At 34.1% G+C, this 72,089-nt stretch overlaps 1 protein-coding gene across 1 annotated transcript; it reads left to right on the forward strand.

Moving 5' to 3' along the window:
* The first annotated feature begins 19,137 nt into the window (after positions 1-19,137).
* On the forward strand, positions 19,138-42,432 carry LOC141719864 (uncharacterized). Its single transcript, XM_074522229.1, has 4 exons — positions 19,138-19,324; positions 32,851-32,903; positions 33,263-33,925; positions 41,953-42,432. Exons 1-4 carry the CDS (start codon positions 19,138-19,140, stop codon positions 42,430-42,432), a joined length of 1,383 nt encoding a protein of 460 aa, XP_074378330.1.
* The last annotated feature ends 29,657 nt before the right edge of the window (positions 42,433-72,089 follow it).

Here is a 72,089-nt window from a genome sequence, read left to right on the forward strand (position 1 = left end):
AATAGAGATTTTAGAAAATTCTAACCCATAATCCAGTAACCGATTCTTCATCCAAAGAATCTGTGCACAACAGCTTCCTGCAACAATGTATTCTGCTTCTGCAGTTGATGTGGAAATTGACTTCTGTTTCTTGCTAAACCAAGAAACCAATCTGCCTCCAAGAAATTGGCAGCTTCCACTTGTGCTTTTCCTGTCAATTTTGCATCCTGCAAAATCTGCATCTGAGTAACCTATTAGCTTAAAATCTGATTCTCTAGGATACCACAATCTCAGATCAGCTGTACCCTTAAGGTACTTGAAAATTCTTTTCACAGCTGTTAAGTGAGATTCTCTTGGATCTACTTGAAATCTTGCACAAAGACAGGTAGCATACATGATATCAGGTCTACTTGCAGTTAGATAGAGTAATGAACCAATCATACCTCTGTAATCAGTAATATCTACTGATTTACCAGTATCCTTATCCAACTTTGTTGCAGTGGCCATAGGAGTGGATGCACTTGAACAATTTTACATTCCAAATTTCTTCAACAATTTCTGGTGTACTTAGATTGACAAATAAAAGCTCATTCTTCATTCTGCTTGACTTCAAGGCCCAGAAAATAGTTAAGTTCTCCCATCATACTCATTTGATATCTTGACTGCATCAGCTTGGCAAACTTCTTACAAAGTCTGTCATTTGTAGAACCAAAAATGATATCATCAACATATATTTGCACCAAAAGTAAGTCATTTCCATGGTTGAGGTAGAACAGTGTTTTGTCAATAGTCCCTCTGTTAAATCCACTTTCCAGAAGAAACTGAGCTAAAGTCTCATACCATGCTCTTGGAGCTTGCTTAAGGCCATAAAGTGTTTTATCAAGCATTTAGACATGATTGGGAAATTTGGGATCTACAAAGCCTGGAGTTGTTCAACATATACTTTCTCTTCCAATTCTCCATTAAGAAAAGCACTTTTCACATCCATTTGAGAGACTTTAAACTTCTTGTGAGCAGCATAAGCCAAAAATATCCTTATGGCTTCCAATCTAGCAACATGTGCAAATGTTTCATCATAATCAATTCCCTCATATTGAGAGTATCATTTTGCAACCAGCCTTGCTTTGTTCCTTGTAATTATGCCATCACTGTCAGTTTTGTTTCTGAACACCTACTTTGTACCAACAATAGACCTGTTCTTTGGTCTTGGCACTAGGGTCCAAACTTTATTTCTTTCAAATTCATTTAACTCTTCTTGCATTGCTTGCACCCAATCGGCATCTTGAAGAGCTTCTTCCACTTTCTTTGGTTCAGTCTGAGAAAGAAAAGAATGATAGAGACATTCATTTGATGTAGCTGTTCTAGTTCTGACACCTGCATCAGGATTTCCAATAATTAAGTCAGGTGTATGTGCTTTAGGCCACTTCCTTGCAGATGGAAGGTTATCTCCAGAACTGGATGCTCCCCCATGATCCATGCTATCTCCATCAACATTTTCCGATGCTCCCCCTGAAATTATGCTCTCTGAATTGGATCCTTCAGAATTTGAGTTTCCAGAAATATCAGAAGATGAGTTTCCAGAATTATCAGAACTTGGCCCATCAGAACTTGACGAATCAGAACTTGAATCGCCTGTTGTAGATTATGATGCTTCTTGAGATGTGGTTGGATCTTCAGTATGCTCCTCCTGCACAGGTGCATCTTCCTTTGGCGTAGTCACCACAGTTTCATTAACATCAGAGTTTAATCCATCAGAGTTTGCAATATCAGGATTTAGATTGTCAGGATTTACAGAAACAGAATTTAAAACTTCATTTTCGAATCTCAGCTGATCATGATCATTGAAATCTTCAAGTCCATTAATCTTCTTATCATCAAAAGAGACATTGATAGATTCCATGACAACCCTTGTTCTTAAATTGTAGACTCTGAAAGCTTTTGTGGAAAGTGGATATCCAACAAAAATTCCTTCATCAGCTTTTAGATCAAATTTGGATAGCTGTTCGGGATGAGTCTTAAGAACAAAATACTTGCATCCAAATACATGAAAATACTTCAGATTTGGCTTCTTTTTCTTCACCGTCTCATATGATGTTTCTCCATGCTTGTTGATAAGTGTTGCATTCTGAGTAAAACAAGCAGTCTGCACAGCTTCAACCCAAAAGTAGGTTGGCAACTTTGCTTCATCAAGCATAGTTTGTGCAGCTTCAATAAGAGTTCTATTCTTTCTTTCAACAACTCCATTAAGACTATGTTAACTCCAGTTGTCTTATCCTATTTAGGTTTGTCAGACGTTACTTTCTCCTTAACTTCTGATTTCTCAATATTAGACTTTGCAGTTACAAACTTAACAGGATTTACCTTTGGTTTTTGTTTAACAACTATAGGCTCAGTTTCTAAAGTTCCCTTACAGTTCTTATCATCTCCATAACCTAAGCCCTCTTTCCAGTTTTCACTACTAAGAATATCCTGAGTTGTTTTACCAGAGTTAGTCCAAGTCCTGATAATCTCTCTTTCCTTTTCTAACTCAGTTTTTAGAGATTCATTCATTTTTAGCACTTCATCCCTAACATAAAAGGCATCATCTCTATCTTTCTGAGTTTGATGGAACATGACTAACTCTTTTTCTAAATAATCATTCCTCTTTTTATAAGCAAGATTTTCAGAAATTAATCTTTCACATGTTAAAGTTTGATCTTTATAACTAATGAACATTGTCTTAAGATATCTTCTCAACTCAGTAATATCATCAGTATGAAAGGCATAAGTAGTTTGAGGTACCTTTAAGTCAGTGGTATCAGAACTACTATTAGCATTTGACATCAATGCATAGTTTTCCTCATCCTCAGAATCTGAAGCATCTGACCAGCTTTTCTTCTTTGTGACAAGAGCTTTGCCTTTGTCACTTTTCCCTTTTCTGCAATTAGGAGATATGTGGCCTTTCTCACCACAGTTGTAGTATTTAACATTTGAGTAATCTCCTCTGTCAGACTTTCCTCCTTTGCCTTCAGATTTTCTGAAACCTTTCTTATCAGAACTTGCACCTTTCCTGGAAAACTTCTTTCCTCTCCTGAATTTACTGTATGCAATCTTTGTGATTCCTTTCACCATAAGAGCACACAGCTTCATCATCTCCTCATCAGGGTCCATCTCAGGTATACTTTCAGTTTCTGAGTCATCATCACTATCAGAACTTGATGACTCGGTATCAGACTTTGTGATGAGAGCCTTTCTCTTGCCTTTCTTTGAGGCGGCAACTTTGGGACTTTCCTCCTCAGCCACAAAAGCAACTGTCCTTGACTTTCTTCCATTCCTCTTGCTTCTTTGTTCCATCTCAAGTTCATGAGTCTTGAGCATCCCATAAATTTCATCAAGAGTTGTTTCATCAAGATTATAGTTGTCTCTTATTATTGTGGCCTTCAAATCCCATCTTTCAGGAAGAGCTAACAGGAATTTAAGATTTGAATCTTCAATATCATACTCTTTGTCAACTAGTGACAAATCATTCAAGAGTTTGACAAATCTGTCATATAAATCAGTTAATGACTCATCAGGCTTTGAGTCAAAGTGCTCATACTCTTGAGTGAGTATAGTCTTCATGTACTTCTTGATTGAATCAGTTCCCTGACACCTTGTTTCCAAAGCATCCCATATCTCTTTTGCAGTCTTGCATTAAATTACCCTGTTTGACATGACATTATCAATGGCACTATGCAGCAAGTGTCTTACCTTTGCATCATTCACAATCGATGAGATATCTTCAGCAGTGTAATCACTTTTCTCCTTTGGTACAGACTTTTCTGACTGGCCTGCAACTTCCACAGAGAGTTTGGTTGGCATATGTGGTCCTTCATTAATCCTTTCGAGATATTCAGGATCTGTAGCTTGCAGAAACATAACCATCTTTACTTTCCATATGGAATACTCAGAAGGTTTCAATATGGGAACTCTTATAGTCTCATATCGACTATGGGTTATGATTTTTGGAGGTTCTTCAGTTTGGTGGGCTTGGTTGGAGTTTCTTCTTCAGACATGATTGTTTTTGGATCTTAAACTGTTTGTGTGTTAACAGATAGCTCTGATACCACTTGTTAGGTCACACACACTGTAGAAGGGGGTTGAATACAGTGTTTACTACAATCAAATCGAATATAAGAACTCAAGTAACAGAAAACAGATTTTATTCAACACAATAAACTCTGTTACAATATGGAACTGTCATCTCTCAGTGATGAACATATTATCACGAGAGCTGTTAGGATTACAAAGAATAATAACTTCAATAATGATAACACTTATAGTGTAAACCCTATGCCTGTGTTTATATACTACACAGTTATAAGATAAGTTCTAATTGATATGGAATATAATTCTGCTTCCTAAAATATATCAACTAGTTATCTTTTCTTCCAAGTAATCTATTCTTCATATAATTCTTTCTTCATGCATATTTCTTTCTGTCTTAGTCTCGATCTTCTTTCCTTTCAATCAGCCGTCTGCCTTATCTGAAAGTCATCTTAAGTTCTGATATTATCTCCTGATAAATATCTTCTGATAACTTAAGTTCTGATCACTTAAGTTCTGATCAGTTAAGTTCTGATATCTTAAGTTCTATCTTCAGTATAAGTGTTGATTTCCAGTTAAGTACTGATTTGTCCTGTTAGGTAAGATCTGAAAATTAAACACAAATCATATTACACATGACATTATTAAATATATCTAACAATAGTATGACTCAACAATTTAAAAATATGAAATATATGTATAATAAAATTTTAATAAAATTTGAATTATGTAAAATATATGTTAATTAAATTTTTAAGTTGAAATTCCTAGTTTGCCCATGTTTTATAAATAAAGTTAAATAAAAGATATGTTATTTGCATCGAGTTTTAAATAAAAGAGATGCAAACTGTAATTTATAAAAATATATATATAATATTGAATTTGGGTCAAAGTTGAGAGTTGTAAAATAATTTTTTTTAAAATTTAACTCGCAGTGAATTTAAATGGCCCACACATGATTTGGGATCGGGATATAAATAAAAATTTTGAAAAAAAAAATCTACGCTTGTGAGGTTATGAATTTCGAATTTTCGATAAAAAAACGGAGAACGAATAAGAGGATTGGAATTTATACACAGAATCTTGCTCAACTTGTTCATCATGAGTCAATCAGGGGAGATGTATAATTAAGTCTATAGTAATGAAACACACTAACATGTGTTATTGTCGGATAATTAAAGTCGATTTAACTGCGATTTTTCATCATCCCGAAAGGTAGGGATATACAGACGAATCGATCAACCGCATCCAACCACTCGATCGGTCGTAATTGACCCGTATTTTGCTGATAATCGTGAAACATGGGTTGGTTGTGAATTTAAATTTAAAAAACCGCTCATTCACGGTTTGGATGAGGTTTTAAATTCTTGAAAATCGCAACCACAACCGCAACTCGCAACATATATTTATAATAAAATATATTTCCAAAAATGTAGTTGATATTATATAAATTAATAAGTATACACATTTATTAAATAATCTTAGGTTAATGTTAAAAATTCATCCATAAGATTAACAATCATTATAAGATATATAAACAAACAAATTGAAAATATAATCGACATGTAATTTTTTTTATCATTTCCTTTTTTCTTTTCTCTCGCCTCCGTATTTTTGTATGTTTTTAACATCTTTGCTCTACACGGAGCATTAGTTTGTATTTTATTTTTGAATGTAAATTTATCACGTAACTTATATTCAAACTTTTTAATATTCCGAATTCATTTTTTGTAAATTATTAATTATTTTAAAATAAGTGGTTGAACCGCAAACCGATCCGCAATAACTGCAAATTCGCAACCGCAATTGACGCGGTTAACCGCAACCGCACATGACAATTTTCAAAAACCACTATTCACGGTTTGGTTCAATTTCTACTCCAAAATCGATTTGATTCGAACAGCGTACACCCCTCGTGAAAAGGTACAATCATTTTCCTAGATTGTGGCCTATAATTCGAGAACATGGCATCTTCTTCCACGTTAAATTCAAATGAATGATTTCTGAGGGGCACCTGGCCATGCATGCGATTTCATTTGCACATGCTTACACATGCCATATAATTCAGCACGCGGCACTTATATTTCTATGGTTGCCGATGCATCTTTAAATGGGAATTGTTTCTTCTTCTTCTTCTTTTTATTAATTTATAAAATTTAGTACGTGTTCTAACAAATTGAGTTTTTGAGAATCGAACCTAAAACAGAGATAAACCTTTAATTTGAACTATTTCATTGCATTCCGTTTAGTTAAATGGGCTATTTTTCTATACAAAATATTCTTATATCAAATATTTCTTTAACTATAATTATTAACCAACTTAATATATCACAATATTCCCTTAATGCATAATATGATAAATTGGACGCATTCTCGATTTAACTCAGAAATAAAGAAAAAGTTGTTCGCACAAAAGTTGTTCGATAAGTAAAACGTGAAAATGTAAATTTATGAATACATATTTGATAAATACATGCTTGAAAATGTATATTTATAAAATTCTCCTTTTTAGGAATTTATGATATCACTCAAATCCTTAATTTATTTGAATAGCTAATATTAAGATTTGACATGTATGGTATTAACTTATTTTTTTTAATGATAATACGGGTAGTTCCTTAATTTTCTCACTTTGTAGTCTAGTTGTGGTTTTGATTATTAAATTTAGTTATTTATTGATGTGAATTTTAATGCAGATTAAATTTTTTTTCAATTGTGCCGTTTCATTTGTTAAACTTATGGTAATGCCATTTTTTGACAAATAATGTTATGATTTGTTTTGACAAAAAGTTGATTTGTTATACCATTCTGAAGTGTAATTGGACCTGCCTTGATCCATATTCATCGTCATGGCTCATGGGGCAACACCTTTTCATGCATTAATTTGTATCGTTACAACTTACAAGTTACAACTGACTTTTTTTATTAGGTTATTGCTTATTGCAATCAATCGTGGGTGTTTTTGCTCGTAATTACTCCCTCTATTTTTCCCTATATTTCATTAAATTCAATATATTACTTTTCGGCACGTTTTTCAATATTTCTTTAAAATATAACTCCATAATATTTTTTTAAAATTTTTTCTAAATAAAAATTTTATGTTTAAACTTTTATTAAAAAAATTTAAAAAAATATTATGAAACTATACTTTATTGCCTCTGTCCCATTTAATTCTATACATTACTTTTTGGCACGCTTTTGAAGACTCCTTTAAAATATAACTCCATAATAATTTTTTTTTCTGAAAAAATATTTTATATTTAAACTTTTATTAAAAAAAATATTATGAAACTATATTTTATAGAAGACTCGAAATACGTGCAAATCGTAAACGTAGAGAATCCGGTGGAACAGAGATAGTACTAAGGGGTCGTTTGGTTCAGGCTTTGCAGATATCAGGTATGGATTTAGGTCATTCCAAACTCATACCTGATTTTTTGTTCTGAAATTCAATCCTTCAAACCCATACCTCAGACTCCTAAGATATGGGTTTTTGATACCGTAGTGAGGAGGTGGGTATGAAACATGGAATGAAAAATCAAATATATTTTTCATTTTGTATATAATTTTATGTAAATATGTAATATAAAATTAAATTAATAAATCAAAACAATATAAAATTCAAATTTTATTAAAATTTTAAATTAATAAATATTAATAAATTAATAATCTTTTAATTAAATATATTCATTCTATCACTCAACCAAACACGATATATCAAAAATAATACCTCAACCATATACCACCTTAACCCAATTTCTCATTCCAACCTCATGTCACTTCACGAATCAAACGACCCCTAATTAATATATCATGATACTTGGTAGTTGGTTAAGCCTTGAGGCATGAAATTTCAATATCTTAATTTGTACTTTATCTCTAGGACCATAATCAAAGGTATCAATTTAAGTAGGTTTAAATATCTTTATTTGGCATTGTTTGATTATTTTCAGTTACTTATCATCCTAGTCAAGCTTCAATTTTAATTACTTTCTTTAAAAAGGAAATTTAATTTTATTTTTGTATAGATATTGATTAATTATTATCTTTTCTTACTCTATCAAAATATTTGCTTTATAGTTCAGTGGTCCGGTTGCTAGAGATTTTCATGGTTACGTATTTTAGGGTGTGTTTGGTATTTTTGTACCTGACAGCAACAGCAGCTTTTCGCTGAAAATCAGTTAAAAATAGTTTGGTAAAATTTAAAATATGTTTTTCGAAAAAGTGCTTTTGATCTAAAAGTTTTTGTTATAGAAAGCAAGTTCCCCGTACTTTTTAAAAAAGCTGATTTTCAGGAGGTTGCATATGCTGATTTCACCATCAAACCTTATCAAAATTATTATTAGTTTTAATTTTTTGCATCAAAATATATATACTTATCAAAAAAAATTCCAAACAGTTATCTGATTTTTACAACATCACTTTTTTCAACAGCACTTTTTCTAACATCACATCATTTTTTAACAAAAACGGAACCTTAATAAAAAATAGTCTAGGCCGTAATTTTTGACTTGATTACTGCAAGTTTGTTTTTAAATTATTGCAACTGTGTTATAATAATATAAGATCCTGAAAAAGATCATTTTCTAACACCTTGAGATTTTAGAGTAACTAGTTCCTTGACATGGGCTGGCAGAGTACTCAGTTTCGATCTCTGCCACCCCCAATATTTCTCACAATTTACGAGGGACACGAAAGACAAATTTATGTCCCAAAGATGAGCGCCCGTGATCCACTTTTCGACCCATAAATGGGCTTTCGAGTGAGAGAGAGTGTTTGAATAATATATGATTCTGTAAAGACCATTCTCTGACAACTTGATTTTAGAGTAACTAGTTACTTAACATTATCTCTTATTACTTAGGTTTTAATGATTTTGGCTTTTTTATTTAAATATGTAGTTACAAAATTTTGACAATTATGTAATCAATCATTTGATAAATAATTTTAACGAGTGCCCATATTGAAGGCTTTTAATATATATCTTTTAAAATAATTTTAAAACATAATAATTAAATATCACTTATATCTTTAAATAAATGTTATCTTTAAGTAAAAAGTTATCTCTATACATTTTTGACATGCGTGTTTTTAAGACTTAATATATTCATTTGTTAAAATATAAAATTGCATGTTAATTTAAACATTTATGGTAACTGGTTAAATATTCTGCATTTTTGTTCTTCTGCATTGTGTAAAATAATAGTATAAAATTTTGAGTGCAACTTGTTATACTTGTCAATGTTATTAGGATTTTAGAGCAGAATTTAATTATGTTCTTGATGTTAATCCTAAAATCTAATGATTGGAAATTGTTCAATGATATTTGAACTTAAATTTTCATGTATGGTTTTAAGAATTTTCTTAATGAAATCCATATGAAATGAGAGTTGAAAGTAGCTTGGAAAAGTTTGGAAAAATTTGAGAATGTTTGTCCCACATTGAAATAAATAAAGGGGGTTGTGTGCTTTATATGGTATTACCCACATGAGTAGTATACAACTACTAAGGTGTGTGATGGTCCATTGTGTTGTTGTGTGCCTCACGCGCGCGCACACACACGCGCGCCCCGCCCCGCCACGCTACGCACCGGACCGGGTCGGGTCGAAGGGCGATTTGGGCGAATGTCTCGGCGTCTCGCGTACGCGAGGCGACCTGGGCGAGGATTTTATTTATTTGAGAATTAATTTTAATTCGAATTTATTTATCAGTGATTGGATTATTATAAATTGTTGGGCTGGGTTTGATACTGAAAGTCACTTTGTTAGTGGGCTTAGTCTAAATATCTGATCTGTAACTGATGAATAAAATCAGAACTTAAGTTCTGATATGATATCTCAGAACTTAACTTAAGTTCTGATATCAGATAAGAAATTAATTTAAGTTCTGATAATAATGTGGGCTTTAATGGGTGTTAATGTGAAAAGCTGTTACAAGTAATTTAAATTCAAAATCTGATCAGTTTTGATTTTTTATTAATGAAGCAGTTTAATTCAGACATTAAGTGTGTGGACAGTTTCATTTTTTCCTCTCCTATAAATAGAGGATAAAGTGAATGTATTATACACACTACGTTCTCTTCTCTTCTCTTCAACCTCTCTGCATTTCTCTCCCAAAAGTCCTGAAGTGCTGATATTTTCCGGTGACTGAGGTGCTGGTCGAAGTGGAGCTTTTGTTGCTGCTGTTAACATAAACTCCGAGCTGTTTTATCCTGGTGGAGATATTGTGCGCATCCCAAACGTAACAGGTAGGGGCAATATTCTCTTCAAGAGAAGTCAGGACTTCGAGCAAGGTCTGGTGACTCAGCTGTGATCATTTTTCTTGGCATTTTGTATCTGTGAACCTATATTTCAGTCATTGTTAAAAGCTATGGTTTCGGGTACATCTTTCTTTCTCTCTTCGTTATATCAGTTACTGATTTTGTTTACCTGCATGTTTTGTTTTGTTAACTGTGGTCTTGGCCTAAACTTGCTAAATTCTTTATACACTTGCTTCTATGTTGCTATATTTGTTAGTGAGATTTACAACATTCTTGAAGAGAATATTAGTTATATAGAATTTAGCATAATGGTTAACGAAAGTGAGGTTATCGTTGGTGGTAGTAGCAGTTCGGGTGCAACTGCTGGGGCCATTGATTGGACCACCTATAGTATCCCACAAGCTGTTGAACTAACCGGTTTACCGGAGAAATTCAACGGTGGCATTGGCTTTTCTCGCTGGCAGAAAAGGATGAAGTTGTGGCTGACTATAAAGGGTCTGTGGCCGGTTGTGAAATATGAGAAACCAGTAGTGGATCAAGAGAAGGCTGACACAGTTAAGGCTTTTGCGAAGTGGGCTGAGAAGGATGGAGTGGCTAGGGCGGCCATTCTGGCGGCACTAACAAACACTTTGTTTGATGTCTATTCTTCTGATGCCTACTCTGCAAAACTCTTATGGGAGAAGCTGGACCAGACACATAATACTGACTCACAAGGTCTAGAAAAGTATTCTGTGGCAAGGTTCCTCGAGTTCAAGCTGGTGGACAATAAGTCCATGACTGAGCAGGTGCATGAGTTCGAGATGATAGTGCATGCTTTGAAGGAGTCTGGAATGAATCTCCCGGAGAAGTTCAAGGTGATGAGTGTGATTGAAAAACTCCCGAAGTCTTGGGAAGAGTTCTCTCTCTCTCTGAAAAGACAGAAAGGAGAGATCACCTGGACCAACCTTATGCTGGACATCTCGGTGCAAGAACAACACAAGTCCAAACAGGGACATGTGATGCCAACTGAACACGGTACCTCAAAGGTAAACATAGCAACTGTAGGACAAAAGAGGAAGGCTTTTGCTAAGAAAGCTAATAGTAATAAACCTAAGAGTGACAAGGACAAGGCCAAGAAACCCAAGGCAAACAAACCATGCTGGTCTTGTGGGCAGGTTGGGCACTGGAGTAAGGACTGCCCTACGAAGAAAGCGAAGAAAACCGAGGTAGCGCAAACAAATGTTGTGCTTGGAACCGCAAGTGGGCCTGTAGTGAACATGGTTTTTGGTGAGGCTACGGCTTCTGAAACCGACGTTGACCGGTATGTATCCTACAACCCTGTGATATTTTCTACCTATCTGTCAAATGAATGGTTGATAGATACTGGAGCTAATGTACATATTTGTGCTGATATTAGTTTATTTGTATCTTATCAACAGAGTCATAGCCTGACTGTGAAGATGGGGAATGCTAGTGTTGCTCAAGTACATGGAGTTGGAAACGTGGATCTGAAGTTCCCTTCAGGACGTATTCTATCTCTGACGAGAGTGCATCATGTTCCCAACATGCGTAGAAATATAATAAGTGGAAGCTGTTTAGTTTCTAGTGGTTTTGAAATTTCGTTCAAGTGTAATAAAGTAGTTCTTATTCACACTGGTACATTCTTTGGCAAGGGTTACTTGTCAAATGGTTTATTTGTTATTAATACGGATCCCGTTTTGGGAAATTTGAATAATAATGTTATTCCTACTGTTAACTGTATTGAATCCTCAAATATATGGCATGCTAGACTAGGTCATTTAAACTTTGGTGCTCTTAAGAACATGATGAACTTAGAGTTGATTCCAAAATATACCATAGAAAAGAATTCTAAATGTCAAGTATGTGTGTCTGCTAAACAGATAAGGAAACCTTTTCATAACGTTGTTAGGAATTCAGACTTGTTAGATTTAGTACACACTGATATTTGTGAATTTGGTGGTGTGTTGACCAAGGACCAGTCTAGATACTTCATTACTTTTATAGATGATAGTAGTAGATATTGTTATGTTTATTTACTTAGACATAAGGATGAAGCACTTAGTAAATTCATTATATATAAAACTGAAGTAGAAAAACAAACTAGTAAGCTACTTAAAAGATTGAGATCTGATAGAGGTGGTGAGTATACGAGTAATGCTTTTAATGAATTTTGTGCAAACAATGGTATAGTTCATGAAGTTACTCCACCATACACACCAGAGTCTAATGGGGTTGCTGAGCGAAAGAACAGAACATTTAAAGATATGATTAATAGTATGCTTATTAACTCTGGGTTGCCTAAATACATGTGGCGAGAGGCTCTAAATACGGCTTGCCATATTTTGAATAGAGTCCCTCTGAAATACATGGATAAAACACCCTTGGAGTTATGGAAAAGCAGGATGACTAGTCTTAAGTATCTTCGTGTGTGGGGGTGCCTTACTAAGGTGCTTGTTCCTGAACACAAGAGAAAGAAACTAGGTCCAAAGACTGTTGACTGTATCTTTCTGGGCTATCTTGAAACCACTACAGCTATGAGATTTTTAGTGTTAAAATCTGACATAGATGGTATAGTGGCAAACACGATAGTTGAATTTCGAGATGCGACATTCTTTGAGGATGTCTACCCTATGAAGACTGGAATACCTGAAACGACTTCTGAGGAAGATCCTACTCACACATCAAGTTCTATTCCTGATCATGTGGAAAAGATGACAAATGTGGGGGCGAAACCTAGTAGTAGCTCTAGTCCTAAGGAACTAGAGGAACCAAGGAGAAGTAAGCGTGCAAAGGTAGTCAAGGATTTTGGAGGTGATTTCATCACTTACAATATCGAGGACGAACCTTTAACTTTCCGGCAAGCTATGGATTCTTCTGAGTCAAGGCACTGGAAGGGCGCTGTCAAGAGTGAAATTGACTCTATTGTTTTTAATGGAACATGGGAGTTGGTTGATCTCCCTCCTGGGTGTTCTACTATTGGGTGCAAATGGGTCTTTAAAAGGAAGTTGAACCCTGACGGCTCAATAGATAAGTACAAAGCTAGATTGGTAGCTAAGGGTTTTAAGCAAAAGGAAGGAATTGATTATTTTGATACATACTCTCCGGTTGCAAGAATGGTAACAATCCGAATGCTTATAGCATTGGCTTCAGTCCATGGTCTTATCATCCATCAGATGGATGTAAAGACAGCTTTTCTTCATGGTGAACTTGAAGTTCTGATATCAGAACTTAATTTCTTCATGGATTTGTTGCATCAAGCAATGGAAGGAAAGTATGTAAGTTGATCAAGTCCATCTATGGCTTGAAACAAGCTCCCAGAGATTGGCATAAAAAGTTTGATGAAACTATATTGCCTTTCAGTTATAAGATTAATGAAAGTGATAAGTGTGTCTACACTAAAGTTAAAGGTAATGAGTGTGTTATTTTGTGCCTATATGTGGATGACATTTTATTGTTTGGAACCAATATTGAGATTATTAACGAGACTAAAGAATTCTTGAAAAGGCATTTTGAAATGAAGGATATGGGTGAGGCAATTGTGATTCTTGGAATCAAACTGATTCAGTCCACTGAAGGAATAACCTTGACTCAATCTCATTATATAGAGAAATCTATACTTGAGAAATATGGTTATTCACAGTGTAGAATCGCTAGTACACCTTATGATTCGAAAGTTGCCCTTGTCAAGAATACTTCAGGAGTGCCTGTGTCTCAGTTAAGGTATTCTCAGATTATTGGGAGCTTGCAGTATCTTGCTAACTGCACTAGACCAGATATTTCATATTCTGTGTCTAAATTGGCTAGATATACAAGCTGTCCAAACAGAATTCATTGGGATGCTCTTGATAGAGTACTTAGATATCTAAAAGGCACAATGTACCTTAGTTTACACTACAGGAGATTTCCTGGTGTGCTTGAAGGGTACAGTGATGCAAGTTGGATAGCTAAGAAGTCTGGTTCCAATGGAGTGACTGGATACATGTTCACCTTGGCTGGTGGAGCAATATCCTGGAAGTCAAGCAGACAGACTATAGTTACTCGGTCTACTTTTGAGGCTGAGTTGTGTGCACTTGATGCCACAGGGACGGAGGCTGAATGGTTACACGGACTTATGTCTGCAATACCTGTAGTAAGCAGACCGCTTCCTGCTATTGTTATTCATTGTGATAGTCGAACAACTATCGACAAGATTAGCAGTAAAAAGCATAATGCTAAAACTAAGAGACACATCCAAGTTAGACTCAAGTCTATAAAGGGTTTAGTGACTGATAGGATCATAGCTATAGAGTTCATAGGAACTCAGAATAATATAGCTGATCCTCTTACTAAAGGACTGGAACCTGCAGTGGTCCTTAAGTCAAGGTTGGGGATGGGATTGTCAACCCATTATAATTCATCAACAGTGGGAACCCAATACACATGAGAGGAGATCCCTCGAAGTGTATTCAATGGGTAATAACAAGCTGTAAGGATGAGTTGGTAGTACCTTTGCTACATAGATGATACTATAGTATTTGAGTCTATCCCCTGTAAACCTAGAAGGTACTGACACTGCCAGAAAAAGCAAGAGTGGTAAAACTCTGAATGGGATCAAGTCATTTGACGAGATAGAGGCAGTATATCTCTGGAGATGCCCAGCTAAGCGAATGTAATTGTGTGGTCGCAATTAGAGGATAGGGTTAATCCTTAAAGCATTCGACGAACAGGATCGAGACATGACCATTAATGTCTCAAAGCCGTAGATTGGCACCATAACCTTTGACTTGTCGTCGTCTATGGAATATGGTTATACTAAACGGATTAAGATTCAAGGTGAAACATTCCATCTGAGTCCGATAGCCATTGAAGTAGAGGAATTAGGAGGGTTCAAACCCGGAAGGGTACCGACTCTGAAAAACAAGTCATGATGGGAAATTGATCGCATTTCTGTATGGATTTGTGGGGGATTGTTAGAAAATTAGGATTTTAGAGCTTAATTTAATTATGTTCTTGATGTTAATCCTAAAATCTAATGATTGGAAATTGTTCAATGATATTTGAACTTAAATTTTCATGTATGGTTTTAAGAATTTTCTTAATGAAATCCATATGAAATGAGAGTTGAAAGTAGCTTGGAAAAGCTTGGAAAAATTTGAGAATGTTTGTCCCACATTGAAATAAATAAAGGGGGTTGTGTGCTTTATATGGTATTACCCACATGAGTAGTATACAACTACTAAGGTGTGTGATGGTCCATTATGTTGTTGTGTGCCTCACACGCGCGCCCCGCCCCGCCACGCCACGCACCGGACCGGGTCGGGTCGGGTCGAAGGGCGATTTGGGCGAATGTCACGGCGTCTCGCGTACGCGAGGCGACCTGGGCGAGGATTTTATTTATTTGAGAATTAATTTTAATTCGAATTTATTTATCAGTGATTGGATTATTATAAATTGTTGGGCTGGGTTTGATACTGAAAGTCACTTTGTTAGTGGGCTTAGTCTAAATACCTTGAACCTGGACTAATATAATCTGATCTGTAACTGATGAATAAAATCAGAACTTAAGTTCTGATATGATATCTCAGAACTTAACTTAAGTTCTGATATCAGAACTTAACTTAAGTTCTGATATTAGATCAGAAATTAACTTAAGTTCTGATATCAGATCAGAAATTAACTTAAGTTCTGATATCAGATCAGAAATTAACTTAAGTTCTGATAATAATGTGGGCTTTAATGGGTGTTAATGTGAAAAGCTGTTATAAGTAATTTAAATTCAAAATCTGATCAGTTTTGATTTTTTATTAATGAAGCAGTTTAATTCAGACATTAAGTGTGTGGACAGTTTCATTTTTTCCTCTCCTATAAATAGAGGATAAAGTGAATGTATTATACACACTACATTCTCTTCTCTTCTCTTCAACCTCTCTGCATTTCTCTCCCAAAAGTCCTGAAGTGCTGATATTTTTCGGTGACTGAGGTACTGGTCGAAGTGGAGCTTTTGTTGTTGCTGTTAACATAAACTCCGAGCTGTTTTATCCTGGTGGAGATATTGTGCGCATCCCAAAGCAGCAGGTAGGGGCAATATTCTCTTCAAGAGCAGCCAGGACTTCGAGCAAGGCCTGGTGACTCAGCTGTGATCATTTTTCTTGGCATTTTGTATCTGTGAACCTTTATTTCAGTCACTGTTAAAAGCTATGGTTTCGGGTACATCTTTCTTTCTCTCTTCGTTATTTCAGTTACTGATTTTGTTTACCTGCATGTTTTATTTTATTAACTGTGGTCTTGGCCTAAACTTGCTAAATTCTTTATACACTTGCTTCTATGTTGCTATATTTGTTAGTGAGATTTACAACAGTCAACCCATTTAAATTTTTGAATGCAGCTTCTTATGCTTGTCAACCCAGATGCTAATATTTTTGATATTTTGGCAATAATTTTGAACTTGGATTTTAAATGGTCTCCAACCTTTAGTTAATCATAAAATGTATAAGTTAACAAATTAACTTTCAAATAAAAGTTCACCTCTTTTTGAAATAATTTATTTTATTTAAATAATATTTTTTAAAAAATAATATAATTATTCAAATGAATAAATTAATGAATTAATTTTAATTAACACATTTCAGGAACTCATAGGTTACATATAATATAATATTATCTAAAAAGGCATTTACTTAAAAAAATACTTTTGCGGGCTTTTTGAATTGTCCAATTTTTGTGATGGAGCGCATATATTTTTATATAGGTTTCATTCTATTTTTTTTGGCAGGTTTCATTCTACTTTTCAATTGTACATTTCTATCCACCTAAATCTTCTTATTAGTCCAAATTAGGGGTGTACGCGGTTCAGATCGGATCGGTTCGTTCTGGGATAAAAGTTGAACCAAACCGCGAAGAGCGGTTTTTGAAAATTGTCATCACTTATTTTAAAATAATTAATTGCGGTTGCGAATTTGCGGTTATTGCGGATCGGTTTGCGATCCAACCACTTATTTTAAAATAATTAATACTCACTCTATCCTGTTGAATTCTCTACATCACTTTTTAACACGCTTTTCAATACTCGTTTAAAATATAACTCCATTATATTTTTTTAAATTTTTTTCTGTATAAAAGTTTTATGTTTAAACTTTTATTCAAAAAAATAAATTAGAAAAAAATATTACGAAACTATATTTTATAAAATTCTCGAAATGCGTGCAAATAGTAAACTTAGACAAGTCAATGGGACGGAGGCAGTAATTTGCAAAAAAATAAATTCGGAATATTAATAAATTCAAGTTTAAGTTACATGATAAATTTTCATTCAAAAATAAAATACAAACTAATGCTCCGTGTGGAGCAAGTATATTAAAAATATACAAAAATATGGAGACGAGAAAAAAGAAAAAAGAAAAGGAAAAGGAAAAAAATATACATGTCGATTACACTTTCCATTTATTTGCTTATATATCTTATAATGATTGTGAATTTTATGAACAAAATCTTAACATTAACCTAAGATTAGTTAATAAATATGTATACTTATTAATTTATATGATATCAACTACATTTTGGGAAATATATTTTATTATAAATATATGTTGCGAGTTGCGGTTGCGATTTTCAAGAATTTAAAATTGCATCCAAACCGCGAATGAGCGATTTTTAAAATTTATATCCACAATCAACCCGCGTTTCGCGATTATCCGCAAAATGCAGTTCGGTTGCGAGCGGTTGAGCGGTTTATCTATACGCCCCTCACTCCAAATATGTTTACTAATTTCGAAACAAGTATAGCTATTGTCTATTTCTATATAAAAGAGTTGAATAAACAAAAATAAAAGCTAATGGCCCATTTTTTTATTATAAAAATTACATTTTTTTTAATTCAATCAATAGACATGTTTTTTTTACAATGATTCATTTTTGTGTAATTTTAGTTATTTTTTTGTATCTAATATATTTATGATCTGAAATATTTAATTATTATGTTTCAAAATTAGAAAAGAGTTGAAAATTTAGGGGGTGGGGGGTTTCGTGGGTTTAATTGTTAGTCCATCATCATATTTACACCTAAAGTATTATTAGATATCCTAATTTCTAATTTTTAGATAAGCACGATTTTATCACTTATACTTGTCATATTTTTATAAATTCTAAAGTTTTTAAGTAAGTTCACAAATTTCATCCAAAAATCATTTTCATATTTCATTTCCACAACTTTCAAAATTTTATATTATCCTATCTTTCTTGTATGGTGTTATCCAAATTATAATTGTTAAACTTTAGCTTGAACATAAGCTTTTTGCCCGAGAATGGTTGCATCTCAGCTGCAACATAAATATCTCCTTGATTTGTTAATCAGCCTTTTTGCCGAGATATCCAACAAGCGTTCCAACTTCCATGACAGCCAGGGGAGGAACTGGGGGGACCGAAGGGAGCCCCGGTCCCCGCCAACTGCGGAATAACCCCAAAATTTTAATATAAAATTTTAAAATTTCCTATCAAATTTTTTTTTGGTCCCCCTAGATTTAAAAAAAAAATTGAAATTGAGAATTGATTATACAAAATTTTATTGATTTTGTTAATTATTTCATTCAAAATAATATTGATTAGATGGAAATCATGGAATTTGTTCATTAATCTTAATAATTAATAAATAAACATATAAGATAAAGATAGTACAATTTGAAAAAAAAAAGATGTAAAAAAGATGTTTAAAACTAAAGTCTAAAAACAGAACATACTTGTTCAGTTGTTCTGCTCCGGTCCCAAAACCCCCAATACACACTATAGATACAAGTTACAAAATTACAATCCCTAATATCATCTCTCTTTATCTACTCTAACTTTGCATCTAATCCGTAAATATGAGTAAGAGAAAAGAGATTACATCATATTTTCAACCCAAGAAGAATCAAACAACTACTTGTGAAGATGAAGAACCTTCTGCCGCCTCAATTGAAGTCACTGGAGGTGGAGTTGAGCATCTGATTTTTGGTGGGATAAACAGAAACTCCGAGCAAAATCCTCAAAATCCAGAGATTGTTAATGAAGGTATTGATTCTGAGAACATTGATGAAATTATTGATTTCAATTCGTTAATACGTGTGTTAGGTCACACTTTCACTGTAGAGGGGGTGAATACAGTGTTTATTACAATCAAATCAAACTTCAAGAACTTATGTAACAGAAAACAAACTTTATTTAATCAATAAACTCTGTTACAATCTGGAACTGTTATCTCTCAGTGATGAACAAAATATCACGAGAGCTGCTAGGGTTATAGTAAATAATATTCTCGATAATGATAACACTTATAGTGTAAACCCTATGTTTGTGTTTATATACTACACAGTTACAAGATAATCGCTAATTGATATGGAATATAATTCTGCTTCCTAAAATATATCAATCAGATATCTTCTATTCCAAGTATTCCATTCTTCACGGAATTCCTTCTTCATGCATATCTCTTCTTATGTTTATCTTGATCTTCTTAACTTTAATCAGCTACTGTCCTTATCTGATCGTCCTTCAGCACTTAAGTTCTGATATCTATCTCCTGATAACATAAGTACTGATATCCCTTAAGTTCTGACTTCCAGTATAAGTACTGATCAGTTAAGTACTGATTTGTTCTGTTCAAATAAGATCTGAAATCTAAACATAAAATATATTAGCCATGGCATTATCAAATATATCTAACAATCTCCCCCAACTTGTAAATTAGCAAAATATACAAGTTTAACAGATATTTGATGATGTCAAAAACATTAAGTACAAATGCATGAGAAATAGACAAGATAACTACAACTTACAGTCCTTAAAGTTTTTACCAATTCAACTTCTGATAACAACTTCAATCTGTATAAATATCAGAATTTAAGCAGTTGTAGATCTTTGACTTGGCTTCATCATTTTCTGATCTCTCTGATGTCAGGAGTTGTTCTGAGATAATTCTTCAACAAACATTTCTCAGCATATCTGAGTTCATCAATCATTCTCCGTTTGACATCTTTAAGCTCTACAGTATCTTCACCAGTTTGAAATATTGCAGCTCTGAGATCATTAATCTTTGCTTTTCTCAACTCCCGATCTAGTCTTATGACATAAGCTTTGTTAGACTCTAGATTGAATTCAAGCCCCTTAATACCAAGATATGTTCTGATCTGTGCAGTATTAGGCTTCATATCAACAATATCACCATTGTGATCTCTGTACTTTGGAACATATCTGCTGTCAGACTTAACAGAATAAAGTCTTTTCTGTCTCTGAATCTGTTCTTTTAAGTAGTTTGCAGCAGTCTCTGTTATTCTGTTATCCACTTGAAGTAAGAAAAGTACATGCTCCAATTCTTCAAAATACTTCAAAGGAATAGCATTTTGTCTTATATGATAAACCCTACCATCTGTCATGAAATACAACATAATGTATTCTTTCAAGTAGGTATGGTAAACCATCTGTACAGATTCTAGTTGATTCAATCTCTCAGGAGTTGCTCCAATACCTGGTTCACTCAAGGAAGTTGGATCATCGGTAGTGTTGTGTACTCTTCTTTCATCAGCACTTCCCAATCCAGTTTTATCTCTAGCTTCCTTTCCAGTAACTACTCTTGCTTCAAAACCACTTGAAGTAGTCTTCAAAGATTGAGTCTGTTTTGCTTTAGTGAATCCTGGTAGGAGTGTTTTAGATTTATTTTCTGATATCAAGTTAACTTGAGCACTGTCAGAGGTTACTTGCTTCTTTTGAATATCAGAACTTACAATTTCTTGACTCTGAACAACTTGAGCCATGTCAGAGGTTGTTTTAAGAACTTTTCTTGAAGTCAGAGCAAGATTATCTTTTCCATCAGTAATTTCTTCTTCCTCAGGAGGTACATAAGGCTTGATAGGTTCACCAACCTTTTCTTTACCCTTGGATCTTGGATCTATCTGTGGTTGTGATCTAGCCAAAGTTTCTTCAGTATGTATCCTTTCTTTGATCACAATGCCTTTAGATTTTGGAAGTAACTTTTTACCAGAAGCTTCAGATTTATATGTGACTTTCTCTGATTTAAGTCTGGCTTCTTCTTCCTTTAAACTTTCCAAGTCCATCCCTGGATTTTCTTGAAGAAATAACTGTCTTGACATTTCCTCATCAAGATCTAGAAGTTCATCAGAACTTATCCTTTTACCAGCAGCAGAACTTATTCTTTTCCCAGTATCAGAACTTGTTCTGTGACTAGCTTGTCTTGATGTAAACCTTCTACCTTGACTATGACCACCACCCATTCCAGAGTTTCCTTGGTCATCTTTTCCATCATCCTTTCCTTGCAGTGACTTGTTGGTTTTGCATTTGGACTTAATTACCTTCTCCCCCTTTTTGGCATCAGCAGGTAATAAAAGAGAGATAAGTAGTTCCACTGAGGTCTGGATTTCAGTAAGTTGCGATTGCTGAGAAGCTTGATTTGTCAGAATTTGATCAATCTGAGCTTGTTGCTTCTCTTGAGTTTTCTCAATATAAGCAACCCTGTCAATGGTAGGTTGGAAGAACTTTTTCTTATCAAGTTTCCAAACTTGTTCCTGTTTAATAAAGTTCTCCTGAATCTTGTGTAGCTCTGCATGAGTGTTGGAATGAAGACCTTGTAGATGTTTAGTACTCAATGCAGTGACTCTAAGCTGGATTTTAAAATCATCAGAATGTAACATTTCATCAGCTTTAGTCAAGTGCTCAGCAAGATGTAAAGCATTTGGAACACATGAAACTGAGTTCCATTCCTTAGTCCACTCCTGACCTGCAGGAGTTTCACTCCAAGGTACTGGTGCATCCCTGATAACAAACTCCTTTAGCAGTTCAGACTTAGGAAGAGTCAGTGGAGGAGTATGTCCTGAAGGACCTGCTTCATCAGCATCTACAGTTGTAGCAGCTTCACCAGTATCTCCAACATTTGCAGCATCAGAACTTAAAGAATCAGTATCTTCTGATAAGACAACTGTGTGAGTAGCAATGGAGGCTTCAACATCCTCTAATTGCTGATCTGATACTAAGTTCTGATCAACAGCCATATCCTGATGCTCACCTAAAATCTGATCATCAGCATCTTGATGCAGAGAAGGTGTTAGTGATAACTCAGGAGTTTGAACAGCATCAGTAACAGGTGTTGTGGAAGGATTATTTGCTGTTGGAGCTTCTAAGAAAAGTATTTCAGGCACAACCAAGTTCTGAATATCAATTTCAGCATTTGTGCCTGGATCAACAAGAGACCTAGAAGGTGAATTAGCCTTGTCAGATACAGGTTCCTGAGATGGAGTTGATGGAGAAGAAGTGACTGGAGCAAATTCCTTGTCTTGTGAGATCAGAGATTCCTGATCCCCTTCCTTAGCTGCTTCCTCCTCATCATCTGAAACTGGCCTCTGTGCCCTCTGTTTCTTGTACTTCCTTGTTGATTTGGATTCCTTGGGAGTTTCAGGAACCGTCATACGTCTAAGCCTCTTGAGAAGCCTAGAACCCCCAATTGCAGAATCCTTCTGAGAAGTTGCCTTCTCAGCTTCATCTACCACAGGTTCTGAAGAGGGAATCTGATCCTCAGAATCTGATTCATTTCTCAAAGTAATCCTCCTCTTCTTCTGAGATGTTTGAGGAACAGTCTTTGTTCTCTTTGGCTTAGAGGATGTAGGCTTCACAGTAGGTGCTGAAGAAGAAGGTTGAGCAGTCTGTGAAGTGGAGAGATAGGATTTGAGATAAGTTCTGAGGGTAGGTTGAGTAGAATGAGAGGTAGGGACTGAGGTTGATGGATTTTGGTTATGGTGAGTTGGTTGAACATTTGAGTAAACAGATTTGTAAGTAGCAGGATCAACATTTACCAGAATCTGTTTCACAGACTGAGGAATCTGTAATTGTCTCACCATTGATTTCTTTGTGTCAGCATTTATCAGGTCGTTAAAGTACCTTTTTGCAACCTTAAAAGGTGGGGTTTGAGTGCTGACTAACTGGGGTTCAGCAGTACAATACGTATAAATAAGTTGACAGAATCTAGCAAAATAAACAACATCTCGATCCTCTGTCATCCTATCTCCAATAAAACCAATTATTCCAGTTGCAAAATCAAAATGAGTTTGATGGATAATAGCATACCCGATGTGCTGACTCAGAATTGGGATGGCATCAAAATTTGAACACTTGTTGCCAAAAGCCTTGGTGATGCAATCGAAGAAGAAACTCCATTCTCTTCTGATATTAGCCCGTTTCAACTGTCCAAGTTTCGTCAGACTCTTTTCATATCCCAAATCAGTCATTAACCCTCGAAGTTCTGATTCCTCTGGTATAGAGAAGGTACAATCTTCTGGAAGATGTAATGCTCTTCGTACTGTACCAGGAGTGACTACATAGGAAGAATCACCCACTTGGAAGATAATACTGGGAGTTCCTCGTTTACCACCATCATCATAAACTCCAGTCCTCCAGAACCGCAGAACTTGTTGACTTGAAAATAATTCAGGCTGAGTTAAGGCGTACCCAACCTCACTATGTGCAAGAAGATCTTGCACAAAATGCAATTCAGATGGAGCTTCAGCATGATCAAGAATTGCAGCATAGTTGTTTGGAACAAACTTTGCTCCATCAATGATTAAATCCTTTGGTGCCATGTGAAAAAATATTGAAATTCAAGTATGCCTGTTAGGTGTTTGAGATAATATCTGTATGAAAAACCAACGTGAGAAAGAATGAGAAAGAGAGTAAAAGTAAGAAGAGAGATAAAGTATAAAGAAAGTAAAAGATTAAAGAAATCTTCTCTCTGTTGTTCTTATACTCTAAAAAAAATGTTACCGTTGGACACCTGTCAGACATGCAGTAATAACGGATAGTTACTGGGCTCGAGAAAACAGGAATGATTACTTACCCAGTTGCCTTGTTTCAAGGAAAAACCATTTCAGTTATCAAGAGACACAGGTTTAATTCAAAATTGAAACCGTTAGCACTGATTGAATTGTTTTTCACTGCAACATTAATATTCTGAAAATGAATCATGTTAAAAATGACCGAGATAATTTCGATGAATAAGTGCTGATAAAGAATCAGAACTTAAAAAAAAAACAAAATTTAAAAGGTCATCAGAATATCAAGCAGGATTTAACAACACAAGATAAAATAACTCAGAGACAAAATCTTGAAGTAAAAACAGTTTTCATTAATATATCAAGTCAATACATATATGAAATAGAGATTACATCAATACAAGATTTGCCCTAAGCTTCTAATCCTAACGTCAACAGCTTTAGTCCTAGCTAAGAAGCCTGACAAAGCTGAGGATGAAGAAGAACAGGAAGAAGACGAGATTAAGTCATCTTCCTCTTCCTATCTTCGACAAACAAGATGGCGAGTCGTATGATTCGCTCTTGCTGACAGATAGCTTCTCGCCTTTCCTCCTCTAGGCGCTCCAGATGGTGATGGTAATCCATCTCGAAGAATAGAAGGTGAGCCAGCACCTCCTGTGGGACAGAGTCCCAGATCTCCTCAGGAATGGCTGTTATATGCCACTCCTGCTGCCACTCGGCACAACTGAGCTCCATTGTGAAGGTTTGTGTGTTCAAAAACATGTTGTATCGAACCATTGTGTTTTTGACAGAAGAAGGAGGATAAGTGTGTGTGATGGAAAGACTAATGTGAAGTGGCTGTGTATATAGGCAAGAGAATGCCAAGAGACGCAAAGATATTTAATGCTGACAGGTAGAATTAATTCTACCTCGTCTCCCTAGACTTTGAAAAAGAATAACAGTCATTGGAAAAGGAATGTGCACATGTAACAAGAGTGAACTGTTCAAGGACGAGTGCCATTATGTTTTAACCATAGACTATTAATCTTCCACTTCAACATTTCGAAATTGATCTGAGACTGTTACCAAATTTTACTCACAGATAAGTCAAGTAAAGGGTTAGACTGAAAAGTCAGAACTTAGACCTATACCAGAACTTAACAGTCATCAGAACATAATGTCTTAACTCGAACAAGGAATATCTATCTTAGTAAATACTCATACAAGTTCTTAGTTATGAATGCCAGAACTTAATCATCAGAACGTGTAACTAGAACTTGTCCTCAGAATTTGTGCAAAAGTGACACAATGACTGTTTATCTAAAATAACATAGACCACCACAGAAATTTCATCATTCATATGGAGTGATGTGTGTGTGCATTAAGCTAAATAACAGACAAAGAGTAAAGTCTGATCTACTTCAGTACATCTTAGAAATAAGTCAAAATTAAAATTTTGCTAAATAGCTGTCATTATCCTGAAACCTACTGATAAATGAGTTCATGCATGAGTCCACCTCAACTGTTTTTGTGCTAATTTTATGCATCTTTTGAAATTCTATTTTACAGAGGCTTCTCAGTGTAAGTGAGTCACGACTGCTTATCAGAATTTATGCTATTATCAGAGTATTTCTCCAGTAATCATAGAGTGTGAAAAGTCACCAAGAAAAAATATTTTGCTTTTCTAATGAATATTTACTTAATACCAGCAATGCACTTGGGTCGTCCCATTCACATTTTTACTCTAGATCTCAAAGGAGTACCTGATATTATTCTTTGATTCTTTTTCTTTTTCTTTTGATAAGTGAGGTTTATCAGCACTTAGTACATTCAGCAGTTTTACTAGAATCAGAACTTAAACAGATGAGTAGCATTATTCTAATTTGGGACTTAGTAGTAAGATGAATAAAGTAAACTAAACTAAGCTCAAGTATCAGAATTTGCTTGTGTCATAAGATTTCCACAGAAATAATTACTTCTTTCATGGGATCATTTGTTTATTGAAGACTAGTAGGTCAGTATCTTGCACAATTATCCTCATAGGGTAGAATAGTTACTGAAACAGACATATCACTTATCAGAGTTTAGAAATATGTATCAGACAACAATCAGTACTTAAAAACATTTATCAATTAATGCACAGAATATACAAAGAGATTAATTCTGTAAATACTGATCATAAAGTCTGATAACAAGTTTAAGCAGATTTAGAGAAAGAACCTGAAATCATTCCAAGTTCATTTACCAATTTTGTAAAGGTAGCTTCACACAGTGGTTTTGTGAAGATATCTGCTACTTGTTGATCTGTGGGAACAAAATGCAATTCCACTGTACCTTCATCCACATGTTCCCTGATGAAATGGTACCTGATGCTGATGTGCTTTGTCATAGAGTGTTGAACTGGATTACCTGTCATAGCAATAGCACTTTGATTATCACAATAAATAGGGATTTTGAAATACGTTAACCCATAATCCAGTAACTGATTCTTCATCCAGAGAATCTGTGCACAGTAGCTTCCTGCAGCAATATACTCTGCTTCTACAGTTGATGTGGAAATTGACTTTTGTTTCTTGCTATACCAAGAAACCAACCTGCCTCCAAGAAATTGGCAGCTACCACTGGTGTTTTTCCTGTCAATTTTGCAACCTGCAAAATCTGCATCTGAGTAACCTATTAATTTAAAATCTGATTCTCTAGGATACCATAATCCTAGATCAGCTGTTCCTTTAAGATACTTAAAGATTCTTTTTACAGCTGTTAAGTGAGGTTCTCTTGGATCTGCTTGAAATCTTGCACAAAGACAGGTAGCAAACATGATATCTGGTCTACTAGCAGTTAGATAGAGAAGTGAGCCAATCATACCTCTGTAATCAGTAATATCTACTGAATTACCAGTATCCTTATCCAGTTTTGTTGCAGTGGCCATGGGAGTGGATGCACTTGAACAGTCTTGCATTCCAAATTTTTTTAGCAAGTTTCTGGTGTACTTAGATTGACAAATAAAAGTTCCTTCTTCACTCTGCTTGACTTGAAGGCCCAGAAAATAACTAAGTTCTCCCATCATACTCATCTGATATTTTGACTGCATTAGGTTGGCAAACTTTTTGCAAAGTTTGTCATTTGGAGACCCAAAAATAATATCATCAACATAAATCTGGATCAAAAGTAAGTCCTTGCCATGGTTGAGATAGAACAGTGTTTTGTCAATAGTTCCTCTGTTGAATCCACTTTCCAGAAGAAACTGAGCTAAAGTCTCATACCATGCTCTAGGAGCTTGCTTAAGTCCATAAAGTGCTTTATCAAGCCTGTAGACATAATCTGGATGTTTGGAATCTACAAAGCCTGGAGGTTGTTCAACATATACTTCCTCTTCCAATTCTCCATTGAGAAAAGCACTTTTCACATCCATTTGAAAGACAGTAAACTTTTTGTGAGCAGCATAAACCATGAATATCCTTATGGCTTCTAACCTAGCAACTGGAGCAAATGTTTCATCATAGTCAATTCCCTCCTGTTGAGAATATCTTTTTGCAACCAGCCTTGCTTTGTTCCTTACAATTATGCCATCACTGTCAGTTTTGTTTCTGAATACCCACTTTGTACCAACAACCGATCTATTCTTGGGTCTTGGCACTAAGGTCCAGACTTTGTTTCTTTCAAATTCATTCAACTCTTCCTGCATTGCTTGCACCCAATCAGCATCTTGAAGAGCTTCTTCCACTTTTTTTGGCTCAGACTGAGAGAGAAAAGAATTGTAAAGACATTCATTCGAAGTACCTGTTCTAGTTCTGACACCTGCCTCAGGATTTCCAATTATTAAATCAGGTGTATGTGATTTTGTCCACTTCCTTGCAGATGGAAGATTTTCTCTAGAACTGGATGCTCCCCCATGATTCATGCTGTCTTCGGTTTCATTTTCTGATGCTCCCCCTGAAACTATGCTCTCTGAGTTGGATCCTTCAGTATTTAGATTTTCAGTACTTGGCTTATCAGAACTTGACGAATCTGAATTTGAAGAGCCAGATGTATGTTCTGATGCTTCTTGAGATGTGATAATATCTTGAGTATGCTCCCCCTGCATTGGTGCATCTTTCTTTGACGTAGTCACCACAGTTTCAATAACATCAGAGTTTAATCCATCAGAATTTACAGTATCAGGACTTAGACTGTCAGGACTTGAGGTATCAGAATATGAATCTTCATTTTCAAAACTCAGCTGATTATGATCAATGCAATCTTCAAGTCCAGTGATCTTCTTGTCATCAAAAGAGACATTGATAGATTCCATGACCACTTTTGTTCTCAAATTATAGACTCTGAAGGCTTTTGTAGAAAGTGGATATCCCACAAAGATTCCCTCATCAGCTTTTAGATCAAACTTGGATAGCTGTTCAGGATGAGTCTTGAGAACAAAACACTTACATCCAAATACATGAAAGTATTTGAGATTTGGCTTCTTGTTCTTCACCATCTCATATGGTTTTTTTCCATGCTTGTTAATGAGTGTTGCATTTTGAGTAAAACAAGCAGTCTGCACAGCTTCAGCCCAGAAATAGGTTGGAAGCTTTGCTTCTTCAAGCATTGTTCGTGCAGCTTCAATTAGAGTTCTATTCTTCCTTTCAACAACTCCATTTTGCTGTGGAGTTCCAGGAGCAGAAAATTCCTGCTTTATTCCATGATTTTTGCAGAACTCTTCCATTATCAAATTCTTGAATTCAATGCCATTATCACTCCTCAAAATTTTCACAGAATCTTTGATCAATTTATCCAGATGTTTGACATGATCAATCAGGATAGATGCAGTTTCACTTTTTGTGTGCAAGAAATACACCCATGTGTATCTGGTGAACTCATCTACTATGACCAACGCATATTTCTTCTTTACAATAGACATGACATTCACTGGACCAAATAGATCAACATGAAGCAGATAATAAGGCTCAAGAATTGATGATTCAGTCTTGCTCTTGAACGAAGATTTTCTTTGTTTAGCCTTCTGACATGAGTCACAAAGACCATCAGGAACAAACACTGATTTTGGCAGTCCTCTCACAAGATCTTTCTTGATCAGTTCATTTATCTTGTTGAAGTTTAAATGAGAGAGTTTCTTGTGCCAATTCCAGCTTTCTTCAGTTGAGGCTCTACTTACTAAACAGATTGCAGAACCATCAGAACTTGTTGAAAGCTTAGCTTCATAAATGTTACCACGCCTGAATCCCTTCAGAACAATTTTTCCTTTAGATTTACTAACTATTTCACAATGTTCTGCAAAGAAATCAACATGATAACCTCTGTCACAGATTTGACTTATACTCAGTAAGTTGTGTTTAAGTCCTGAGACCAGAGCTACATCTTTAATAATGATATTCCCAAGATTGATATTGCCATATCCCAAAGTTTTTCCAATGTTGCCATCTCCATAAGAAACACTTGGGCCAGCTTTCTCCACAAAGTCTGATAGCAGGGCCTTATTTCCAGTCATATGTCCTGAACATCCACTGTCTAGAACTAAAATATTTTTCCTGTTGCCCTGCAATCAAAAAGACCACTAATTATTAGTTTTAAGGACCCAGACTTGCTTGGATCCTTTGGCCTTTTTAGGTTTGTTAACATTTGCAGCGGATTTAGCATCAAATTTTATGTTAACAGTTTTCTTATCAGAACTTATACTACCAGACTTTGAATCAGAACTTACACTAGAAGGAACAACAGAAACTTTCTTTAAAGAAGGTTTTATTTGATAATAATCATAGTACAAACTATGATATTCCTTACAAGTATAAATGGAATGCCATAAACTACCACAATGAAAACAAGGATTTTGTGGTTTGTATCTAACAGACTGACTCTTAACTCCTGAATTTGTAGATAAGGAGTTAATATTCTTATTCTTCCTGCAAAAAGAAGCCAGATGGTTAGAACTTCCACAGTTATGACATGCTTTCCTAGGAGCATCAGGAACAGATTTATAGTTATTGCTTTTATTCACACCTTCCTTTCCATTCCTGTTTTTCCTAGGTGATTTTACCTTGTTTGCATTCTTAACATCTTTCAGCTTATGCTTAAGTTGCTTCTTTGTCATTAAGCCTATGTTAACTTCAGCTGTCTTTTCCTGTTTTAGTTTGTCAGAAGCTAATTCCTTTTTAACTTCTGATTTTTCATTTTCAGATTTTTCAGTTACAAACTTAACAGGTTTTAACTTCGGCTTTTGCTTATCAACAGGCTTAATTTCTACAGTTCCTTTTTCATTTTTATTTTCTCCATAGCCTAAGCCCTCTTTCCAGTTTCCACTGCTTAGCAAATTTTGAGTTGTTTTTCCAGAGTTAGTCCAAGTTCTTATAATCTCTCTCTCCTTTTCTAACTCAGTTTTTAGAGATTCATTCATTTTTAGCACTTCATCCCTAACATAAAAAGCATCATCTCTATCCTGCTGAGTTTGATGGAACATGACTAACTCTTTTTCTAAGAAATCATTTCTTTTCCTAAAAGCAAGATTTTCAGAAGTTAATCTTTCACATGTTAAAGTTTGATCTCTATAACTAACAAACATGGTTTTAAGATATCTTCTCAACTCATTAATATCATCAGTATGAAAAGCATAAGTAGTCTGAGGTACCTTTGTTTCAGCAGCTTCAGAACTGCTCTCAGAACTTGATTTATCAGCATTTGCCATCAATGCATAGTTCTCCTCACTTTCAGAGTCTGAGGTGTCTGTCCAGCTTTTCTGCTTTGTGACAAGAGCTTTGCCTTTGTCACTCTTGGTCTTCTTGCAATCAGGAGATATGTGGCCTTTCTCACCACAATTATAACATTTAACATTAGCGTAATCTCCTATGTCAGACTTTCCTACTCTTCCTTCAGATCTTCTGAAATTCTTCTTATCAGAACTTATGCCTTTTCTGGAAAACTTCTTTCCCTTCCTGAACTTCCTGTATGCAATCTTTGTGATTCCTTTCACCATAAGAGCACACAGCTTCATCATCTCCTCATCAGCATTAGTTTCAGGCAAGCTTTCAGAATCTGAGTCATCATCACTCTCAGAACTTGATGACTCAGTATCAGACTTTATGATAAGAGCTTTACCCTTGTCTTTCTTCGAGGAAGGTGGTTTGGGGGATTCCTCTTCAGCCTTGAGAGCAACTGTCCTTGACTTTCCTCATTTCCTCTTGCTTCTTTGTTCCATCTCAAGTTCATGAGTCTTGAGCATTCCATAGATTTCATCAAGAGTTGTTTCATCAAGATTGTAGTTGTCTCTTATTGTTGTTACCTTCAAATCCCAACATTCAGGAAGAGCTAACAGGAATTTAAGGTTTGTATCTTCAAGATCATACTCCTTATTTACTAATGACAAGTCATTCAAGAGTTTGACAAATCTATCATATACATCAGTCAATGACTCATTAGTCCTAGAGTCAGAGTGTTCATACTCTTGAGTGAGTATTGTCTTCCTGTTCTTCTTAACTGTTTCAGTTCCTTGACACCTTGTCTCCAGTGCATCCCATATCTCCTTAGCAGTCTTGCAGTTGATTACCCTGTTTGACATTACATTATCAATGGCACTATGCAATAAGTGTCGTACCTTGGCATCCTTAGCAATAGATGCTATATCTTCAGCAGTGTAATCACTCTTTTCCTTTGGTACGGTCATTGCTGCTTCACCTGCAACTACAACAGCGAGCTTGGTAGGTTTGTGAGGCCCTTCCTTGATTCTATCAAGGTATTCTGGATCTGTTGCTTCCAGAAACATGGTCATCCTTACCTTCCATATGGGATATTCAGATGGTCTCAATATGGGAACTCTGATAGTCTCATATCGACTCTGAGTTGATGTCTTTGATGATTCCTCAGTTTTGGTAGGCTTAGTTGGAGTTTCTGTGTCAGACATGATTATTTTTGGATCTTTAACTGTATGTGTGTTAACAGAAGGCTCTGATACCACTTGTTAGGTCACACTTTCACTGTAGAGGGGGTGAATACAGTGTTTATTACAATCAAATCAAACTTCAAGAACTTATGTAACAGAAAACAAACTTTATTTAATCAATAAACTCTGTTACAATCTGGAACTGTTATCTCTCAGTGATGAACAAAATATCACGAGAGCTGCTAGGGTTATAGTAAATAATATTCTCGATAATGATAACACTTATAGTGTAAACCCTATGTCTGTATTTATATACTACACAGTTACAAGATAATCGCTAATTGATATGGAATATAATTCTGCTTCCTAAAATATATCAATCAGATATCTTCTATTCCAAGTATTCCATTCTTCACGGAATTCCTTCTTCATGCATATCTCTTCTTATGTTTATCTTGATCTTCTTAACTTTAATCAGCTACTGTCCTTATCTGATCGTCCTTCAGCACTTAAGTTCTGATATCTATCTCCTGATAACATAAGTACTGATATCCCTTAAGTTCTGACTTCCAGTATAAGTACTGATCAGTTAAGTACTGATTTGTTCAGTTCAAATAAGATCTGAAATCTAAACATAAAACATATTAGCCATGACATTATCAAATATATCTAACAACGTGATCCTAGTTTGCGGAAACAAATTGAGACTTATCATCCAAATAAAAAAGATTTAATTAGGAGAGCATACATTGATCTTGGCCCATATCAACCTGTGCAAGTTTATCCCTTCTCTGGTCCAGAAAATCATCCCCGTCGATTTTAAAAGAGTTGGTTTGATAAATTTTCTTGGTTAGAGTACTCCCCAGAAAAAGATGCAGCATATTGTTTTTATTGTTTTCTTTTTGCTAAAAATCCATTAGGAAGGTGTGGCTCGAATACTTTTACTGTCAAGGGGTTTAACAGTTGGAGGAAAGTAAATAATGGAAAAGATTGTGCTTTTAGATGTCATGTTGGGAAATGAGATGGTTCTAATTCAGCTCATAATTTTGCGGCTAAATGTTATTATAATCTTAAAAATCAGCATTGTCACTTGGAGAAGATAGTGGAGAAACAAAATGCAGAAGAGATCAAACGAAATCGAATGCGTCTTAAAACATCGATAGATGCAATCAAATGGTTGACATAATCTTAATGGACTAATAACATGGACTAATAACATGGACCCAATATGCAAACGAGATCAAGTGATTAGTCCATGTTAAAGATACAACTTCTTTAACTTTAAAGACTGAAATATGTGCTATTTTGTCTCATCATAATCTTAATGTCCAGAACATAAGAGGTCAAGGATATGATGGTGTCAGTAATATGCGTGGTGAGTGGAATGGGCTGCAAGTCTTGTTTCTTAAATATTGTCCTTATGCATATTACATTCATTGTCTAGCACATCAATTACAATTAGCACTTGTGGCTGCAACAAGAGAAGTACCTCAAATTCACACTTTCTTTCAAAATATGATCTTTATAATCAATGCGGTTACTAGTTCTTCTAAGCGGCATGATGAGTTGCAAGCTAATCAAATTGCTGAAATTGAACATTTAAAGGAAATAGAAGAGATTCAAACAGGTAAAGGTCTCAATCAAATTGGAACATTACAACATCCCGGAGATACTAGATGGAGTTCACATTTCACTGTTATATGTAGTTTTATAAGAATGTATGGTGCTACTCGCTCGGTTTTAATTGACGTTGTTGCTCAAGGGACAACTTTTTCTCAACGAGGTGATGCTTTAAGTGCTATTAAAATGTTAATGTCTTATGAATTTGTATTTATTTTACATGTGGTTAAGGAGATAATGGTTATTACTGATCTACTTTGTCGAGCATTACAACAAAAGTCTCAAGATATTTTAAATGCCATGCATCTGGTTTCTACTACAAAGATGTTGATTCAAAAATTGAGAAGTGATGGTTGGGAGAGTCTCTTAGAAAATGTGAGATCATTTTGTGAACGACATACTATCTTGATTCTGTTGGATTTTAATCACAGCGGAGACATGGCAAAATACTTTTACACATATAAAATCCAAATAAAAGCATACAAATCATGAATAAAAATTCGAGGGATCGAATCTAACCTTTAAAATAATTCGGAGACAACGATCAGAGATCCTTAGCAGTTACTCCTCAAGTGTGAAGCACTCCACCGGTATCCACCAAGAAAACGATGTTAAGGAGGAGGAAGGAGATGGAGAGAATTGGGTTTTCTAAACTTTTTGGGTTTTTGGGGTTCTTATGTTCGAATAAAAATAGGGTCTATAATAGTGTATTTATAGGCAAAATTTTTAGCTGAAATTTTCCCATAAATATTATTATTATTATCCCATTTATTATTCTCATTAATAATTAAAACACCTTTTAATTATTAATCCTTTTTCTAAACACTTTAGAAATAATTCTCTCTCTTGATTTAATTTCCAAAAATTAAATCCTTAATTAATAATATTAAGAACTTTTCTTAATTAATTTATAATCAATTAAATCTCATTTAATCAATTATTAAATTTACCAATTAATTATTTATTTCACAAATAAATAATTATTAGCCATTATTAATTAATTCCTCCACCATAAAATCATTCTCTTTTTATGGTGTGACCCTGTAGGTTCAATATTAAGCCGGTAGTAGAAATAAATAATAATAAAACTATTTTATCATTATTTATATAAATTCTCTAATTTATTAAATATGATTAATTAATTAATCACATTTATTCTACATCGTGAGGGATACTTCTCAGCATATCGCGACTATCCGGATAATATGAATTCACTGTTTAGAATACCAAGAACATATTCAGTGAATAGTTACCGTACAATAAACTCCTTCTACCCTACAATGTCCCGATTAAATACAAGGCATGGATCTCGTGTCAAGCCTATCTAATTCAATCACTTGTTTACCATTTACTATGCGTAGTTCTATGCAAATTAGAAACTCCTTTCTAATTTCATTTACTCTGGCCAGAGATTCCTGAACTAGCATAAGTGGATCAGCCTTGAACATTCGCTTCCTTCACTGGAAGGGGTAGATCCTTTATTGATCATACACTATCTTCGTGTACAAATTCCTATACCCAGTAGAGCCCTAATAATTGTCCCTGGAGACTAAGAACTAAACCAAAGCATAGTTCAGTGTACACAAGATGACTATGATGACCTCGAGTCTAAGGATACTTGTACAACTATCACTATGTGAAGAACTGCTGACACGTGAGTGAACTCCATCAGTTGTTCAGCTGTGCGAGTCATGTTCAGTGAACTTATTCCATAATAAGCACCTACATACTAGCTATAGTGTCACCACACAAATGTCTATGAGAACAGACATCCTTCATAATGAAGCAAGCATAGTATGTACCGATCTCCGCGGATTATTAATTACCAGTTAGTAATCCTACAACCAGGAACTATTTAAGTTTAGAGTTGTCATCTTTTAGGTCTCACTATTATGATCTCATCATAATCCATAGAAAGCTTTACTCTAAACTATGGTATATCTTATTTAAACACTTAAATAGATAGAGCCCGTAATAAAAATAAAACAAGTCTTTTATTAATATCAATGAAATCAAAACAGATTACACAGGAAGTTATTCCTAAATCCTAATACATGATTGGACTTAGGACATATTCCTTTCAATCTCCCACTTGTACTAAAGCCAATCACTCTGGTATCTAATACCCATCTTGTCTATATGACGATCAAAGTGACTTTCATAAAGTAGCTTTGTGAGTGGGTCTGCTATGTTGTTATGTGTGTCAACTCTAATTCAATACAATATAAGAAATATTACCGCGCTCCCACTAACCCTTTTGTAGACGCATGGTTCATCTTCATTTTTGATAAAATCAAACTCTTTGATTATCTCATCAAAATGAATGTTCCATCTTTCGAGAAGCTTGCTTTAAACCACATATGGTTTGCAGCAGCTTACACACTAGGTTTTCATTTCTCTTGGAAAGAAAACCATGTGGCTATTTGCCAGATCTCATAGTCGTAGTAAGCAGCAATCGCAAGCAAAATCCGAACTGATTATAACAGGGCTACAGGTAAAAGGTTTCATCAAAGTCAATCCATTGCCTTTGTTTGAATCCTTTTGCCACAAGCCTGGCCTTATAGGTCTCCACCTGGCCATCTGCTATAATCTATCTTTTGTATACCGTATACATAGATTCCATTCTGGATTTCATGGCACTTTGCCATTTCTCTGAGTCAACACTACTCATAGCCTCATTATAGGTCACAGGGTCGTCATCATCAATGATCGACAACTCATTGTCATTCTCAATGACAAGGCCATATTACCTCTCAGGTTGGCGAGACACTCTCCCTGACTTACGAATGGGCTGTTCCACAAAAGGTTGTTTAGTCAGAACAGGTGTTTCCACTTGATCCGTAGTAGTTTGTGCTTCTTGAACTTCATCAAGTTCAATTTTGCTCCCACTGTTTCCTTTAAGGATAAACTCCTTTTCCAAGAAGGTAGCATGTCTGGAGACAAACACCCGATGATCGGTGTAAAAGTAATACCCTAAAGTCTCTTTAGGATATCCCACAAAACTACATTTTACGGATCGATATTCCAGCTTATCTGGGTCAACTTTCTTGACATAAGCTGGACATCCCCAAATCTTAACGTGTTTAAGACTCGGTTTCCTTTCTTTCCATATCTCATACAGAGTTTGAGGAACAGATTTGGAAAGCACCTTATTCAGAAAATATGCCGAGGTTTCCAATGCATAACCCCATAGGAATACTAGAAGATTTGCATAGCTCATCATGGACCGAACTATGTCTAACAAAGTTCGATTTCTCCTTTCAGATACCAATCTGGAGGTGTCCACTGGGAGACTATACCATTTACTTTGAGATAATCTAGAAACACTCCATTAAAGTATTCACCACCTCGATCTAATCGAAGAATTATAATACTCTGTTTGGTTTGTTTCTCCACTTCATACTTATACTCTTTGAACTTTTCAAACGCTTCAGACTTGTGTTTCATCAAACACATATCCGAATCTAGATCTATCATCTATGAAAGTAATGAAGTTTGAAAATCCACCCATGGCTTGCTTAGACATTGGTCCACATACATCTGTGTGTACCATTCCTAGCAAATTTGCAGTCCTCTCTTTATGTCTACTAAATGGAGACTGCAGTGCCACTATGAAGTGAGATTTTCATCATCCCTTTTCTTTTATTAGTTTGTTCAATCTGAAGTAAATTATGTCACATTTATGCAAACCATTATTTAAAGTACCACGTCCATAAAGAATATTATCTCTAAGAATAGAACATTCATTATTCTCAATAATAAATGAAAATCCAGCCAAGTCTAACATGGGAATAATATTCCTCACAATCGAGGGAACAAAATAACAATTATTTAAAACAATAGTCTTGCCCGTAGGCATATGTAAATGAAATGATTATACATCTTCAGTAGCAACTCTTGCTCCATTTCCCATCAGTAGAATCACCTCTTCTTCCTCAAGAGTCCTACTTCTCCTTGGTCCCTGCAATAAATTGCAGATTTGAGAACCATAGGCGGTATCTAATACCCAAGTAGAAATTTGATTTAATGACATATTCACTTCTATCATGAACATACCTGAATTAGAAGCGGTAGTCTCACTACCCTTCTTCTTCTTCAATTCTGCAAGGTAAACCTTGCAGTTCCTCTTCCAGTGCCCCACCTTGTTACAGTGAAAGCAAACAACTTTGCTCTTGGGGTCTTCAGCTTTTGGTGGAACCGGCTTTTCTTCACCTACTTTCTTCTTCTTGGAAGAATTCCTCTTCCTTTTCTTAGGATTGGAACCTTCAACAATTAGAAGAACAGAACTCTTCTTAGGGGGAAAATTCGATTCCGCAGTCTTCAACATGTTGTGGAGTTCAGGCAGGCTGACATCCAACTTATTCATGTGAAAGTTCACAACAAACTGCGAGAACGAACTCGGAAGTGATTGCAAGACCAAGTCTTGGCTCAGCTCCCCATCCATGGCAAAACCAAGTTGTCCAAGACGTTCAATCAAATTGATCATCTTAAGTACATGGTCATTCACAGATGATCCCTCAGACATCCTACAACCGAACAACTCCTTCGATATCTCATATCGAGCTGTCCTCCCTGCCACATCATACAACTCTTGTAGATGCATGAGGATAGTGTGAGCATCCATATGCTCATGTTGCTTCTGTAGCTCAATGTTCATGGAAGCTAGCATGATGCATTGAGCAATATTTGCATCATCTATCCACTTACGATACATATAATGTTCATCATTATGTGCATCACTAGCAGGTTCAGTAGGCTTAGGTGAGTCAATCACGTATTCCAGCTTCTCAATCCTGAGAACAATTCTCAAGTTTCGAAGCCAGTCAGCATAATTAGGACCAGTCAATTTGTGAGCATCCAGTATGCTCCTGAGTGATAGTGCAGAAGACATAACGTACAAAGTAAATCTGTAAATGATAAACACATAACAACACTTAGCAAATATTCGATTTCATTTTAAAAACACTATATGAATCGGGTCTTTATTCATAAGTGGCTCCCACTAGTTTATCTAATTTATTCAACCCCCTACGTGAAAAATTAAGCATTCATAATGCTAGTGGGAATAGGGATCCTATATTCCATTACACAACCCCGGCTGTAGCACGAACCGCCATGTAATGTTCAATAGGTAGACAACTCTTGTCAATTACATCTTATGTTATTCCCTAATCAAACTTTAGCCTCTTGAATAATTTAGTCTCGGCTGTAGCACGACAAACTCAATATTCTAAGTCAAGTCTAACCTAACATTCCGTACAGTTGAATCAGTCCCCAAAGGCCCACGGCTGTAGCACGTACCGACCTTTAGATTCTTATTCAATGTACACATCTCTATGTAATAGACAAGTATTTCTTATTTCAAAATCAAAGCCCTCGGCTGTAGCACGAACCGACAATGATTCAAAAATAAGAACTACTTTCTATCATGTTGGAAGGCTATGACCGACACAAGCCCGTTGTATCATTGGCCAATTACTACTTGATATTATTTAATTTTAGAGGGATTATATTACGTTACAATCATAATCATATTATAAAGAAATTCTTCCTTTTAAATTAAATATTTCAAATCAATAATCAGATGATTCCCAGATCGGGTGGAGCATTGTCAAGAGGCGTCACTTAATAACCCTTTCTTACAGATAGAAATCTGTTGTTGACAGAATCATCCTTTCTCTCATATCGAAAATTCATATTCAATTACGTGTTTCATAAACACAAGAATCTCATGATTGTATTCATAATATTATTCTTAAGGTTATGAAACAATTTCACTATACTAGGTTGTCTAACAAACGCCTTATGTTCATTTAAGTTCACCTAAATCTATCATCGCATGATAAACTAAGCATATATCACATATATCAACATGAATAAACATCAAGGTAGGCATGTTATATCATCTAGCACATTAGTCTAAGCATTATACATCTCTATGTATCACATGAAGCATTTAAAAGCAATTAAAAACAGTTAAAAACAGCTTTAAAACACTTTCGGAATTATAAAAAGTTCAAAACTTTTATATAAACTAAAATTGATCACTCCATTAGATCCGTCTCGGAAAAACGAATCCAATGGTATATTGCACGCCCAAAACGGAGTTACAAAACTCCCAGAAAATCAATTTTAATATGGACAGTCGGGTTGTAACGCATTACAGGAACGCGTTACAAGGCCTGTAACGCATTCCGGTGATGCGTTACAATCCTTTTAACCAATTAAAAGGTGTAACGCATTCCGTGAATGCGCCACAGGTGTGTAACGCATTCCCGGAATGCGCGACACCCCTTTTTTTTTCTTGCAGCAGCCGCCTTTTGCTTTCCTCGAAAAATGAGCCGCCTGACACCACTGTTCCTTTGTCTGCCTTCTTTTCTTTCCGTGCAACAGCAACAACATATGCAGATGTATAGATATATATATACATACTAACAATTTATATATATATATATATGATTATTTAATTATGAATTTAATTACAAGAACTTCAAAAATTCATAATAAAAAATCTATACATCATAAAATTATGAAAAAAATACCCAGACGATCTACAACACTTGTAGAACCCAGATCAACATTCAAAATAATTCTGAGAAACGATTTCTCATCAGACAAAATTAATCCATGATATAACTTGTAAAAATCATAATTAATTCATACAAGCACATAAAATTCTGAAATTTTTACCACAGATCTATATGCATACAACCTATGCTCTGATACCATTGTTGGATTTTAATCGCAGCGGAGGCATGGAAAAACACTTTTACACATATAAAATCCAAATAAAAGCATACAGATCATGAATAAAAATTCGAGGGATCGAATCTAACTTTTAAAATAATTCGGAGACAACGATCAGAGATCCTTAGCAGTTGCTCCTCAAGTGTGAAGCACTCCACCGGTATCCACCAAGAAAACGATGTTAAGGAGGAGGAAGGAGGTGGAGAGAATTGGGTTTTCCAAACTTTTTGGGTTTTTGGGGTTCTTATGTTCGAATAAAAATAGGGTCTATAATAGTGTATTTATAGGCAAAATTTTCAGCTGAAATTTTTCCATAAATATTATTATTATTATCCCATTTATTATTCTTATTAATAATTAAAATACCTTTTAATTATTAATCTTTTTTCTAAACACTTTAGAAATAATTCTCTCTCTTGATTTAATTTCCAAAAATTAAATCCTTAATTAATAATATTAAGAACTTTTCTTAATTAATTTATAATCAATTAAATCTCATTTAATCAATTATTAAATTTACCAATTAATTATTTATTTCATAAATAAATAATTATTAGCCATTATTAATTAATTCCTCCACCATAAAATCATTCTCTTTTTATGGTGTGACCCTGTATGTTTAATATTAAACCGGTAGTAGAAATAAATAATAATAAAACTATTTTATCATTATTTATATAAATTCTCTAATTTATTAAATATGATTAATTAATTAATCACATTTATTCTACATCGTGAAGGATATTTCTCAGCATATCGCGACTATCCGGATAATATGAATTCACTGCTTAGAATAACCAAGAACCTATTCAGTGAATAGTTACCGTACAATAAACTCCTTCTACCATACAATGTCCCGATTAAATACAAGGCATGGATCTCGTGTCAAGCCTATCTAATTCAATCACTTGCTTACCATTTACTATGCGTAGTTCTATGCAAGTTAGAAACTCCTTTCTAATTTTATTTACTCTGGCCAGAGATTCCTGAACTAGCATAAGTGGATCAGCCTTGAACATTCGCTTCCTTCACTGGAAGGGGTAGATCCTTTATTGATCATACACTATCTTCGTGTATAAATTCCTATACCCAGTAGAGCCCTAATAATTGTCCCTGGAGACTAAGAACTAAACCAAAGCATAGTTCAGTGTACACAAGATGACTATGATGACCTCAAGTCTAAGGATACTTGTACAACTATCACTATGTGAACAACTGCTGACACGTGAGTGAACTCCATCAGTTGTTCAGCTGTGCGAGTCATGTTCAGTGAACTTATTCCATAATAAGCACCTACATACTAGCTATAGTGTCACCACACAAATGTCTATGAGAACAGACATCCTTCATAATAAAGCAAGCATAGTATGTACCGATCTCTGTGGATTATTAATTATCAGTTAGTAATCCTACGACCAGGAACTATTTAAGTTTAGAGTTGTCATCTTTTAGGTCTCACTATTATGATCTCATCATAATCCATAGAAAGCTTTACTCTAAGCTATGGTATATCTTATTTAAACACTTAAATAGATAGAGCTCGTAATAAAAACAAAACAAGTCTTTTATTAATATCAATGAAATCAAAACAGATTACACAGGAAGTTATTCCTAAATCCTTATACATGATTGGACTTAGGACATATTCCTTTCAGATTCTAGATATGAATGCTCCCTACTTTGATGTGCTTAAATCTCTTCGTCGACAAGGAAAACAAAAGCAAATGGTGACAGTGGAACATCATTACCGAGTAGAAATCTTTACAGCTGCCATAGATCAACAATTACAGGAGCTAAATAATAGATTCAGTGAACAAATGATGGAGCTTCTCATTTTAAGTGCATCACTAAATCCTAGGGATGGTTACAGGTCTTTCAACATAAAGAAAATTTGCAACTTAGCTGAAAAGTTTTATATAGAAGATTTTTTGGGAGATGAAAAAATCCATCTACAGTGTGAACTACAACATTATGGGTTAGATGTTCCGGTTCATCCAGATTTGAAGAATCCGTCTACTCTTGGTGATTTATGTCATGGATTGGTAACCACAGAGAAAACTGACATGTATCCATTAGTTGATAGACTATTAAGGCTTGTCTTTACTCTTCCAGCATCTACTGCAACATCTAAATGAGCTTTTTCTGCTATGAAAATTGTGAAAACAAGTCTTCGCAATCGAATGGAAGATGAATTTCTTAGGGATTATTTGATAGTGTATATTGAAAAGGAGATTGCGGAGACCATTGCTGTCGAGGAGATCATTGATTCTTTTTATTTGATCAAAGAAAGGCGTGCACATCTCAAATAAATCGGTATATTTTCTACTTTTATTTATTTTGGTGCCCCCATGTTAGATTCCTGGTTCCGCCCCTGATGACAGCATTGAACAAAACCACGGTTGTAGCTCGTGTTCCATCCCCCTCTCAAATCTTCTTCCTTTTGAACAACATGTGGATGCCTCCTCACAGTCTTCCTTAACACCATGTGGCAACTAATTACCCAGACTTCCGAATTGGCGTGTGTTTCCAGAAGGTCAGGTTTCACTTCGTCTAGGGCCTCTCGGCTCTCACAACATTACATTTCTTAGTATACAATGCACCGAAAGGTTAGGAGAATTGAAACTACAGTATATCAAAGAAACAAATAATGTCTTAGCACAATATTAAGTTCAGATGTTACTACTACATACTACATATACATGTGGTAGGACAAAAGTACAGCCTTCCAGAGTCTGAGATAAGAACATTGCAAAATATATTACAGTTCTGAAGACAGATGCAAGCATATGACACTGCAGTGGCCAGATCCTCCAGTGCATAGAGCCAAAAACAAGACCCTTGACAGGATAAATCGAGTAGATTTTAGTTTGCATCAAGCCTCGTTAGGAAGCCCGTGATTTTTAAAAATGAAAGTAAAGCATAATGTTGCTTTCACTGCAATCATTATATGAAGCTTTAAATTTGATAAATCAGAATAACTTCATCCCATTTAAATTCAATAACAGAGTAAGTATAAAGCATAGTAATAAATACTTTCAAACAAAAATCAAAGTACATTGTATAAGATCGTCTTAATAAGAAACCATATAAACTTGTAATTAGTCGTCTCTCAATTCAATAACAGTGGAGAAAGTATAAATTGCAATAGGTACTTCCAAACACAAACCAAAATACATTGCATATGATCATCTTAATAAGAAAGCACGTAAGCTTGCAATTAGATGTCTCTCACTTGATAAAATCGGTAAAAATGTTTATAAGCAATTCCACCAGGCTACCACTTACAGTTCTGATAAACACTAATAGTAGAACCATTTCTTGTTGATAAATCTTGTGATTCTTTAACATAGATGCATGCATTAGCAGATAAAAGGAACCTCCCGCCATAAACTCGGTGAAAGTGATATTAATATCAATCAAAATTCCCAAAATTTTCATGGCAGTGAATACTCTGTCCCCTTCGCCATGACCAATAAACAATAACTAAAGAGTTTTAATCTACAAAGCATCAGAATAATTAAATTTCAAAAATTATATTTGCAGATCTACATATAAAAAAACTTTAGATTTTTATACATGTACCAAAGGCCGATTAAAATTTCAAATCAACATAATTTATATCAAGACGAGAACTTTAAACTCAGTTTCTCAATAAAACAGAGAATCAAATAGATGGCCAATTGCATAATCTATATAATCAAAGCATGATGGGTACACGATAACAACAAATAAAATTATTCATTGTCAAGTAAAATCATAAAGAAAATGTATGTGCTTTCTTTAAAAAAGGATGCAACAAAGCAAATACATGAAAGAGTTAATGAGAATCATATATATTATTACATATTTTTCGTGGATTCCGAATATACTAAATCATAAATTTACCATTTCGAGTAAAAGGGACAGGACCTTTGAGATTCACCCCTTGTCCTTTTATTATCCAACTTGGCTTGCTTGTTGCTATCCCGTGCCAGTCCAAGATGAATGTGAGGAAAATGCGCCCACTGCAATTCTTATTCAAAAATCACATGCATTAAATAATTAGCAAAACTATTTAAGTTAAGACCAAACCCAGTCAATATAGGAATTGTACATGCATATAAACCTGCAATTTGCTTTTGCCGATACCTGAACTTTATCGTATATGTATGCAATTTGTTTTTATTTCCACATGCACTTTGTCGATCAGGATACCAATAAAAATTAACTAAAGGTTATTTCATGCGCTAAAATAATAAAATACTAATACGAGAAAATGATAGCAGACAACGCAATCATGAATATGATGCAGTTTGTGTTAGGGGGAACACACACAAGTATAGAACCAAACAAACAATGCAAAACACACACTCAATATATGAAGCGGAAAAACCCACGTCCCAACTTGTATTATTAATCAAAACAATTATCAATAATACAATCAATCTCACCAAACGGTATTCACTCAAGCGATACTTAAGTCAAACAATACTCAAGCATACATCAAAACAATAACATGACTATGTATATATAGCCATCACAAACTTAGCCAACAAGACATACCTAATCTGATTACAATAATAATTGTCTACCCATACAATTATTACCCATTCTCATTATAATAATAATTGTCAACACATACAATTATTACCCAACTCAATTATGATAATAATTGTCTACCCATACAATTATTACCCAATTCAATTATGTTTTCTATCACCAAGATCATACTACCTATTGAGTTTAACCCCAACAATCCTCCCCTTCAACCCAATATGATTTCATGCACAACTGAATTAACGGTCACCATCAAGCCATCAACGTCGATCGCCCAATACCTCCCCTCGAACAATAACCCCTCCTTTTAGTACAAAAAGATTTCTCTTATCTTTTCGACCTTTGAGTATCTCTAAATCTCCTTTAGTGACTTTCAACATACTGTTCTTCATCATAACAGTATATCCCAAATCAACTAATTTACCCAACGAAATTAGATTTCGATTTAACTCCGGTATGTATCTTACTTGAGTTAACTTCTGAACACGACCGTTGTGACATTTCATTGTTACCTCACCAATGCCAGCAACCTTTACCGTTTTACCGTTCGGTAAAGTTACAATCTTTCCCTCACACTTTTTATAGGACGAGAATCACTCCCTCCTACCACATATGTGATAAGAACATCCCGAGTCAAGCACCCATTCTTCTTTTGATCCCTTCTCTTCTTGAACCAAAAGAACATCTTCATCGGCTTCTACAAGCGAAACACTACCCCCGCGATTTTTCTTCAACTCTCTCAAGTCTTCTCTTGCCTTTGGACACATAAATTGTATATGACCCAATTCCTCACAATAAAAATACCTGATATTAGGGTTATGTTTCTTAGCATACTTCTTTTCCGTGTCACGCGAATGTACCACAAATGCACTTCCATCAGATTTGTCACTCGATTCTTGTTTCATCAATCTTTCGGCCTCCAGAAGAACAACAATAGTCTCATCCAAATCTAACTTTATTTTCCCAACCAATAAAGAAGTCATCACAGTATTATACTTCTTCGGTAGAGACACTAGTAGTAGAACAGCTTTGTCCTCATCCTTTAATTTTTCATTCAAATTATTTAGCTGGTTGATTAAGCCATTAAAACGATTCAGATGATCTCTTAAATCTTCGTCTTCTTCCATCTTGAGCCCAAACAAATCTTTCTTGAGAAACAGCTTGTTGGCCAAAGACTTTGAGTGATAAGTCTTCGTTAACTTCTCCCATAAATTTTTGGGATTGTCCTCTTCAAGAACATCATACTTGATTTCCGGTGCAAGGACCAACCGGATCGTTGATGCCGCACGTAACTTCATGTCTCCCCACTTTGTATCATCAACTTCAGTAGGCTTCTTCCCTCCGAGAGTCGCATATAACCCTCGTTGAATTAACAGATCTTTTACCGTACTTTGCCACAAGATAAAATTGTTTCTTCCATTAAACAATTCAATTTCAAATCCCCCAACCTTCTCCATCATGAACCTTGGCTCTGATACCAATTGTTAGGGGGAACACACACAAGTATAGAATCAAACAAACAATGCAAAACACACACTCAATATATGACGCGGAAAAACCCACGTCCCAACTTGTATTATTAATCAAAACAATTATCAATAATACAATCAATCTCACCAAACGGTATTCACTCAAGCGATACTTAAGTCAAACAATACTCAAGCATACATCAAAATAATAACATGACTATATATATAGCCATCACAAACTTAGCCAACAAGACATAGCTAATCTGATTACAATAATAATTGTCTACCTATACAATTATTACCCATTCCCATTATAATAATAATTGTCAACACATACACTTATTACCCAACTCAATTATGATAATAATTTTCTACTCATACAATTATTAACCAATTCAATTATGTTTTCTATCACCAAGACCATACTACCTATTGGGTTTAACCCCAACAGTTTGATCTAAACTTTAAAGTTATTTAAGACCCTTCACTTAAAAAAATGCACACCGAAGATGCTACAAATTTTGAGAAGTTCCCGTTGCTTCATTTTCTACATATCTTGTGCTTTTTCCGCCCAAGCCCAATGTGATAATGTTTCTCTCTTGTAGAGTGATTGGAATTATTGTACACGCGGTGCTGTAAACTTTGGGCCTTTGGAGTGGAACAAGATAGACCCAAAATTGTTATATACAGGCCCAGGTCCATTACTTCTTTATATTCCGAGTGAAGCCACTTTCCTTCAATTTTCTGCGATGCGCCACTATGCGAGCACAAGAATGGAGGTTAATTATCAAGTTAACTATTATATAATTAACAAAATTCTAAATTTATCATCGATAAATTTGAGTTCTCATACTGGTCACATTTAAGTAGGCGGATCTCCAATTGATAATTTTAGGTCGGTTATAAACCAATAACCTTTCAAATTTATCATTGAAAATTAACAATTTTGTGTTGAAAATGACAAATTTCAAACTCAGAATTTGACGGTGATAAATGTGATATTTTTGTAGTTATATAGTGCTAAAATTTGATATTTAGAGTATCTCCCACAGTGTAAAGATCTTAAGTAAAATATCATGTTATAAATAATATGTAAAATTTATAGCACTCTAATGCACAATTTTCCTCAATAAAAAAAAATAGATAATATATATCATTGGTTATATTTGTTAAATCAAGTTTCCTGTTATGTATAATTTTACCTAATTAATATTATACATAGAAACATTGGAACGTTTGTCATTAAACTTGACTAAAATTATTCTAATCAATCGATTTAGCTAACTAGAGAATCTCCAATAATATTAATTAAAATATATTAATAGAAAATATGACATATTATTACATGTCTCTAGTTATTCAATATATAGTCAACAATACATACTTAAATATTATTAATTGGAAATGTTTTAATAAAATTAACACCATTAAAAATGTTCGGAATATAAAAGTTGAAAAGGTATTTTTATGAAACCTTACATTGGGTTGGCACGTCAGTAACAAAACATAAATAGCAAACGGCAAAATGAAGGGATTAAAAGGGAGGAGATCTATAATGAAACACTCTATAGTCGGTAATAGACTAGAATAATCGTAATAATTAATAAAATTATTGTTGAACAACTATGTTGTTATAAAAACAAAGGTATATATTACTCATACAAATAAAATGCAGGCATACATGATACATGTTGAATGAAAAACCAAGTTTGTTGAAGCATGATTCATGAAAGGTAGTGAAGTGAAGTGAGGTACCAATCTTTATATGCATGGGCTCCTAACTTCCTCGTATCAAAATAGAACTTGCTATCATATACCAGGAATATGCTCCTTGTCTTTTTTTCCCACGAGTACAAGGTTTTTACTGTGATTTTATTATGACACTTGAACGAATCAACGCCCTGCTTTCCTTTCTGCACCGCTAGCGAGTTAGGGGTGCGAGGAAAATCGCCTTACTTTCTTGAAACACAAGCCAAGTTTTTATAAATACAGTTGGAGATGATGGGCGCGTATATGACCTTATGTACAGAGAAGTCAAGCGAATTATTATATATATACAACTAAATCTATTCTTCCTTATTCATATGGCCCCATCACCCCCATTAATAAATAAAATGAAATATGTGAAAGGTCCAATTAAAATGCTATGACGATTTGTTAGCAGCCTTGGGTCACCTTTTTCTGGTATTTATTCTACAAAAGTACTAAGCTGGTCATTTATATTAAAGTTGATCCTAGATATATACTGAAGGGGCGGGGTGTTTTTTGATATAATATTCGTAACTTTTTATTTTTTTAATGTTTCAAAGTTTAAATATTTGTCCAACAAAGATTATTGCTTTAATTGAACTCCCATCTTTTACGTTGGTTAACATTTTGATTCATGATGGACGTGGGCTTATGTATTTAATTAAAAAATAAAAAATTAAATATTATAAATAACATAATATATTTTGTAACCTCTATCTTTTGAAAAAAGAAACGCATAAATACGCATACTTGAAATTAGCAGGCTACTTCAAGTGTGTCTCATCGGGAAAAAGTGACATTTGGAAGTGTTCCTGAAATCTTAAATATGATTTTTAGTATACGGAATTTTTTTTAAATGCGTAATATAATTTTTAATTTTTATTAATAAAATAGTATATGGTAATTTGATTTAATTACCTAAAATTATTTTTTACTCAAATATTAATATTTTCACCAAACTCCACTTAAATAAGAGTTTTAATCTGATAAACTTCATCTAAAATAATATATTTTTGATTAATAATGTTTTCAACTTTAAAATATAAATATAATCAAATTAATTTTTATACTAATCGAAATTATTCAAGAATATATTTTTATTCAAGGATTAAATAACGGGTGATTTAACTCACGTTCAATAATTTGATTGATTAAATATGGGTGATTTTTCAACTTTATTTCTTATTTTAATTATAATTAAATAATCTAACGTAAATAAATATATTTTTATATTTAATTATTTTAATTAAATAATCTAACGTAAATAAATATATTTTTATATTTAATTATTTTTATATTTTAATTATTTTTATTTCTTATTTTAATTATTTTAATTATTTTAATGGACACTAACCGACGGATAGTAGCAAAATAAATATATTTTTATATTTAGGGAGGAGACTGCGATGACTTAAAATATGAATATTTAAGCATATATATTCCCAAAAATAGCAGTTACAAAGTACAATATACTTGATTAAAAAATATACTTTATTAAAATTGATAACTCATATAATCCTGTTGTCAACCCTAGGTTTCAAAAAATTTCAGGGGGCTAATCCTTTATTTTTTATTATTTTTTTCTTAATTAAGTTTTCATTTTTCTTAATAAATTCTCAATTTATTTGAAATTTGTTTGATCTCTTTTTAATTGTGAGAATTTGATTTTTATTTTAATTTATCTTATTGTTTATCATGTCCGGGATTTCACATCTGCGAAATTTTAAAATATTAATTTAGTAAATATGTTTATGGAGTGCAAGTAATTCAATTACGGATAATTAGGATCCAGCCTCTTTTTCTTCACCAACTCTCAGGGTAACATGGAACTCACATGCCTTTCTCATACATATAATGAACTAGAATACAAGATTTAACAATTCTATACTTTATCCTGTACACAACATTTTAAAAACCGTTCACACTGTTCTCCTATTAGGCAATAAAAATTAATAATATATTACACGTGCATTTAAAAACAATTTATTTTTTGTGATGTCAAAAATTTATCACGGTCATGCAGGAAGAAAAGTGGCCGGAACCTGGAGGGAAGTTGAGGTGATAATCGGGATTCGGGTACACACGATGACACATGGATTAAAATGGGTGAAACGAACTAAATCACTCTTAAAATGTATTAATAGAATTACCGTTAAAATTGTTTTGTTGTTAGAAAAAGTACTTTGAAAAAGTGATCTTGTAAAAATTTCAGATGACTGTTTGGTAATTCTTTTATAAGATTTGATGGTGAAATCCGTATTTGTTTCCCGCAAAAGCTTAGGCCAAAAACACTTTTTCGAAAAACGGTTTTTAAATTTTACCAAACAGTTTTTTAATTGGTTTTGAGGAAAAGTTTTGACGGTCACCAACAATAATACCAAATACACCCCTTAGCTAAATTTTTAGCTAAAACACAATTATTCAAAAAAAAATTAAAGATGTTAAAACTTAGGCTCCACTGACATTAATTATAATCATTAGCTATGATAACTTTATATCCATGCAATACAAAAGATATTTTAAAAATATTTTTTATGAGTTTATTTATATTTTAATAATATTTTATTTTAATTTAAGAAAAATTACAAAAATATTTGCAAATCATGGAATACTTTATATATAATTTTTATGAGAATTTTTTATATTTAATTAAATTATGATATTATACATTTTGTTTAAAAAATAATTTGTGCAAAACCTCCATTAAACTGATTATATCTATTTTATTAAAATTAATTTGTCACTGTATTTTTTTCTGGATCAAGTTGTTTTTTAAGCTTTAAAATCGTTAGATTTTTACTTTTATCATGAAAAAATCACTTTTTTTATCCATGTGTGTGTTTGATTGTTGCTCATTTGTCGTCTTTTTTGAAATTACAATATTAGCCCTGATGATCAACCACGTTGACTTCTTTACACCAATAATATATAAAATATTATATAAAATATTATTTAATTATTAATTTAAAATATACAATATAAACAAATTTTGTTAATATTATTCAATATAAGTGAAATAAAAAAAATATTCAATATATAAAAAGATATTTAATAATAATATTTTTATTTTTTATATTTATGTAAATATTTTAAACTAATTATTATAAATGAAAATAATATTATAGAAAAAATAGAATCAACAAACATTACTTAAATTTATTACAGAACATAAAACCAAAACAAATGTTACTATATTAGCATTTTAAAATTTTAAATTTAGGTTAAGATTAAATAATATAATAAAATTGATTTAAGCTAGTATGTTATATGTAAAAGGTCTTGGGAGAAGACTTTAATTGATTTAGATGATGGTTTGAAAAACAACAAATATAATTACGCGAAATCTAACATTATACCTTATAGGACGTTTGAATGATGAATCTTTTAGATATGTGGTATAATAGACTACCAGTAAATTTAAAACCAAAGAGAGTGTACCATTAAAAATGCTCTTACGAGATATATTGATGAACATTAGAGGGTTGCATCTTTGAATATTTTTAATAGTAATTTTCCTAAGATACATTTTTATGTATTCTCTTAGTTAATACTATGCTAATTATAAAATCAAGTGATATATTTATAGTGTGTTAGCTAAATTCATTGTTTGTATTAATTAGTTATAATAATTGTTTAAACTATAGACGACGAAAAATGTACATAAATTTAGCCTTCATTAACATATAGTTTAATTTTATTTTATATGTTACTGTTGAAGTATATTTATTGCTAAAAATTATACTAAATATGATATTATTGTATAAGCACTCCTTTATTAAAGACACTTCAATTGTAGTTATCGCCAAATATGGATGCGAAAGGTGGGAGGCGATTAAATAATAAAAATATCGATAATAAACATAATTTTGTATTTGAAATTAATTGGCCTACATCATTATAAACCAACTTTTTTAACAATGAAAAATACAAATGTGTTTTAGACGCAAATAAATTATTAAGCTTGCACGAAAAATGAGTTATACAATCGTTGATCTTGACATGAGCCATGAGATTAAAAATATCATAATTCATTTGATTGTGATACTGGTGTATATTTTCTTGACTTTGAGTTTATTTATACTATAAATTTAAAAATTATTTAAGTTTATTTTTATTATGCATTTAGTAAATAAATATGAAATATGATAGACAAATAAGATATTTATATTATTTATAAATATTATATTTATATGTTATATAACCTAATAATCTGTATACATAAAATGATAATCACACTATAAGTTACTTATATTTTTACATGTATGCAATTTATAAAAGGTATTCTAATTAGTTGACAATCTAATTTATCTTATAATTATTAACTAATAAAATCCTAATTAACTACATACACGTAGACACATAGATATATATCATAGGTGTATTCTAAAATTCAAACCTGATATTCGTTCGTTGAATTACAAAATCTACTCCAAAATTAATATTTATTTTATAATTTCGTTATTGTAACCGGTAGGTCAGGTTTAGACATTTTTATAACCTCCCTATTCAAATTAGTATGAAATTTTTTAACCTGAACCGTAAATATTAATTTAATAAAGGAACCATATTGTCATAAATCGGTTTTGATCGAGTTGTATTGTTTTGAATGGGTGAGATTATACAAAAACCTTCGATAATATAAATTATCGCTAATTTTAAAAATTCAAAAAAAAGGAAAATTCATATAACTTATGACCGATATTTTAATTCAATTTACATTTGAATTTAGTAATGTATATGATATTATAATGGGCTTAAAAACCCTTGTTAGCTATTGAGTACAACACGGGGGTTGAATGTGTTTTATGAATTTTTAGCCTTTTTAAGGTTTGGATATTGTGTGAATAAAGCAGTTTACAATTTGTAAAGATATTGTATTCAACATAAATAAAATCACAAGCACAATATTTCAAAACTCACTTAATTTGTATTAATTAAGTTTGTCTTGCTACAAATTCCGTATTCTTAAAAATACAAGAACTCGGCTTCTTTCTTAAGAGAATACAGGAAAATGTGAATATGTTTGTTATTTCTAAACTAAGAACCAGTGCATGTTTTATACACTAGCGTGCATGTTTTATACACTAGCAACATGGGTTTACAAAACTTGCACTAAAATGTACTAAACTCTTTTCTAAATCAACCGTTTTCTATTTTCATTTCTAGCTTAGCAAATCTGTGTGGAATCTTGCAGGTCCGTGAGCATCCTTTGTCTAGTTAATCTTGGTCTTTGATCTTGTACTCTCTCCATCTACTTTGTAGACTTTTCAATCTAGTTGATAGATCGTTTGTTGACTGACAATCTTGAATCTTGAATTTGTTTGCAGTCTGTATTTGAGAGACATATCGAGATCTCCTGTTTGTTCTGTAAAGAAATGACATCTCGATAAGTATAATGACTTATCGAGATATATGAGTTCTCTATAGGTATATTTGACTTGTCGAGGTCTATTGATCTTTGCATGTTAAATGACTTGTCGATATGTCTGAGATCTCTACATGTAGAATTGACTAGTCGATATCTCAGAGATCTCTATATACATTTTGACTTGTCGATATCTCTAAGATCTCTAATGAGAAATTGACTTGTCGATATCTCCAATCTTCACAATTTCATTGTGACTTGTCGACATCTCTGAGTTCTCTACATGCAGAAATGACTTGTCGATATCTCCAATCTTCACATCTTCTTTTGACTTGTCGATATCTCTGAGACTTCTCTATAAGCCATTTTGGACTTCTTGATAAGTCATTATGGAGTTCTCAAATGACATCCATATTGCTTGATCTGTGACTTTCTGTGACTTGTCGATAACTTGACTTAAAATATTTTTCATAAAACAGTTTATTCAACTCCAAACTTCTTCACTTTTCTTTGAGGCATGATCATCGCTTGATATTCTCCCAGAGTTTATTCCCTAGGTTGAATTTGTTTACAGAAAAATACTCCAGTTTAATCTTCTAACCATTTTATAGACTCAAGTAATACAATACAAAACACAAAGTTGATTATCAAACAACTAATCTTAGGGTTGTCAATGTGACTTAGTCTTGTTATTATACAAACATATCTTGCACAACAACCCTAAAGTTAACTTTAGATAATTATTTAAAGTTAAGTGAGTTTTTAATACAAAGTCAAAATTATTTTTGTAATACAAGGGGTTTAATTATATTATTACAAAAATGACATTCAACTTTTATATGCGAAATCCTATTAACTTTAGATAATTTTCCTAAAGTTAACTTTACATTTTTTTCTCATATATTATACATATAAACATATATTTACGAACCAAAGTACGTTAGTATGTATAATTTTGGATAACTGTGATATATATATATATGTATGTATGTATATAAATTCTATTGAGAACAGAACTTGTAAGTTAAATCAGGTTGAGTTAAGTTGACTGAAAAAAATTATAAACTCCATATCTAACCCAATTAATTATGTTTTATTAGTATTTTTTAATCTCAAAAGTATGAATTTTTTAATCATTTTAAACAATAAAAAAGTGGGTTAGGTTGAATCTATTTAGGCCATGTTTGTCTACATTATTTATAAGAAATAAGTAACTTATTACTTTTGAAAAACAAATCATATTTACATATTTTATTTTAAATATAAAAAATTAAGACATATATTTAACATTTGTCGAACGAGCTTAATAAGGTTTATTGGCCATTTCTTTAAATTTTTTTAGAATTTTTAGAATTTTTTTTTGTTTTGTATTTTTGTATTTTTTTAATTTCTTTTAAATTTCGTTAAATAATTAAACGGTGCTAACGCATAGTGACATGTTTTTGAAAGTTTATAATTAGTTAGTTGTTATGCATGACATGACTTTACATAACAAAACTAAGTCAAATTGACAATCTTAAGATTTAATTGACTTGTAATCTTATGTATCTGTAATAGTGTTTCTTGAGTGTGTAAAAATGTTTGTATAGGCTAGACTGAAGTATTTTTCAGTAAACAACCAACAAGTTAGGAATAAATCTCTGAAGATCAAGCCTGAACATGCCTTAAAATGAAGATAAATTATTTGGTGAAGAATACATGTAGAGAAGTGGAGATATCGACAAGTCAAAATATATATAGGAAAGCGGAGATATCGACAAGTCAAAATACATGTAGAGAAGTGGAGATATCGACAAGTCAAAACATATGTAGAGAAGTGAAGATATCGACAAGTCAGAATACATGTAGAGAAGTGGAGATATCGACAAGCCATTTACACATGTAGAGAAGTGGAGATATCGACAAGCCTTTATACATATCGATATGGACATCTCTATACAGTATGAAGATCTCGATTACAGCTTCAAGAATTACAGAAAGTATCGACCCTAAAGATTCAAGATTATCTATCAACAAACTATTTTATCATCAAAATGGAAAGTCTATAATTGCAGCTTGAGAAGTGCAAGATCAAGGATTAAGATGAACTGGACAAAGGAGGGTCACATACCTAGAAGATTGTATGTAGATTTGTTGCACTTAAAATATAAATAAATACAAGGACTTTAGAAAATGTGTTAGTATATTTTAGTGTAATCTCTGTAAACTAAAACATGTCACAGGTCCTCAGTTCAGACATAACAAACAGATCTAAGATTTCTTGTATTCTCTCAAGAAGTAGCTGAGTTCTAAACATTCAAGAACACAGAATTGTAGCACAACGTATTTGATTATTTAATAAAAAGATCAAGTAAGTTTTGATAGTTTTTTCATGTTCATTTTATAGTTAACTAATTATCACTGCAAATATTACATAGTTTGTTGAGTTTCATAGCCTATACAACTAAGCTTGATTTTCTTGAAAGTAACTTATAAAGCTTTGAAAGAAAAATCAAGAAACACATATTCACCCCCCTGTGTGCATTTCATACCTAACAAGTGGTATCAGAGCAAAATATGAAAGTAAACATATTAGATCTTGGAAGTATGGTTGCACAAAATGTTAGCAGTATCAAGATCCCTGTCTCTGACAAAGGAAGCCACACTATGTGGAAAAGAAGATGATGTTGTTCATGATAATGGCTCATCCTCCGTATCTTGAAATTCTCAAGTATGGACCCTTCATTCCTATGGTAAGGGTACCTGAAGCAACTGAAAGTGATGTAGTCATTCCTGGTCACTATGCTCCTAAAGATCCATCTACATACACTGAGCCAAAGAAAGAGAAAGTTTCACTTGACAGTGACTTGCAACTCATTCGAATTGAGTCCATTGATAATGTCATGTACAAAAATATTATCACATGTGAATCAACCAAAAAATCTGGGAGAAGATACAGATCTTGTGTGAAGGTACCGAGGAAGTGAGGTCAAACCAGAGAAGAATTATGATCTCACAAAATGAGGGTTTTATGGCTAAACCTAAAGAAGGCATTACCGAGGTTTTGAAAGGTTCAACAAACTGATAAATGACTTGCAGCTGCATGACAAGTTCTATGAGACTGAGGAGTTCAACCTGAAATCCTTACTCACTCTTTCTGACCATTTGGAACAAAAGATCTCTGCAATATGATAAGGAAGAGATCTAGGCATAATAAATTTGGAGGGTTTATATGGTATTCTTAAAATCTATGAACTGGAGATGATGCAGAGAAAATCATTAAATAAATTCTTGGTAAGTTCTTGAAAATCAACTTATGTTCAAATATCCGGTGCCGGTGTAAAAACTAGAAGTGCCACTACAAATGAATGTCTACATGCCTGCTTTTTATCTGAAATTGAGCCTAATAAAACTAAAGAACCAATTGGATAACTGTTATGCAAGAAGAGCTAAATTAATTTGAAAGAAATAAAGTTTGGGAGTTGGTTCCTGCACCAAGAAATAGAAGCATCATTGGAACAAAGTGGGTGTACATGAATAAAATGGACGAAAATGGTGTTGTTACAAGAAAAAAAACTAGACTTGTTGTTAAAGGCTACTCACGAGAAGAATGAATTGAATATGATGAAACATTTGCTCCAGTTGTAAGACTTGAAGCAATAAGAATATTCCTTGCATTTTTTGCACACTCAAAGTTCAAAATGTATCAAATGGATGTGAAAAATGCATTCCTCAATGATAAATTGGAAGAAGAAGTCTATGTGCAACAACCTTCTGGCTTTGAAGATCCAAGATTTCCATATTTTGTTTACAGACTACTAAAGGCTCTCCGTGGTTTAAAAAAGCACCAAGAGCATGGTATGACACCTTGTCATTATTCTTGATCAAGAATGGATTCACTAGCGTCACAATTGATAAAACTCCCTTTTACAAGCAATATGGTGATGACATTATCCTAGTTCAAATATATATGGATGATATCATATTTGGCTCTACTAATGAAATTTTTTGTCAAAGATTCTCAAAACTCATGCAAAGTGAATATGAGATGCGCATGATGGGAAAATTAAGTTACTTCCTTGGCCTTCAAGTTAGTCAAAGAAGTGATGAAATTTTCATCAGTAAAATTAAGTATGTCAATGATCTTCTGAAGAAATTTGGAATGGTCGATTTTCACCCGCATCTACTCCTATATTTACAACTATCAAATTGGATAAAGATAAGAAAGGAAAGAGCTTCGACATTTTAAGTTATAAGGGAATGATTGGATCTTTACTTTACTTAACTGCAAGTATACTAGACATCATATTTGCTACATATTTGTGTGCAAGATTTCAAGAAAACCCTAAAGAATCACACCTAATGGTTTTCAAGATGATTTTCATATATTTGAAGGGTACTTCTAACTTAGGATTATAATATCCTAAGGGAACTGGTTTTGAAGTTGTTGGATACACATATGCAGATTTTGCTGGATGCAGGATTGAAAGAAAGAGTATTAGTGGAAACTGTCAATTTCTTGGTCAAATAATTGTATCTTGGTATAGTAAGAAACAACATTTTGTGTCAACTTCTACAGCTGAAGCTGAATAAATAACTGCTGGAAGTTGTTGTGCTCAAATTCTTTGGATTAGAAACCAACTAATGAATTATGGACTAGTATTAAAGAAGATACCTATCATGTGTGACTATACTAGTGCAATATCCATTGTTGTTAATCCTATTAATCATTCTAGAATAAAGCACATTGATGTAAGGTACCATTTCATTAGAGAACATGCCACTAATGGAACCATTGAGCTCATTTATGTTCTGTAATAGCTCGTACTTCCGGAATATTAATTCTAAATCGAAAGTAGTACAAAATTCAATTATTAATACAAGGGTTCTATTACAAATGTGACAATTACAAATGCGCAGCTAACAGAAGTCCAAAATCAATTTACTCCTAAAACTAATGTCCTCAAATTCAAATGTTATCCAACTTGAATCTTAGATGAAACCTGAAATATTAAAAGAATGAGTGAAGAAGCCCAGCAAGAAACTACCGTCCAATGACTCAAAATAATATTTTTAAGTTTTCGAAAACCCAATTTGGACACATAACACGTAATATCTATCATATAGGATTACACAAATATTCGATAACAAAGATCACATAATATATTTTCTGTAACAAGGATCAAAATGAATCACACAACATATTCTATAATCCACATCATTAAAATTCTTAATCAGTCAATAAATCTTAATAGAAAATTCTTATCTTTAGTCCCACAGTCCTAAATTACACTTTATGCCACACTTTGCCAGTGACCGTCATCTTATACTCTATGCCACACTTCCCAAGTGACCGAGTTCTAATTCTTATTTGATGAGGGGCTAGTTTACGTCCATCGTCAAGTGATACCGAAGGTTGACAAGGTATCGATGTGTTCAGGAACGTGCGCAAACTAGTTCTAAGTTCTATGTATCACACTACCCAGTGATCGGGTTCTTATTCTTATATATAAATAAGACTGGGGATTTCCGAAAATTTATTATCTTATCAATTACATATCAATATCATACTTATAATAACTAAAAAAATATCGGAGAATATCTAATCCTGTATAATAAGATACTTACACGATATATACAAAACAATAAACTCCACTGATGTAATCAAACAGATAATTTATATTTCAAAATAAACAGAAGAACGAATAGTCACTTACAAAACATGTAAGCAAACAAATAATACAGAGCAACGGAAAGTTACTTACCTCAATCACGAAAATAGATAATCAATGTTAGAACACACAGTTAATCCTTAGTAACCCATCAAACATGAAACATCTAAAATCTCGAACTTCTACACAATTCTACTTCTGATCAGATACTTATTTAGGCTCTTTGACCCTCTAAACGACGTTTTCTTGAAAAATACGAAATATACTTATCGATATAGAGTTCTCTACAAATCTAGACTTCTGGATAATTCAGACTTGAATGATTTAATTCAATAAATTATTTCAATAAAATATTTTTGATATAAAATATATTCTAATCTTTTATTATATTTATAAATTAGAATAAATTAGTCCTATTTGGGCAAACTGAGTATTTGAACAACATATCGATATGTCACTATTTAATTTTCTATAAGAGTCAAGAAAATGACATCTCGATATGAATTCTCTACACGATCCATGTGATTTTTCGATATAATTTTTTACCATTTCTAATTCTTTTGTTGTGAAATCACATCTTTACACTATAAATTCTCAGACATCTCGACAAAATCCCATTTACGCTTTCGAGATCTTAATTGACCTAATTACAACAATTTTTCACCATTTCACATCTTTTCAAGCTTTCTTTTTCTCAAAAATACTTACCCACTCATTTTTCTCAAGCTTACTAATGGCATCCAACAGAAACAACCAAAGAACATTAATCCCCAAAGAGGGAATCGACTATTTGGCTTTTGTTGACCCAACACAGGCACCTGATAAATTTAAGTATTTTGTGAAGTTTGTGTCTCTTATCTTGCAAGAGCTCTTACTACAAATCCGACCATGTATTTGGATGTACTGAACGAGTTCTAGATTAGTGTTTTTCTACACACCAATATATATGGCAACCAAGCAGTGTCCATGAAGGTGACTTGCACAATTAAAGGTGTAGCTGTGGAGTTTAATGTCAATGACATAAACAAAGCACGAGACATCTCCATAGAGAACATGGTTGAAGCTCCTAGCTCTCAGGAACTGAAAAAATTCATGGATTTCATCAATTACAGTGAAAAGATTGATTTAGCCAGGATGAACATGAAGAATCTGAGAAGGGAGTGGTCCTTTGTGTTCGACACAATAATAAAGGCCTTCACATGCGGGAAGACATGATATGACAACATTTCAAGTGTAGTCCAGAAACCGGTGTACTCAAGGACTTATCACAAGCACATTGTTGTTGGAATTCTCATTCTTGGATAGCCAAGCACCATGCTCGCATTGCCTTTGGTAAGTAGGGGTAAGGAAATTTTCTTTTCTAGATTTATCATGTATGTTTTAAACTATAAGGTGAATGACATTCACTAAACATCAGATATTGATGCAAATCAAATAGGCATTTATAAGTCAGTGTCCAAATTCTATTTGGAGAACCGAATACAAAGAATCAGGTCAAGGTGAGCTTAAATATCACTAACTTTATGTTGGAGAGATTTATTAGATAATGAATCATATACAGAGGGGGGTGAATGTGTTTTATGTTTTTCTGCTTTTCTTGAAGTGTTTATGGTGATGAACAAAGTAAATTAAAATCTTGTAGTTAAATGTGTTAGTACTGAATTTAGACAGATAAAACAGTGAACACAAATCTTTCAAAACTCACTTAATTTTATGTTAAAATTAAGAATATTTTGCTACAAAATTTCTAGGCTCTTTGTTGCTAAAGAGCTTAGCTTCTTCCTTGAGAGAATACAAGATTTTTCTTATCTTGATTGTTACACCTAACAAAGCATCCAGTGTTTACTTTATAGAACAGTAAACACTGGTTTTTACACAGCATACAAAGGCATGTACTGAGCCCTATTTTTGGATAATCAAATCTTTCTATTTTTGGCTTAGTGTATCTTTGCTAATCTTGCACGCCTGTGACTTTACTTTGCCAGTTAATATTGGCCTTTGATCTTGTACTCTTCAAGCTGCTTTTGTAGACTTGTCAATCCAACTGATTAGATTGTTTGTTGATTGATAATCTTGGATATTGAACTGGTCTGCACTTTGTACTTTGAGTTTTACCTCGAGATCTCCAGTTTGGTATGTAGAGAACTTGACATCTCGATAAGTATATTGGCTTATCGAGATCTCTCATCACTCCATAGTTGTTTTGACTTATCGAAGTCTCTGAGTTCTCCATAAGAGAATTTGGCTTGTCGAGATCTCTCTCTTCGTGTCTTCACTTTGGCTTATCGATAAATCTGAGTTCTTTAGTGATAAATAGACTTATCGATATCTCAGAGATATCTAGTGATAAATAGACTTATCGATATTTCAGAGATCTCTAGTGATATTTTGACTTATCGATATCTCTAGAGTTCTCTAGTGAAGAAATGACTTGTCGATATCTCCATTCTTCATATCTTCAAATTGACTTGTCGATATCTCTGAGTTCTCTAGTAGCTTTCCTGACTTCTCGATAAGTCATTCTGGAGTTCTCGAATGACTTCTCTATAACACTTAATCTGTGACTTGTAGAGATCTTGATTTAGAATATTTTTCCCAAAACAGATTTATTCAACTCCAAGCTTCTTCATAATTCTTCCGAGACATGATCTTCTTGATCTTCTTCCAGATAGAATTCTTAGGCTTGATACTGTTTACAGAAAAAGACTCCAGTCTGCCCTTGAACATTTTTACAGACTTAAAAGGTACAATACATAATGCAAACTTAGATTACAATACCACTTACTTATGGTTGTCAATTTGACTTAGTCTTGTTATTATACAGGCATGTCTTGCACAACAAGATTTACGACTTACCTTACCTTATGCCTGATATAAGAAGTACTGCCATTGCTAGTGCAGTTATGGCTCCCGGTCCTGTAGCAGTACAAACACAGGAACACCCACAGAAGCATACAACGGATGAACCCATTTCTTCTAAACCCTTAGATGTTAGCAAACTAAATGCTTCATCCTCTCAAAAGGGTGGAGCTAGTAAAAAGAAGAGAAAGTAAGTTAACCTAGCTGTAATTAATGAGAGTGAAGAGACACAAAGTGAGGATGTGAGTCACCTTGTCAAGAAACCAAAGAGAAAGAAAATAGAGCTGACCACTCAAATGACCACCTCTGCATCTTCTAAAAAAGATACAGTTGTAAACAAGGGTTTAAAACAGACTCTAGTGGCATTTTTTCAAGAAGATGTCACTATTGAATAAAACACTATCCCAACTACATCTTGTAAAGAGTCTGCACCCTTCTTGAGCACACTTAAGAAGGTGAAAAAAGTAATGAGGTTGGCACACACCATGGGAGCACATCTATTGAAACTCTCTCTTCTACATAGGGTGAGTTGCCAACACTCAATACTGAACTCACTAATCTCATCTCCCAAATTTCTTCTTTATTCAATGAAGGACTTGAATTCACTTCTCAAGTCCTGCTAAAATCAAGTGACACAGTTCTTGAAACTGTGCTCACGACTCAGGAACCACAGTTAGATGTTGAAGGATCAAATACTGAGTTGGACCTTGATGACATCATCACAAACATAAGGATTTCATCAGTTTTCAATGAAGACCCCGTGTCAATATATGCACCTTCATGTGCACAACAACCTTCATAGACTTTAAGATTTGAGAGAATTACTCTTGAGGGGGAGCTACTCAAATCCTTTTCAATTCAATTGGAGGTTCCTCTAGCAAGAACAACTCTCCTCAAAACCCTAGCATTGCTTTGACAATTGAAGCTAGGAGTCTAATTGCCAATAATCTATCAAATGAGAAGGCAAGTACTCAAGCACATTCAAGTGCCAGTTATTTGTAAGAAGAACAAGGGTTTGAGGCCATGGTACATGACAGTAACCTGGTCAACTCCCCTCCAGTTCAAATGGAGGATCACTCACAAGGTGATCAACACACTGTCACAACCACAGTTCACACTGTGAGTCCAACTATGACTTTTATCACAGGTGTTCCATCCACCTCAACTATCACACCACCAAACCCTGACCTACCCTCCACATCTAATTAACCATCCTTACACCATCTTTCAAATTGGCTTAAAGATGCCCAAGCTCAGCCCACATCTGTATATAACATGCTTGTGGACCAAATTAAAGGATTTGCCAATATAGCAAAAAGTTGCTCACATGAGACATGTCTAATCAAGACTATCAAGCCATTATGTTATCTTACAGAAAGAAGTTGAGGACCAACAAGCAAATATAGTCGATGAAGCTAAGGAAGATGGAAATGTTGATAAAACCTTCAATATTGACATGTAGAAGGCATTGTCCAGATCTAGGGAGGGGTATATCACCATCTTAGGTAGCAATGCCAAGGTGCTTACTCCTCAAGAGGTATATGATGCTATAACAGAGGTCTACAAAGCATAGCTCAAGGCTTTTAACTTCATTGGCAAAGCTCTAGAAAATACTCTGGATAGTCGTCAAACTGAGATCAAAAAGATGGCGAGTGACAATATTGTAGAGCTCTTACATACTCACACTAAGATAAAAAACAAAATCATTAAATTCACTGATAACTGGCCACCCTAAATATCTCCAACTGTAGAAGCAAATATCAAGCAACTAAGGAAGTCATTTATAGCTCTTTACACAGTCCAGAGTCAAATCTCTCAAAACAATGATATAAATGTCAAACTGGATCAACTTCACAAGGCTAGATATGAGCCTTCTGCTTTGATGATTGAAGAAATTAGGAGAGTGGTACATGACACATTTGGTACTGGGAGCTGTACAACTTCAACTTCTACTTCTTTAAGTCAACAAATCTACTCTCTTCAAAACCAAGTGGCTGAGCTTCAAGCTTCTAACCCAGCACTGGTTTCTCAAGTTGATCAGTTAACAACTCAAGTACAAAGCCAGCCATATGACATCAAGTCATTGATAGACTCCCAAAACTATTTTCAAATACAGACAAGTGTGTCATTAGGAGCTTTCATGGGTGCACTAAAAGTCCATCTACAAGAAAATCTAAAGACTGTCAGACAACAAATCTAGCGGAACCCTAGTCAGCATGCTAGCAAGACTAAGGGGAGATGGAGATAGAGGCCAAGTTAAAAACTCTAAATCAAGCAGATGTTGGTATATATGAGAGACACAAGAGGACAGTTGAAGGTCCTTGTTTAGACAAGGAATTTGGTGACTTTCTAAAAGGCCTGAGAATCTCTGTGAATCAAAACCATCATACTTATAAAAAAGGTTACCGACATAAATCTAAATTTCTTAAGGGTGCTTCTAGTCTCCAAAGGCATGCTAAGGAAGAAGAGAGTTGTTATCAACATGGAAGATGTTAGAGTTGATAGGTGCATGCGGGTTTTTCTTTCATTTTTAAAATCAAGGAGAGCCTCAGAACTGGATATCTTCATCAATAAAGTCAAGGTAGTGATTCAAGAAGATACTTTTTTGCTAAAGGAACTTCAATCAGGCCAATAATGAATTTTCCCTGAAGCCTACCTAAAACCTAGTAAGGGAGTGACCTACATATGCCCTAACACCAAAAAATACAAACACTTTCAACTCCCTAAGCATTGTGTCATGGAAAATAAAAGGTTAATGATGATAATTGAGACTGAGTTGAAGACAAATAAGATCAAAACTGCTGAAGACCTTGAAATGATCTATATCTTGGGAAGATATCTGAGAAATGCTGAAAGCACGCTGCCAAAGACTGAAATCAATGATATGGATGATGATGAGTAAAATAAAGATGAACACAAATCTTTTTGCTCATATCCAAGTCAATCTAGCAAAAATAGTGGGAGTCATAAGGATGCAAATGGTAGCAAGGATGAGAAGAAATGAAGGTATAATGATGGAGACAAAAAGAAGAGGAACCAAGATGGGAGAGACACAACGAAAACCCCAGTAAGATAAAAGTATCAACACTGAAGATTCAAGATTATCTGTCTGTTGGGTTCCGAAGGCATAAAACGCAGCGGATAAACGTAAATAAAACAAAAATTTTGAAACCCAAAAACAGGATCCATGTATAATTATGGGCAGATTATGGAGATAACGAATCATACCTTTCAAGAGATGAACTTTCACGAACTCAACGGAGATCCTAGCTATCACGCTTTGTGTCTACCTCTCGGAGAAACACCTCTATGGTATCCACACGAGCACCTTCAAGAACGTCTCATGAACTTGACTACGGAATGGATGTACTAGCCTCCTTCTTGACGATCTGAATTGCCTCTGCCTCTCTTTGCTGCTAGGGTTTTCTTAAAAAACGTACAAGCCTCTTTAACCTCTCATTATCTATTTATAATGACTGATTAAAAAGGCCCATAATAGCAAAGCCCAACCCTAGTAGGTATTGGATTAAATAATAAAAACGAATTTCTATTATTTAATTAATAACTAAGTCATACTTAATTATTATGGGCAAAAACATTCCTTTTAATTCGAATTTATATTATCTCAATTAAGTCTTACTTAATTATAATAAAATTCAAATAATCATCAATTAATTTAAATCCATAATTTAAATTAACTATTCCATTAAGTGCTCTATTTGTGCGACCCTATAGGCTATTATTTAATTAGCAATAATTTTATTCTCTAATAAAATTATAAACAATGAGCGGTATCTAGTAATACATCATTGTTACCCAATTAAACAATAATTAAATCGTGATTAGATAAAATCTTTCGTGATTAATGTTTTTCGTGTAATATAATCCCTTTAACCATACATATTATAGATTAAACTCGAGGCATGTATTTAGTCATCCTCTTCAACATTTAATCCGGGTTTACTTGATCCATGAGTAGATTATCGAGACAAATCATTATTTGAGCATGGCCATGCTTTTATAATCTCACTCAATCAAGAGGCCAATAATATCTCTCCTAATTATAGGAGGGTTAAATCCTTTATCTATCATTCATATTTCTCATACGACTCATGATATACCCGATGTCCACTTTTATCATCACCCGATCAAAAGTAACTTTTAATGTAGTCAAAATATATTAATCCTCGTATAGAAATATAATGATTTCAAGTCAAAGGATCGTTACACCATTATCACTGTGAGTCTTTCTTATGACTTTATTAAACATGAAGAATCTCACTGTGGGTCTGTCCAGTACCATGTACCTATGTATTGACTTTAGTATCCCCATACTTATAACCAATGAGATGTGGTTATCTTGTCAAACAACATACTAGTCTATCTATGTATTATTATTGTCCTATATAATAATACTCGACTAGGGACCTTTAAGAATATGATATATTATATAATCTCAAGTTCAAGTCATGTACTTAAACTATACAATTTGTATCATGATTCTAAGGACATTTATTATGCTAACAAAATATCGTAGTAATTAAGGTCATAATAAATATATTTATTGAATGATCAACTGACATAAAGATAAAAGAATAATGTATTGCCTCTAGGGCACCTACACTAACAATCTCCCACTTGCACTAGAGCCAATCACCCATATATCTAATACCCATGGAACTAGTGTGACCATCGTGATTCTGCTGCGACAAGCCTTTGGTCAGTGGGTCTGCAATGTTATCATTTGTGTGCACTTTACATATGTGTATATCACCCCTTTCATTAATCTCTCGAATAAGGTGAAATCTCCTGAATATATGTTTAGCCCGGGAGTGTGATCTAGGTTCTTTAGCCTGTGCAATGGCTCCATTATTATCGCAGTATAGATCAATGGGATCTGCGATCGATGGAACCACTCCCAAATCAGAAATGAACTTTCGAATCCAAACGGCCTCCTTAGCTGCTTCACAATCTGCAATGTACTCAGCCTCCATTGTAGAATTAGCTACTGTTTCTTGCTTTGAACTCTTCCAGCTTACAGCACCTCTATTTAGACAAAACACAAAACCAGACTGTGATACAGTATCATCTCTGTCTGTTTGGAAACTTGCATCGGTGTAACCTTTTACAACGAGTTTCTCTTCTCCTCCATACACCAAGAATGAGTCTTTAGTTCTTTTCAGGTACTTAAGAATATTCTTAACTGCCGTCCAGTGACCTTCACCCGGATTAGACTGGTATCTGCTCGTCATGCTCAAAGCATACGAGACATCTGAGCGAGTACATACCATTGCATACATGATAGATCCAATTGCTGAAGCATATGGAACTTTATTCATGTGGTCCTTCTTATCCAATGATTTCGGACACTGGTCCTTAGAGATCGTTATCCCTTGAGACACGGGGACATATCCCCTTTTTGCATTTTGCATTCCAAAACGATGCAAAACCTTATCAATGTATGTGCTCTGACTTAGACCGATCATCCTTCTAGATCTTTCTCTATAGATCCTCATTCCTAGAATGTAGGATGCCTCTCCTAAGTCTTTAATGGAGAAATTGCTCCCTAACCAAGTCTTAACAGCCTTTAGAGAAGGTATGTCATTCCCCATTAGTAGTATATCATCAACATATAGTACTATGAATGCCACATAGCTCCCACTAACCTTCTTGTAAACACACGGTTCATCTTCGTTTTAAACAAAGCCATACTCTGTGACTATTTCATCAAAACGGATATTCCATCTCCTAGAGGACTGCTTCAATCCATAAATGGATCGACGCAATTTACATACCTTGCCAGCATTCCTTGGATCGACAAAACCCTCAGGTTGTGTCATGTACACATCCTCTTCAAGGCTTCCATTAAGGAAGGCTGTTTTGACATCCATTTGCCAGATTTCATAATCATGGAATGCTGCAATGGCAAGTAAAATCCTTATAGACTTGACCATAGCCACTGGTGAGAAAGTTTCATCATAGTCAATACCATGAATTTGTTTGAAACCTTTTGCAACCAACCTAGCTTTATAGGTCTGAACATTTCCATCCATGCCCTTTTTCTTCTTAAAAACCCATTTGCACCCTATGGGTTTTACCCCTTCAGGTGGATCAACCAAAGTCCATACTTGGTTTTCGTACATGGAATCTATCTCGGATTTCATGGCTTCAAGCCATCTCTTAGAGTCTGGACAGCTCATAGCATCTTGGTATGTGAAAGGCTCATCTTCATCTATGAGCATCAAATCACCACACTGAGTCATGAGAAATCCATATCTCTCTGGCTCATGGCGAAATCTACCAGATCTACGAACAACCTGTGTTTGTTGAGCATTATCATTATTCTGCTCTTGTTCCACTTCAGGTTCAATGCTATTTTGCGGTTCTCGATCTTCATCGAGATCTATAGTTCTCCCACTGTTTCTTTTGGAAACAAAATCTCTTTCCATGAAGACAGCATCTCGAGCAATAAACACTTTCTGCTCAGAAGGACTATAAAAATAATACGCCTTTGTTTCATTAGGGTATCCTACAAAAATGCACTCTTCGGATTTAGGTCCAAGCTTGTCAGATTCTTGACATTTCACAAACGCCTTACATCCCCAAACTTTCATAAATTTCATGCCTGGCCGTTTCTCTTTCCATATCTCATATGGAGTCTTTTGAACCTTCTTAGTAGGAACACCGTTAAGTGTGAAAGCCGATGTTTCTAGAGCGTAACCCCGGAAACTAATTGGAAGATCTGCATGACTCATCATCGATCGCACCATGTCCAACAAGGTGCGATTTCTCCTCTCTGAAACTCCATTCCATTGAGGTGTTCCTGGCGGAGTGAGTTGTGATACAATACCACACTCTTTCAAATACTCTCTAAATTCGGTGCTTAAGTATTCACCCCCACGATCGGATCGTAAGATCTTAATACTTGCATCTCCGCCAATTTGCTTCTCTACTTCAACCTTGTATTCTTTAAATTTTTCAAAAGAATCGGATTTGTTCTTCATAAGATATACATATCCATATCTACTGAAATCATCAGTAAATGTTATGAAGTAGTAGTAGCCTCCTCTAGCCATTACACGCATTGGGCCACATACATCACTATGTATTAGCTCCAGACGTTTAGTGGCCCTTTGACCCTTACCGGTGAAAGGGGCTTTAGTTATCTTACCAAGCAAACAAGATTCGCATTCTTGGTATGATTCAAAATCAAACTTATCCAAATATCCATCCTTATGTAATTTGGATATGCATTTCTCATTTATGTGGCCTAGACGACAATGTCAGAGGTATGTTTGATTTGAGTCATTCATTTTAAGTCATTTGTTTTCTATATTACAGACAGGGTTATCTAAATCAAGAACATATAAACTATTAAATAAACGCGCAACACCATAGGTTAAATCATTCAAAGCAAAAGAGCAACTGTTGTTCTTTCTTGTAAACGAAAAACCTTTCTTGTCCAAACAAGAAACATAAATAATGTTTCTGCGAATCGCAGGCACGTAAAAACAGTCTTCTAGTTCTAAAACAAGCCCAGAGGGCATAGATAAATAATAAGTCCCTACAGCTAAAGCAGCAACTTTTGCTCCATTGCCTACTCTTAGGTCCACTTCTCCCTTAGCCAAAGTTCTACTTCTCTGCAGGCCCTGCACATTTATACAAATGTGAGAAGCACATCCAGTATCAAATACCCAAGATGTAGAAATAGACAAATTGACTTCTATAACATAAATACCTGATCCAGAAATCTGAACTGCTTTCTTTTTCTTCGAATCCTCCAAGTAAATTGGACAGTTCTCTTCCAGTGACCATCTTTCTTACAGTAGTGACATTCACCCTTGGCCACACCACCTTTAGGCTTTAAAGCCTGTTTGGGACCTGACTTTGGCTTGGGTGTAGAATCAGATCCAATCTTCTTCTTACCCTTCCATTTGCCCTTCCCTTTGGCCTTACCTTTATTTCCCCCATCAGTATGGGAGCAGGTTCAGCTGTCTTCATGTTGGTCTCATATGTTCTCAACATATACAACAATTCAGTAGGTGTTTTGTCAAATTCATTCATATTGTAGTTCACAACAAACTGAGTGAATTTGTTGTTCAAAGAATTCATGATTAGGTCAATACCAGTTTCCGGACCAATCGGGAAACCCAAAGTTTCAAGGTACTCAATGTAACCAATCATCTTCAGAACATGTGGGCCAACTGGTTCACTCGCCCCTTGTTTGCAATTAAAAAGTGACTTACTCGTGTTGAACCTTTCTTGACGAGTTTGGCTTGCAAACATGCTTTGCAAGTGCTCATTGATAGTATATGCATCCATATGCACATGCTGTCTTTGAAGCTCAGCACTCATAGTTGCCAACATAAGACATGCAACATCATTTGCATCATTCTCATCCCTTGTGCGTGCTGCTCGTTCATCAGCAGTAGCACCCTCAGGAAGGAGGCCTGGAGGAGGAATATCAATGACATGAAGCTTGCGCTCCTGCCTGAGGACAATCCTCAAATTCCTCTGCCAGTCTAGGAAGTTGTTTCCTCCTGTCAGCTTGTCCTTCTCAAGGACTGAACGTACGGATAGTGTGTTTGTGTTGTTTGCCATTACTCAGTATCTACAATAATAAAAGCGCAAATTAAACATTAGATTGTCTGAGTTAAAATTTTATGTTCATATGATTATGATATATTCATAATATATCTCCCACTATTTTTTTTATCAAATTAATAGCCCTAACTATTAATTCGGAAAGTATATCCCATAAATCTTTCTAGTGAGCCAAGATCCATATTTCGTCATGTTCTAAGTCAACCACTGGTATCCTTAAAACATGATTATTTAGGTAGACAACAGTTGTCAATTATATCATATATAATTCTTGGATAATTTGGTGAACAACAATTGATCTTATCTATCTAATAGATTTTTAACCAAACTCTATGCTTCTAAGTTCATAATAGTTGAATATAACCGTTTTTATTCACCTTATTATGATGACTCAGTTAAGTTAGACCCAATGATACAACGTCCGAATATAACCGTTTATATTCGTCGCATTTCACCATGATAGATAGGAGTCCCCTGCCACTGACAGCCCTTCCCCTTATCGATCTAGGATTTAATGAGTGTTCATTCATTGGAAAGCATTTGATTAAAACTTAATATTTTTACTTAGGGATTTTTAATTTAGAACGATCATGATCCCATCATAAAGAGATTCCCAATTTTTCCTTGAATAAAATACTTCAAATCAATACTCGTCAATGGTTTGATTTTCAGGTAGTGGAGGAGTCACATCGGTCTCGCTTAAAACCCACAGCCTTACAAGTTCTATGAACCCGTTGTTGATAAAATCGCCCCATGTCAGAAATAAAGAAAATTCGTATTTTATTCCGTGTTTCATAAACACGAGAATCTCATGATCGTTTGTTAATTTTAAATCTTGAGTCGTTACAGATTTTATCTTGTTTAAAGGCATGGCATGGGTGATGTATCTAATACATACATGCATCATTAATCTAATTAAAACATGCATTTTCTACTCTACACATACTATTTATACATCATATGAAAAGTACGTAAAGTAAACGTGTAATAGTTATGGCCCAATCCTATGTGATCTTTTCAGGCTAATGAAAAGATCAAGGTCAATCTATGGTGTAAAAATAACTATTACATATATCTTCTCTATTGCTTCCATTGTCTCCTTGGCCTCCATAGGATGCCTCCTCTTTCCCTTGCCCTTCTTGGATGTTACATTAAGAATTATACTAATGAACTTACAAAAGAACTCGAGTTACATTCGAGATAAAACAACTACAAATAGAAAATGACATGCAAGTCGTATTTATTACAAACCAAAAGAATAAACCATTACAACTAAGGTCTTAAGGCCATAACTATGCACCATGCTCAAGTAACCATTAAAGAACATGATAGATCATATAAAGATGACATACTATTTATCACTTATCATGATCCAATCAAGAATAATAAATAAGTAAAGCATATGTCATAAGCACAAATTAAAAACGAAACCCTAAGCACGCGGATCGATGGCGGAAATTTTTGCAAAATCAAGTATCAGAATACTAGCAAAACATGTATCAGAATACTATTCCAGAAGCATGTATCAGTATACACACGATCCATATCCCAGTTACCAA

The sequence above is a fragment of the Apium graveolens genome, chromosome 4 (assembly GCF_009905375.1).
Source record: "Apium graveolens cultivar Ventura chromosome 4, ASM990537v1, whole genome shotgun sequence".
NCBI lineage: Eukaryota > Viridiplantae > Streptophyta > Magnoliopsida > Apiales > Apiaceae > Apium > Apium graveolens.

What these genes read in the sequence shown, in the direction of transcription:
- LOC141719864 (XM_074522229.1), top strand. Translation starts at nt 19,138, where the DNA reads ATGAGTAAGAGAAAAGAGATTACATCATATTTTCAACCCAAGAAGAAT. An exon ending in TCCAGAGATTGTTAATGAAG is followed by an intron (nt 19,325 to 32,850) that starts GTATTGATTCTG and finishes AAAATCCATTAG; the next exon opens with GAAGGTGTGGCTCGAATACT. An exon ending in GGGAGAGTCTCTTAGAAAAT is followed by an intron (nt 33,926 to 41,952) that starts GTGAGATCATTT and finishes TATTCCTTTCAG; the next exon opens with ATTCTAGATATGAATGCTCC.